The sequence below is a fragment of the Thermobia domestica genome, unplaced genomic scaffold (assembly GCF_964235325.1).
Source record: "Thermobia domestica unplaced genomic scaffold, izTheDome1.hap1.1 HAP1_SCAFFOLD_750, whole genome shotgun sequence".
Lineage (NCBI taxonomy): Eukaryota > Metazoa > Arthropoda > Insecta > Zygentoma > Lepismatidae > Thermobia > Thermobia domestica.
In genome coordinates, this window is record NW_027656460.1 from 1 (window position 1) to 72,089 (window position 72,089).

Here is a 72,089-nt window from a genome sequence, read left to right on the forward strand (position 1 = left end):
GTGTTTCAATTCGCGCCAACTGCCTTGCTTTTCATTTGATGCACTCGGGTGCACGCTTGAAGTAGTAACAAAACTGACTTGATTCATGCGGCCTCCCATGAATCAAGTCAGTTTTGTTACTACTTCAAGCGTGCACCCGAGTGCATCAAATGAAAAGCAAGGCAGTTGGCGCGAATTGAAACACGTACTGTAATTTAAATGAAGTCGATAAATCGGCGGACACATCTAATTTTGCTGAACGAGTGAGTCATCATGCCACCAAAAACTAGCGGAAAGGCTGCAAAGAAGGCTGGTAAAGCCCAAAAGAATATCTCCAAGGGAGATAAGAAGAAGAAGAGGAGGAGGAAGGAGAGCTATGCCATTTACATCTACAAAGTTTTGAAGCAAGTGCATCCTGACACTGGCATATCTAGCAAAGCTATGAGTATCATGAACAGCTTTGTTAATGACATCTTCGAGCGTATTGCTGCTGAAGCTTCTCGTTTGGCCCATTACAATAAGCGGTCAACTATCACCAGCCGGGAAATCCAAACAGCTGTGCGCCTTCTTTTGCCTGGTGAACTTGCCAAGCACGCTGTAAGTGAGGGTACGAAGGCTGTTACCAAGTACACAAGCTCTAAGTAAAAATCTTCTTCAAGATTTTTCATTTCAAACGGTCCTTGTCAGGACCAACACATTATTCGAAAGAGTTAAATCACGAAATTTGCTTCATTCTGTTATGTAGAAACACGTTGAAATCCAATTTCTATATGCTGTTAGTAAAAAAGTAAAGCACATAGCGGAGATGTGTCGTGCTTGTATACGAAAGGCATTTACTCGCCGGAGATCTACACTTAGTCATAATAATTTACTTTTAAAAAGTGGTAATACATTCCGTGTTAAGTATAGTAGTAGGTGCACACGGATCGGAAATCAGGTTATTTTAATGTGCCGTGCAAATAAACAGGCTGTTAGTGTAAGAAATAGTGGGTATAACGCTTAGAATATCGATTAATCGCTATGAAATAATGTTGATAAATTATCTCTTGAAAGTACTATAAAATTAATGTTTCTAGTATTTTCGTACTTGAAGGATAATGAAATTTGAAAAAGAGATGCCAACAGCACCTGGTGTTCCCAGGCGGTCACCCATCCAAGTACTGACCAGGCCCGATGCTGCTTGACTTCGGTGATCGGACGAGAACCGGTATATTCAGCATGGTATGGCCGTTGGCGAATGCATATGGCTTCGAGTGAGTTATTGTAGCTACGTAGGTTTGTCGGTGAATACTCAAAAAGACCAGCGCGTGGAAAGCGTTGCTAATTGTTTTAAGTAATGCATGATTACGAAATTATCGTGGTGAACGATGTGAGAATATTCGTCTTTGTGAAAAACAAAATTAGAAAAAGTATACCAACAGCACCTGGTGTTCCCAGGCGGTCACCCATCCAAGTACTGACCAGGCCCGATGCTGCTTGACTTCGGTGATCGGACGAGAACCGGTATATTCAGCATGGTATGGCCGTTGGCAACTACCTTTTCTTCAATGTCCTGTTAAGGAAGTATGTTTTAAGTAAGAATTGACATTATTAACTATAAAGGCAAGCATATTAACGTCGTTAACATTACTTGGAATATACTAATATTCGAATAAATATTTGAATGTTCGAATGATGAGTGATTCGGATGTTCATAGTGCCACTGTGTCCTATCGAGTTTACTATCACGAACCACGTATGAAATTGTATATAAATAAATAAAAATAAATCCTTTATTAAGTATTGATTACAGGAAAAAGGCAAACTTACATTCTTTAATGTACACAATGAAATGTATGAAAGATATTTTTAAGATATGTTTCACTTACCCTTTATAACGCAAGGTAGTTTTCAGTGTAGCATTCTCTTCAGCTGCGAGATAACGTAAGGCAGATGATCATTCAGTCGTGAAGCACTAAAATGTAATATACATTTTAACTATTATCGATAAGAATTATTTACTGCAGGGATGCAAATAAAGTGAGGCAAATTAGTAAATAAAAACCGATACTGTAACTGATAATATAATTAGTTGTATCTGTATTAGTTGTATATACAGTAATCGCACGATTATCCGCGGAGTTGGATGTTGGCATAATCGCGCATAATCAGCAGTATGAGCAGAAAAGGGAAATGAAATGAAATATTTAGATTTACGTCGCATACTTATACCGGTTACGCTAAAGGAGACGGTGATGATGAGTACTGAATGAAGAAAGTGGGAGGAAACGGGAGAAACCCGAGAAAACCCATGAGCACGGTCTTTATGCACGACAAAGTTCACACGGCACGAGCTGGGATTGAATCAGGGACCCCAAGCACCGGAGGCCAAAAAACGGACAAAAAGTCTTTCGTGCAACTTTCGTTTTCGGTAAAAAGTTTACACATAATTTAGAAAGAGTAGTTTTCTGGTCTTTTTATTTCACAAGTTGGTTCATGTCTATATTTTTTACATGCATAAAAAATTTTTCAACTCCCTTGCTTATTTCCTGTTAAAGACCTCTACCTCTGATTGTATTTTTTGCACATATTCTTATTGTTTTCAGACAACATTTCTAAAAGCGTAATTTATCGTCAGCAAGAAAAGAAAAGGAAAGCCTCGGATAGTGGAATGTGTACTGTATATATATATATATATATATATATATATATATATATATATATACGTATTAGTATATAGTTTTATTTTATACGTCTCCTATTATTACACAATGTGCAGATATTGTCAAAGCGCAAGTAAATATGTATAACTCCCCGTTCTGCACTTAATAACTTGAAAGAAGTTCGGGGAAGGTAGTGTAACAGAAAGTGCAAACAGAAATGAGGGTTTAAAGGCATTTAATATTATTCCGTAGTAGTATGATTTTTTGTAAAAAAAAAAATATATATATATATATATATATATATATATATATATATATCTAAACATACATATTCAATGATATAGTAAGAGGTTAGCAGCACTGATAGAACTGCAGAAAGTACAAAACCGTTAATAAGAAAGAGAGAGAGATGGTGGCCGCTTTTGTGCTTTTCATTGGCTAATTCCGAATTGCGCGCGAATACGTACGAGATTTCTTTCTTTTTCCTCTTCGCAGCCCAGATGTTGCCAATTAGAAGTTTTTAGTACTACATTTGTATGAAAATGTTGCCTTTAAGAAATGTGGTTTGCATACAGAGAAAAGAGCAAAATGAATATTTACCTTAGTGGGCATGAAAAAAGACGAAACATTTTGCAAGATGGACACACGAACTTCCTTAATGCAGGCGTTCAGTACATTATTGTAAAGAAAAAAACACTAAAAAGAATTACTTCAATATCCCTAGCAACATTCAACAATTCATAGAGAAAAATCTTTATTTTGAGAACAATGGAAAACTATGTAATTGTAGATAACTACTAAATTTAATGATTAAGGAAAACGTTTAGGCCCGGCCCTTCAGAAAGAAAGTGCACAGAATATTCTCTCATGGAAGCAATTGCAAAATCAACATTTTGTTTGCAGTTATAATTAGAGGATCTATATACAGGGTGTTCGAAAAAGAATGTATCCTCTTGAAAGAAAATATTCTCTGGGCCCCTAATCCTTTATATACCGAAAGGAAGTTTGTATAGCATTTTTTCTTACCTTCGTTAGAAGAATTGAAAGTGACTACTATCGTGACACGGGAGATATTTAATCGATAGTCGAATTACTCACATACTCGAATGAACACGTCTCTTGTAAGGAGAGGAAAGGCTTCTGTGATCCGCTATCGCAGCTGTGTCATATCTGCAGAGAATGTTAGGACACAAACGTGATCTTTGAGAGCCTCGTGAAAAGAAGTCGCATAGTATCATGTGTGGAGACATCGGGGCCATCTGAAGAACGCTTCATCATTAGGACCAAGGGCGAGTTACGAAACACTCTGGGATATATTTATTAACATAACTTCTCGTCATTCTGCAAGTGTGGTGGAGCTCCATCCTATTGGAAAAGGAAACCTCGGGAGCCCTCTTCATGTGTAGGTATCGTTCACATCTGAAGCATGTGAAGATAGATTACTGTACTATCGTGTACCTAAAATCATTTTCTACGAATACGAACATGTCTACACTGAAGGCAGTGCAGCTCTTTTTCTCTTTTTTTTGGTCATGTATTGTAACGCGGGGCAATGCACACAATAACATGTAATGTTGTGTATCATCATAAAGGGCCAGGGCGATGATTGGATCTTGATGGACGTGGAGAACTGATAGGTGATGTGAGTGGTATTGTGATCTATGGTTGTATGTTTACTGATGAATGCATAAGGAGAGGTGAAGGGGTTGCCTTTTTTTTTATGTCGATCGGGAGGGAAGCGATTGGGAAACTTTTGACTTTGTTTTTCAACCGAATATATTGATTGAATAGGTCGCCGACAATTTTACGGGGCGTCACGTCGTTGCCTTTTTCATGTCGATCGCGAGCGAAGCGAGCGTTTTTTTTTTTTTTTTTTTTTTTTTTTTTTTTTTTTTTTTTACCGACAATATGTATTGAATCGGTTGCCAACACCTTTAGGGGCGCGTCACGTCCTTCTTTCTGTGCTGATCGCGAGCGAAGCGAGCGCGAAATTTTTGACTTTTTTTTTTTTTTTTTTTTTTTTTTTACCCACAATATTTATTCAATCGGTCGCCAACACTTTTAGGGGTGCGTCACGTCCTCTTTTCTCTGCTGATCGCGAGCGAAGCGAGCGCGAAATTTTGACCTTTTTTTCTCTTTTTAATTCTTTTTTTTCTTTAAGAAAAAATATTGATTTCATAGGTCGCGAACATTTTTACGGGATGCAACATCGTTTATTTGTTTTTCCAACCGTCTTTCTGTCTTGAGCCCCCGCCAAGTTAACTTTATGGTGGACAAAAACTATGTGCGGTGGGTTACCGCGGGGTTCTCCCGTTTCCTCCCACTTTCTTCATTCCACCACCATTTCAATCATTTCTCATAATCAGCGCCTCTTTTAGCCTAAGCGGCATAACGTGGGACGTAAAACAAAGATTTCCTTTAGTTGCTTTCTGTCTTGATTACGAGCGCGAAATTTTTTACTTTTTTTTTCTTTCTTTTGATATTATTCATTTAATAGGACGGCAACACCTTTACGGGCCGCCGCGTCGTCGTTTACACTTCTTCAGCCCATATTCTTTCTGCTTGTTCGTTTTCCGGCATCTTGTTATCACCGCCCGCGGCAATGCCTATGTCTTTCATCGCTTTTTGAAGCAAATCTTTAATAAATATGCACTCTCACATTTGTACTAATATGCATACCACAGTGGATAGACTGTAACTAGGAAAGCAGAAGCCTGCATATCATATTATTTAACAGTTGAAAGTGAACTGTCATTTTAAGTTTGATTTTGATCAGATGAGTGCAGTTCAACTCGTCGACAATTGTGAAGATTCTCGAGGTTAGGGACCATCCATTTTGTGCTTTGTAATGAAAATGGCTGCAGCCAAACTTCTCTGATCTGAATGAAACTTGGCATGATGATACATCTTGACCTGCTCTACAAGTTTATTTAGTATTTTCCGTTGCGCAGGCTTTTGCTTCTCCAGGTTCTCCCATGGAACTGAGAAACGTATTCAGTCGAACTTCTGCGGTAAGTCAGTATATCATCCTGAGAAGTTTGATCGAGATAGCAGAGGTTCGACTATTCGTTTTTCAATTCCATGTGATATTACAACACGGTGAACTAAATTTATATAGAAACACTTTGATTTTGTTTTGTTTTTTGCTAGCATTAAACTGAGAAAATGTTATTCAATAGACAGAGAACACCACTCAAAGAAAAGTACATCATAAGAATATATATATGGTTGCTGTGGTTCTCGGTTTAATTTGCTAGTTAAGAAACTTGCTCTAAATAAGTACATCTTACAGGTGAAAAACTAAGCCAGGCGATAGAATTAAATATAAAGTTATACACTTTTATTTTACGTTTACTAGTGTTGGGTTACTACTGTAAAATAAGTCAGTATATATGAAAGATAACTGTATTAGGTACTATTTTCCACCGGCGGTGTATTCTTGCATAGTGTACTTAATGTTTACAAGCGGGGCGCTACTAGTATGGATGCATGACAAGTGCTATTGAAACTCGAAAACTAACTGGTTTCCACTACCCTTGCTTATACGTATACCCGCGTCGCCTTCGCTCCTGTTCACTTTGGACGCACATTCTTGCTATCGCTCAGGCCCCCAGCTTTCTCCTGTTTTGGCTCCCTTAAATAGTATTCGTGCTTTTTATTGGCCACCTGGCAAAGCACTTGTAATGATTTTACACCAGTAACTCTAAAATACATGTGTATTACTTTATTTAATTCTGTCGTCTGCAGAATTTTTTTTTTTTTCGTACAAATATGCCTTTTCATGCAGAACACTGAATTTTGCCTGTAAATTTTTGAGAATATGCTGTGACGAAACTTGAGCACCGTTCTTCTTTTCTTTCTTATCACGAGTCTTCTTTAGCCTAATGAGCACAATCATCACACGATAACGACTATTCTTTTCATTTAACTTGTAAACAAGTTGAACTAATAATAATAATTGATGTACAAAGGAGAAGTGTCCTACATATTTGAGGTAAAAAATAAAATAAATATACTTCTACTTCATCCGTGTTTACAAAGTTAAATGTTATCGATTTACAAAAAATGGTCACCTATCCACACACTGACCAGGCTCGACACTGCTTGACCATACATATTAAAACATCGGTCCCACTGAATACACAAGTAGTAAGCACATTCACATAAAAATAATTAGGATTACAGTATATAAAATGCGTTAATTAAAATAGCAAATGCCTTACCTTATCACAGGCGATCCAAAGCCACTGCACATCATCTGCTACGCACACTATATTCCTCCAATATTTCACTCACTTCCTATATCACGCAACAGAAAATATTAATAAAATTCACTTAGCAACATTTTCATTTTTAATCAACAATACGTATAACAATTAAGAATAAAATTAATTGTGAGCACATTGTTATAATTAGAATACTGTTTTTATTCGTTTACAAATATGGGATTAATATAGAGCTGGCAGCAACAATATATACAACTCATCCTGTATGTATCGTAAATCCTAACTTGAGAAGACATCTCTGACGCAAACAATGAGACAAGAAATCAAATACTATATCCGACACATTTGGGGTTTATTGAACTTCAATGTTGGAAGATACCACCTTGTCGGTAGTACAAATGTAATATCCTTACAACACGCGGAACTTTTGCCAGGCATATCTAGGAATTTGGGAAGATTAATTGATATCCTTAATGTGCAATGTATGATTATGACGCATTGTTATGTACACGCAGACGGAACCAGGACAATCTATAGATGACATTTGCACTGTGTTTGGACAATTTGTTCGCAGAAAATAACCGTTTTTGTCTATGAATACTTGAGAACATGGAAGGTATGAGATATACATTTTATGCGCAAATATTATAATACAAATCATTGTTAGTTTGGTGGATGCGTGAAAGAAAGAAAAGGAGTAGATTTTTGCAGACGTCCGGATATAAAGCGAGAACTGAGAATACGCATCTATAACATCTATTTTCTTTGTGTTAATGATATCGATGAACTAAACGGGGAAACTAAAATACAACTGTTTGCAGTATAATTCGAAGTATAGTCAAGTGCAGAGGCGTACTCACGGGGTGTCCACCGGGTGCGGACTCCTCGCAAAAGTTCCTAAGTGAACATACATTTGCAGACTTTCTCATTAAATGTAGTTATTAACAGGGAAAATATTGATGTATCATCAATATAAATCTGATCTTACACTTCATCTGTACTCTGTCTGTATCATGTTTTTGTGAAAAAGTAAGTGGAATATTTATCGTGTTTTCGAATGCAGAATAATAGTATATAGACATAGTGGCTTGTAGTATTGGAACCTTGCCCCCCGAAGCTTGGATCCCTTAGAAGAAAAAAAAATGCATGCGCGCCTGGTGAAATGGTTAACGAATTCAGTTCACTCGATGAATCGACAGATAGTAATACACATTTCGACAGATCGACAGCATTCGACAGATACAGACATATGAAAGTAGCACAAGAATTAGGCGAAAGTCCGTGCGTTTCCTCAATTCACGTAGGAAACAACAGAAAATATCAACTACCATAAAATAATCCGTATATATATTTAATTTATTTGGAATAAAATAAATATAGAAACAACCTGTTCATACATAACTACGGTAAGTGCGTTAATTGCTAACGTAAGAACAAATATGAAACAAGGCACAAAATAAAAAAGAAAAATAAAGTTAAAGGGAATAAATATTTAGGCTTGATTGTCATTCGTATTAAGAAGCTGGGTAATAAAATGTTAAAATCTACAGAAAATTATGAAATTAAATCAGGATTTGAAATAAAAGTCTATACATTGGAAGTAGGCCAGGGAGTTTGCAAGGCAGATGTGTGCGACACGCGTTACTTTATAGATTCCCTTCATTGAACTATAGTAAGCAGTACGAAGATGGTACTTTGCGTATAATCACAGGAAGGATTGAAGTTAATTACCATGGTAATATAATTATTTATTGATAAGTATTTCCATGTTAAATTATGAAAATTATAAGCACAAGGAGGGTGAAAAAGTAGTGTGACCGACTTAGCAATGACTGAAACATAAAATAGAAAAGCGAATAAAAACAAATGCCTTTTGAGTTATGTGGAATAAAGTTTCTTCTAGCCAGTAAGGAAGAATAGGATCTGGTGCATTCATTGAATACCTGAAAAAAATCGTTTATCAAAATAGAAGGAAACACACTTATCGTTGTGGCAACTACGAACTTCTGTTTACCTCAGCCCGCCTCAGCAAGTGCTTTCTATCCGGTCCGCGCTCCGTAACCAAACTCAACGCTGCCTGCTAGCGAAAATTTCATTCTTCAGTATCGTTGAGTTTATTGCAGAAAGCAATGGCAGATACGGCATCAGCACCTGCAGCCCCGGCACAGGCTTCTCCTAAGAAGTCTGCAAAGCCTAAGAAACCAAAAACAACACCTTCTCATCCAAGAACATCAGAAATGGTGAACAACGCCATCAAGAATTTGAAGGAAAGGGGAGGAAGTTCACTGCAAGCTATTAAGAAATACATCTCTCAGAACTACAAAGTGGATGCCGAGAAGCTTGCTCCATTTATCAAGAAATACTTGAGAAGTGCAGTTGCTTCTGGGTCTTTGGTTCAGACCAAGGGAAAAGGTGCATCTGGATCGTTTAAGCTTAGTGCTTCATCGCTGAAGGAGAAGCCTGAAGGTGGATCTTCAACCAAGGCGAAACGATCAGCATCAAAGGAGAAGAAGCCTGCGAAAAAGCCAGCAGCTAAACGTCCCAAGAAGACTGGTGAAAAGAAAAAGGCTGCTGCTCCCAAACCTAAGAAATCACCATCTAAAGTGAAGAAGGCAAAAACTCCCAAGAAGCCAAAGGCCCCGAAGCCAAAGAAGGCTACAGCAAAACCGAAAAGTGCTAAGAAGGCTGCACCAAAGAAGAAGTAAATGTGTCAGTAAATCATCTGACATTTTAAAACGGCTCTTTTTAGAGCCATCAAATACTTTGAGAAGAGTAAAATTGTGCTTTTCCTATCATTATCACATGTTCATTCATAGCAATGTATAGTATACACGCAAGGGACTTTGAGTTTTCTTTTTAACCGAAGCACTTCTTGATGTAAGTGCTTTATAACAGAGGGGAATTGAGGGTGGGGAAAGAAAGCTTTCACGGGTGTCAAGAATGGTGTACTCGAAAAAAAATGGGGAACACATTACGTAATGTCAATTTGTGATCACTTACTTTTTCCTTGTTCCTATCTTCAAGTAGCGAAACAGTACAGAAAACGCACTTAATGCATTTGTTAGAAAAACTTTTGCAGGCTGACTGGGTTCGATTCTCGGTGGGAGCTCAAATGTTTCGCATTGCACGTTAATAAGTAGGTCCACGTTTGAAACAGCCTTGCTGCTGAAAGGGACACTAAACTAAAATCAACTCTTTTCAAGGCTGGGGTGAAAGAAATGTTCGAACTTATTACAACTCGTGAAAGTGAAGTAGACTATGTTTCAATTTAACGTCGTACTATTATGATTTTTATGATAAAGGAGACGGGTGATTACGCCTAATGAATGATGGAAATACTGGTGTAATGAGAAAGTGTTAGGAAAAGGGAACACGCTAATAACCACGGATACCGTCTTATAATTCGTAATATTGCTATAAAGAAAAATAGTAACACCAGCAGAAATGTAGGTGTACAATTGAACTGATGTTAAGTACAAACAGACACTTAAAGAAAGTTTAGTTTAACGTTTGCATTCAACAGCAGCGACCTCTGACAAAATAATATTACTTTTGCTACCTTGGAAGAAGTACATATTTCGCCTGCGAGTTCTATCAGATTAATAACGTTGAGAAGGGCAAACAGTGGTTGAATCGAAGTTAAGTTATGCAACATATGGCAAAATCGAACCCTTGACCACATAAAACGAAGATAATCAATCGGTAAACATAGGGGAAAACTAAAGAATATACTTGAAAGATAGGATGATATACGAAACGACAGGAAAACGAAGGTAGATGTATTAACTATGCAACATACGGCGTGAGAATTTAAAAAAAAAAGATAACAAGTATGGACAAGATCCTTGTTAGGATAACAGCATCTCTAAGTAGTGTATTGGTCCTAAAAAGGACCGTTTTTGAACTCAGTGCCAGAACTTCAAACTTAAGCACGTTCCCCACGGATGCGGCGAGCAAGCTGAATGTCCTTAGGCATGATTGTGACTCTCTTTGCGTGAATAGCACACAAGTTGGTGTCTTCGAAAAGCCCTACAAGGTAAGCTTCACTTGCCTCCTGTAAAGCCATGACAGCTGAGCTTTGGAAGCGAAGATCTGTCTTGAAATCTTGTGCAATTTCTCGGACGAGTCGTTGGAAGGGCAGCTTGCGGATGAGCAATTCAGTGCTCTTCTGGTAACGACGAATTTCTCGGAGAGCCACAGTACCAGGCCTGTAACGATGGGGCTTTTTCACTCCACCGGTAGCTGGAGCACTCTTTCTTGCAGCTTTGGTGGCAAGCTGCTTTCGAGGAGCTTTGCCTCCAGTAGATTTCCTAGCTGTCTGCTTGGTACGTGCCATTGCAACTGTCACGACTTGTTTCAAATAATTGCGCGCTGAATGAAGTCAAGTTATATAAAGAGCAAAACCGTTAAATCAAGCTATTTCTCATTGGATAAAGTCAGTCGAAAAGGACAGTTCTCATTGGCTTAGACACGTTTTGTGTTTTTCCTCCGTGCTTTCCCTGCATGATCGAAGGAACAAAACCACGAGTCTTGGGCTGCTTGGGCTTGTATTTCTCGTGTGTGGTGAGCGAAGCAGTAACATATCGAAATGACAGGACGTGGAAAAGGAGGCAAGGGTCTTGGCAAAGGAGGTGCCAAGCGCCACCGTAAAGTTCTTCGTGACAACATCCAGGGTATCACCAAACCCGCTATTAGGCGTCTTGCTCGCCGTGGTGGTGTGAAGCGTATCTCTGGTCTCATTTATGAAGAGACCCGAGGAGTATTGAAAGTATTCCTGGAGAACGTAATCAGAGATGCTGTTACATACACAGAACACGCCAAGAGGAAGACAGTGACAGCTATGGATGTTGTGTATGCCTTGAAGAGGCAAGGAAGAACCCTGTACGGTTTCGGAGGTTAAGTTGGGGTTCCTCCTATTTTGGATATAAAATTGGCATAAACGGCTCTTTTCAGAGCCAACAAATTTATATAAAGGGAAAGATTTACTTTGTGCGATTTTCTGTTAGATTATAAGAATTCGTGTAACTACATTAAAGCCTTTTGATGCACACTAAATTACAGACGTAGAGAGATTAATTTGAGAAAATCATACGTTTTTTTTTACATTATGTACGTTCATGTATACGTATTCATATCATGTAGCAGTATTAATGCTGGAGAAGGGGTTCTGGTTGGAAATTGGCGATTTGTTGGAAGTAGCGAGCATGAGAGATGCGAAACGCAAGTCGGAATTTCTGTTCTGACAGTAGGATGTACGTATAGAGGCTTATACAACTTCTATACTGTGCTGTGAGGGGCGAATAATGCGTTAGAAACCTGAATCTTGTCCTTTATCTTGTTTACGTGGTCTTGGGTTCGATTTCTTTCTTTTGCGGTAGTGTCTATTGTGATTTACATGTAAATTAATGACACTTCGTAGCGGGTTACTAAAATAAAGAGTAATACAAATATGAGATGTAGGTTAATGCATTGTATACTTCACATTATTTACTAAAGAAAGGCAGTAGTTACAAGAAACCTAGGCTCGCTCGTTGGGCACAGTAGCAAATGAGTTCTGAGATCAGAGAATAAGAGTAGTTGCGTATTACAAACCATATACATATAACACATATCACACAAATATGAATATCGACCTTGCAAAGAATAAATCGTACTTAAGTGTGCATTTAATGTCATTACTATGTTGCAAAAGAAATTTAGGAAAGTTTTCTGATCCGCTCTGTTCATGATGTCATTGGGGCATAGTAATGAACAATAATAAATGTCGAGAACATATTGAACAGAGTAATTTCAGCCAAGCCAACGCAAGAGAGAAACATGAGTGCTTTAAGAATGTTGGAAATTCCTTTGTCTAGCATGAAGTACATGAGAATATGTGGTATGAGGTTTTCTTCCATTGCTGAGAATCTGGGCTCGACTGTCCTGTCCTCTGGGTAATATGAGCCCGATGTACGCAAATATCAAAAAAATGTAGCTAGCGACAATACAAAAGGTAATGATCTTATAATTAATAATGTAGTGGGAACTAAGCACATCGCTGTTTGGAGTATTCTAAAGTTAGTGTGACTTCCTATGGGCTTCAATTACGATCGACGACTACACATATACTAATTAATCGAATAGCAGCGAGAATTTCGAATGAAACTAAGCAACTATCTCAGACACTTTTGATGAGTCTGTATATCGAAAACAATTCATTTCAATCGTAAATCTCCTCTATAAAGGGGTTTGTGGCCCTCATAAGGGCCGATTTGTATGAGATATAGGTCTTACATTTATGCCTTCTTCTCAGTTTTCTTGGGCAGAAGTACAGCTTGAATGTTGGGCAAAACACCACCCTGAGCGATTGTAACTCCAGACAACAACTTGTTTAATTCCTCGTCGTTACGGATAGCTAACTGCAGATGACGTGGAATAATCCTAGTCTTCTTGTTGTCACGAGCAGCGTTGCCTGCCAACTCAAGAACTTCAGCTGCCAGGTATTCCATGACTGCAGCCAAATACACGGGAGCGCCAGCACCAACTCGTTCGGCATAGTTACCCTTTCGCAAAAGACGATGGATTCTGCCTACTGGGAATTGAAGGCCAGCCCTGCTGGAGCGGGACTTGCTCTTTCCCTTGACTTTTCCACCTTTGCCGCGACCAGACATTGTTCAATATTCTTTCGTAATAAGATGAGAGGAAAAATTGCGGCCTCCCATGAATCAAGTCAGTTTTGTTACTACTTCAAGCGTGCACCCGAGTGCATCAAATGAAAAGCAAGGCAGTTGGCGCGAATTGAAACACGTACTGTAATTTAAATGAAGTCGATAAATCGGCGGACACATCTAATTTTGCTGAACGAGTGAGTCATCATGCCACCAAAAACTAGCGGAAAGGCTGCAAAGAAGGCTGGTAAAGCCCAAAAGAATATCTCCAAGGGAGATAAGAAGAAGAAGAGGAGGAGGAAGGAGAGCTATGCCATTTACATCTACAAAGTTTTGAAGCAAGTGCATCCTGACACTGGCATATCTAGCAAAGCTATGAGTATCATGAACAGCTTTGTTAATGACATCTTCGAGCGTATTGCTGCTGAAGCTTCTCGTTTGGCCCATTACAATAAGCGGTCAACTATCACCAGCCGGGAAATCCAAACAGCTGTGCGCCTTCTTTTGCCTGGTGAACTTGCCAAGCACGCTGTAAGTGAGGGTACGAAGGCTGTTACCAAGTACACAAGCTCTAAGTAAAAATCTTCTTCAAGATTTTTCATTTCAAACGGTCCTTGTCAGGACCAACACATTATTCGAAAGAGTTAAATCACGAAATTTGCTTCATTCTGTTATGTAGAAACACGTTGAAATCCAATTTCTATATGCTGTTAGTAAAAAAGTAAAGCACATAGCGGAGATGTGTCGTGCTTGTATACGAAAGGCATTTACTCGCCGGAGATCTACACTTAGTCATAATAATTTACTTTTAAAAAGTGGTAATACATTCCGTGTTAAGTATAGTAGTAGGTGCACACGGATCGGAAATCAGGTTATTTTAATGTGCCGTGCAAATAAACAGGCTGTTAGTGTAAGAAATAGTGGGTATAACGCTTAGAATATCGATTAATCGCTATGAAATAATGTTGATAAATTATCTCTTGAAAGTACTATAAAATTAATGTTTCTAGTATTTTCGTACTTGAAGGATAATGAAATTTGAAAAAGAGATGCCAACAGCACCTGGTGTTCCCAGGCGGTCACCCATCCAAGTACTGACCAGGCCCGATGCTGCTTGACTTCGGTGATCGGACGAGAACCGGTATATTCAGCATGGTATGGCCGTTGGCGAATGCATATGGCTTCGAGTGAGTTATTGTAGCTACGTAGGTTTGTCGGTGAATACTCAAAAAGACCAGCGCGTGGAAAGCGTTGCTAATTGTTTTAAGTAATGCATGATTACGAAATTATCGTGGTGAACGATGTGAGAATATTCGTCTTTGTGAAAAACAAAATTAGAAAAAGTATACCAACAGCACCTGGTGTTCCCAGGCGGTCACCCATCCAAGTACTGACCAGGCCCGATGCTGCTTGACTTCGGTGATCGGACGAGAACCGGTATATTCAGCATGGTATGGCCGTTGGCAACTACCTTTTCTTCAATGTCCTGTTAAGGAAGTATGTTTTAAGTAAGAATTGACATTATTAACTATAAAGGCAAGCATATTAACGTCGTTAACATTACTTGGAATATACTAATATTCGAATAAATATTTGAATGTTCGAATGATGAGTGATTCGGATGTTCATAGTGCCACTGTGTCCTATCGAGTTTACTATCACGAACCACGTATGAAATTGTATATAAATAAATAAAAATAAATCCTTTATTAAGTATTGATTACAGGAAAAAGGCAAACTTACATTCTTTAATGTACACAATGAAATGTATGAAAGATATTTTTAAGATATGTTTCACTTACCCTTTATAACGCAAGGTAGTTTTCAGTGTAGCATTCTCTTCAGCTGCGAGATAACGTAAGGCAGATGATCATTCAGTCGTGAAGCACTAAAATGTAATATACATTTTAACTATTATCGATAAGAATTATTTACTGCAGGGATGCAAATAAAGTGAGGCAAATTAGTAAATAAAAACCGATACTGTAACTGATAATATAATTAGTTGTATCTGTATTAGTTGTATATACAGTAATCGCACGATTATCCGCGGAGTTGGATGTTGGCATAATCGCGCATAATCAGCAGTATGAGCAGAAAAGGGAAATGAAATGAAATATTTAGATTTACGTCGCATACTTATACCGGTTACGCTAAAGGAGACGGTGATGATGAGTACTGAATGAAGAAAGTGGGAGGAAACGGGAGAAACCCGAGAAAACCCATGAGCACGGTCTTTATGCACGACAAAGTTCACACGGCACGAGCTGGGATTGAATCAGGGACCCCAAGCACCGGAGGCCAAAAAACGGACAAAAAGTCTTTCGTGCAACTTTCGTTTTCGGTAAAAAGTTTACACATAATTTAGAAAGAGTAGTTTTCTGGTCTTTTTATTTCACAAGTTGGTTCATGTCTATATTTTTTACATGCATAAAAAATTTTTCAACTCCCTTGCTTATTTCCTGTTAAAGACCTCTACCTCTGATTGTATTTTTTGCACATATTCTTATTGTTTTCAGACAACATTTCTAAAAGCGTAATTTATCGTCAGCAAGAAAAGAAAAGGAAAGCCTCGGATAGTGGAATGTGTACTGTATATATATATATATATATATATATATATATATATACGTATTAGTATATAGTTTTATTTTATACGTCTCCTATTATTACACAATGTGCAGATATTGTCAAAGCGCAAGTAAATATGTATAACTCCCCGTTCTGCACTTAATAACTTGAAAGAAGTTCGGGGAAGGTAGTGTAACAGAAAGTGCAAACAGAAATGAGGGTTTAAAGGCATTTAATATTATTCCGTAGTAGTATGATTTTTTGTAAAAAAAAAATATATATATATATATATATATATATATATATATATATATATATCTAAACATACATATTCAATGATATAGTAAGAGGTTAGCAGCACTGATAGAACTGCAGAAAGTACAAAACCGTTAATAAGAAAGAGAGAGAGATGGTGGCCGCTTTTGTGCTTTTCATTGGCTAATTCCGAATTGCGCGCGAATACGTACGAGATTTCTTTCTTTTTCCTCTTCGCAGCCCAGATGTTGCCAATTAGAAGTTTTTAGTACTACATTTGTATGAAAATGTTGCCTTTAAGAAATGTGGTTTGCATACAGAGAAAAGAGCAAAATGAATATTTACCTTAGTGGGCATGAAAAAAGACGAAACATTTTGCAAGATGGACACACGAACTTCCTTAATGCAGGCGTTCAGTACATTATTGTAAAGAAAAAAACACTAAAAAGAATTACTTCAATATCCCTAGCAACATTCAACAATTCATAGAGAAAAATCTTTATTTTGAGAACAATGGAAAACTATGTAATTGTAGATAACTACTAAATTTAATGATTAAGGAAAACGTTTAGGCCCGGCCCTTCAGAAAGAAAGTGCACAGAATATTCTCTCATGGAAGCAATTGCAAAATCAACATTTTGTTTGCAGTTATAATTAGAGGATCTATATACAGGGTGTTCGAAAAAGAATGTATCCTCTTGAAAGAAAATATTCTCTGGGCCCCTAATCCTTTATATACCGAAAGGAAGTTTGTATAGCATTTTTTCTTACCTTCGTTAGAAGAATTGAAAGTGACTACTATCGTGACACGGGAGATATTTAATCGATAGTCGAATTACTCACATACTCGAATGAACACGTCTCTTGTAAGGAGAGGAAAGGCTTCTGTGATCCGCTATCGCAGCTGTGTCATATCTGCAGAGAATGTTAGGACACAAACGTGATCTTTGAGAGCCTCGTGAAAAGAAGTCGCATAGTATCATGTGTGGAGACATCGGGGCCATCTGAAGAACGCTTCATCATTAGGACCAAGGGCGAGTTACGAAACACTCTGGGATATATTTATTAACATAACTTCTCGTCATTCTGCAAGTGTGGTGGAGCTCCATCCTATTGGAAAAGGAAACCTCGGGAGCCCTCTTCATGTGTAGGTATCGTTCACATCTGAAGCATGTGAAGATAGATTACTGTACTATCGTGTACCTAAAATCATTTTCTACGAATACGAACATGTCTACACTGAAGGCAGTGCAGCTCTTTTTCTCTTTTTTTTGGTCATGTATTGTAACGCGGGGCAATGCACACAATAACATGTAATGTTGTGTATCATCATAAAGGGCCAGGGCGATGATTGGATCTTGATGGACGTGGAGAACTGATAGGTGATGTGAGTGGTATTGTGATCTATGGTTGTATGTTTACTGATGAATGCATAAGGAGAGGTGAAGGGGTTGCCTTTTTTTTTATGTCGATCGGGAGGGAAGCGATTGGGAAACTTTTGACTTTGTTTTTCAACCGAATATATTGATTGAATAGGTCGCCGACAATTTTACGGGGCGTCACGTCGTTGCCTTTTTCATGTCGATCGCGAGCGAAGCGAGCGTTTTTTTTTTTTTTTTTTTTTTTTTTTTTTTTTTTTTTTACCGACAATATGTATTGAATCGGTTGCCAACACCTTTAGGGGCGCGTCACGTCCTTCTTTCTGTGCTGATCGCGAGCGAAGCGAGCGCGAAATTTTTGACTTTTTTTTTTTTTTTTTTTTTTTTTACCCACAATATTTATTCAATCGGTCGCCAACACTTTTAGGGGTGCGTCACGTCCTCTTTTCTCTGCTGATCGCGAGCGAAGCGAGCGCGAAATTTTGACCTTTTTTTCTCTTTTTAATTCTTTTTTTTCTTTAAGAAAAAATATTGATTTCATAGGTCGCGAACATTTTTACGGGATGCAACATCGTTTATTTGTTTTTCCAACCGTCTTTCTGTCTTGAGCCCCCGCCAAGTTAACTTTATGGTGGACAAAAACTATGTGCGGTGGGTTACCGCGGGGTTCTCCCGTTTCCTCCCACTTTCTTCATTCCACCACCATTTCAATCATTTCTCATAATCAGCGCCTCTTTTAGCCTAAGCGGCATAACGTGGGACGTAAAACAAAGATTTCCTTTAGTTGCTTTCTGTCTTGATTACGAGCGCGAAATTTTTTACTTTTTTTTTCTTTCTTTTGATATTATTCATTTAATAGGACGGCAACACCTTTACGGGCCGCCGCGTCGTCGTTTACACTTCTTCAGCCCATATTCTTTCTGCTTGTTCGTTTTCCGGCATCTTGTTATCACCGCCCGCGGCAATGCCTATGTCTTTCATCGCTTTTTGAAGCAAATCTTTAATAAATATGCACTCTCACATTTGTACTAATATGCATACCACAGTGGATAGACTGTAACTAGGAAAGCAGAAGCCTGCATATCATATTATTTAACAGTTGAAAGTGAACTGTCATTTTAAGTTTGATTTTGATCAGATGAGTGCAGTTCAACTCGTCGACAATTGTGAAGATTCTCGAGGTTAGGGACCATCCATTTTGTGCTTTGTAATGAAAATGGCTGCAGCCAAACTTCTCTGATCTGAATGAAACTTGGCATGATGATACATCTTGACCTGCTCTACAAGTTTATTTAGTATTTTCCGTTGCGCAGGCTTTTGCTTCTCCAGGTTCTCCCATGGAACTGAGAAACGTATTCAGTCGAACTTCTGCGGTAAGTCAGTATATCATCCTGAGAAGTTTGATCGAGATAGCAGAGGTTCGACTATTCGTTTTTCAATTCCATGTGATATTACAACACGGTGAACTAAATTTATATAGAAACACTTTGATTTTGTTTTGTTTTTTGCTAGCATTAAACTGAGAAAATGTTATTCAATAGACAGAGAACACCACTCAAAGAAAAGTACATCATAAGAATATATATATGGTTGCTGTGGTTCTCGGTTTAATTTGCTAGTTAAGAAACTTGCTCTAAATAAGTACATCTTACAGGTGAAAAACTAAGCCAGGCGATAGAATTAAATATAAAGTTATACACTTTTATTTTACGTTTACTAGTGTTGGGTTACTACTGTAAAATAAGTCAGTATATATGAAAGATAACTGTATTAGGTACTATTTTCCACCGGCGGTGTATTCTTGCATAGTGTACTTAATGTTTACAAGCGGGGCGCTACTAGTATGGATGCATGACAAGTGCTATTGAAACTCGAAAACTAACTGGTTTCCACTACCCTTGCTTATACGTATACCCGCGTCGCCTTCGCTCCTGTTCACTTTGGACGCACATTCTTGCTATCGCTCAGGCCCCCAGCTTTCTCCTGTTTTGGCTCCCTTAAATAGTATTCGTGCTTTTTATTGGCCACCTGGCAAAGCACTTGTAATGATTTTACACCAGTAACTCTAAAATACATGTGTATTACTTTATTTAATTCTGTCGTCTGCAGAATTTTTTTTTTTTTCGTACAAATATGCCTTTTCATGCAGAACACTGAATTTTGCCTGTAAATTTTTGAGAATATGCTGTGACGAAACTTGAGCACCGTTCTTCTTTTCTTTCTTATCACGAGTCTTCTTTAGCCTAATGAGCACAATCATCACACGATAACGACTATTCTTTTCATTTAACTTGTAAACAAGTTGAACTAATAATAATAATTGATGTACAAAGGAGAAGTGTCCTACATATTTGAGGTAAAAAATAAAATAAATATACTTCTACTTCATCCGTGTTTACAAAGTTAAATGTTATCGATTTACAAAAAATGGTCACCTATCCACACACTGACCAGGCTCGACACTGCTTGACCATACATATTAAAACATCGGTCCCACTGAATACACAAGTAGTAAGCACATTCACATAAAAATAATTAGGATTACAGTATATAAAATGCGTTAATTAAAATAGCAAATGCCTTACCTTATCACAGGCGATCCAAAGCCACTGCACATCATCTGCTACGCACACTATATTCCTCCAATATTTCACTCACTTCCTATATCACGCAACAGAAAATATTAATAAAATTCACTTAGCAACATTTTCATTTTTAATCAACAATACGTATAACAATTAAGAATAAAATTAATTGTGAGCACATTGTTATAATTAGAATACTGTTTTTATTCGTTTACAAATATGGGATTAATATAGAGCTGGCAGCAACAATATATACAACTCATCCTGTATGTATCGTAAATCCTAACTTGAGAAGACATCTCTGACGCAAACAATGAGACAAGAAATCAAATACTATATCCGACACATTTGGGGTTTATTGAACTTCAATGTTGGAAGATACCACCTTGTCGGTAGTACAAATGTAATATCCTTACAACACGCGGAACTTTTGCCAGGCATATCTAGGAATTTGGGAAGATTAATTGATATCCTTAATGTGCAATGTATGATTATGACGCATTGTTATGTACACGCAGACGGAACCAGGACAATCTATAGATGACATTTGCACTGTGTTTGGACAATTTGTTCGCAGAAAATAACCGTTTTTGTCTATGAATACTTGAGAACATGGAAGGTATGAGATATACATTTTATGCGCAAATATTATAATACAAATCATTGTTAGTTTGGTGGATGCGTGAAAGAAAGAAAAGGAGTAGATTTTTGCAGACGTCCGGATATAAAGCGAGAACTGAGAATACGCATCTATAACATCTATTTTCTTTGTGTTAATGATATCGATGAACTAAACGGGGAAACTAAAATACAACTGTTTGCAGTATAATTCGAAGTATAGTCAAGTGCAGAGGCGTACTCACGGGGTGTCCACCGGGTGCGGACTCCTCGCAAAAGTTCCTAAGTGAACATACATTTGCAGACTTTCTCATTAAATGTAGTTATTAACAGGGAAAATATTGATGTATCATCAATATAAATCTGATCTTACACTTCATCTGTACTCTGTCTGTATCATGTTTTTGTGAAAAAGTAAGTGGAATATTTATCGTGTTTTCGAATGCAGAATAATAGTATATAGACATAGTGGCTTGTAGTATTGGAACCTTGCCCCCCGAAGCTTGGATCCCTTAGAAGAAAAAAAAATGCATGCGCGCCTGGTGAAATGGTTAACGAATTCAGTTCACTCGATGAATCGACAGATAGTAATACACATTTCGACAGATCGACAGCATTCGACAGATACAGACATATGAAAGTAGCACAAGAATTAGGCGAAAGTCCGTGCGTTTCCTCAATTCACGTAGGAAACAACAGAAAATATCAACTACCATAAAATAATCCGTATATATATTTAATTTATTTGGAATAAAATAAATATAGAAACAACCTGTTCATACATAACTACGGTAAGTGCGTTAATTGCTAACGTAAGAACAAATATGAAACAAGGCACAAAATAAAAAAGAAAAATAAAGTTAAAGGGAATAAATATTTAGGCTTGATTGTCATTCGTATTAAGAAGCTGGGTAATAAAATGTTAAAATCTACAGAAAATTATGAAATTAAATCAGGATTTGAAATAAAAGTCTATACATTGGAAGTAGGCCAGGGAGTTTGCAAGGCAGATGTGTGCGACACGCGTTACTTTATAGATTCCCTTCATTGAACTATAGTAAGCAGTACGAAGATGGTACTTTGCGTATAATCACAGGAAGGATTGAAGTTAATTACCATGGTAATATAATTATTTATTGATAAGTATTTCCATGTTAAATTATGAAAATTATAAGCACAAGGAGGGTGAAAAAGTAGTGTGACCGACTTAGCAATGACTGAAACATAAAATAGAAAAGCGAATAAAAACAAATGCCTTTTGAGTTATGTGGAATAAAGTTTCTTCTAGCCAGTAAGGAAGAATAGGATCTGGTGCATTCATTGAATACCTGAAAAAAATCGTTTATCAAAATAGAAGGAAACACACTTATCGTTGTGGCAACTACGAACTTCTGTTTACCTCAGCCCGCCTCAGCAAGTGCTTTCTATCCGGTCCGCGCTCCGTAACCAAACTCAACGCTGCCTGCTAGCGAAAATTTCATTCTTCAGTATCGTTGAGTTTATTGCAGAAAGCAATGGCAGATACGGCATCAGCACCTGCAGCCCCGGCACAGGCTTCTCCTAAGAAGTCTGCAAAGCCTAAGAAACCAAAAACAACACCTTCTCATCCAAGAACATCAGAAATGGTGAACAACGCCATCAAGAATTTGAAGGAAAGGGGAGGAAGTTCACTGCAAGCTATTAAGAAATACATCTCTCAGAACTACAAAGTGGATGCCGAGAAGCTTGCTCCATTTATCAAGAAATACTTGAGAAGTGCAGTTGCTTCTGGGTCTTTGGTTCAGACCAAGGGAAAAGGTGCATCTGGATCGTTTAAGCTTAGTGCTTCATCGCTGAAGGAGAAGCCTGAAGGTGGATCTTCAACCAAGGCGAAACGATCAGCATCAAAGGAGAAGAAGCCTGCGAAAAAGCCAGCAGCTAAACGTCCCAAGAAGACTGGTGAAAAGAAAAAGGCTGCTGCTCCCAAACCTAAGAAATCACCATCTAAAGTGAAGAAGGCAAAAACTCCCAAGAAGCCAAAGGCCCCGAAGCCAAAGAAGGCTACAGCAAAACCGAAAAGTGCTAAGAAGGCTGCACCAAAGAAGAAGTAAATGTGTCAGTAAATCATCTGACATTTTAAAACGGCTCTTTTTAGAGCCATCAAATACTTTGAGAAGAGTAAAATTGTGCTTTTCCTATCATTATCACATGTTCATTCATAGCAATGTATAGTATACACGCAAGGGACTTTGAGTTTTCTTTTTAACCGAAGCACTTCTTGATGTAAGTGCTTTATAACAGAGGGGAATTGAGGGTGGGGAAAGAAAGCTTTCACGGGTGTCAAGAATGGTGTACTCGAAAAAAAATGGGGAACACATTACGTAATGTCAATTTGTGATCACTTACTTTTTCCTTGTTCCTATCTTCAAGTAGCGAAACAGTACAGAAAACGCACTTAATGCATTTGTTAGAAAAACTTTTGCAGGCTGACTGGGTTCGATTCTCGGTGGGAGCTCAAATGTTTCGCATTGCACGTTAATAAGTAGGTCCACGTTTGAAACAGCCTTGCTGCTGAAAGGGACACTAAACTAAAATCAACTCTTTTCAAGGCTGGGGTGAAAGAAATGTTCGAACTTATTACAACTCGTGAAAGTGAAGTAGACTATGTTTCAATTTAACGTCGTACTATTATGATTTTTATGATAAAGGAGACGGGTGATTACGCCTAATGAATGATGGAAATACTGGTGTAATGAGAAAGTGTTAGGAAAAGGGAACACGCTAATAACCACGGATACCGTCTTATAATTCGTAATATTGCTATAAAGAAAAATAGTAACACCAGCAGAAATGTAGGTGTACAATTGAACTGATGTTAAGTACAAACAGACACTTAAAGAAAGTTTAGTTTAACGTTTGCATTCAACAGCAGCGACCTCTGACAAAATAATATTACTTTTGCTACCTTGGAAGAAGTACATATTTCGCCTGCGAGTTCTATCAGATTAATAACGTTGAGAAGGGCAAACAGTGGTTGAATCGAAGTTAAGTTATGCAACATATGGCAAAATCGAACCCTTGACCACATAAAACGAAGATAATCAATCGGTAAACATAGGGGAAAACTAAAGAATATACTTGAAAGATAGGATGATATACGAAACGACAGGAAAACGAAGGTAGATGTATTAACTATGCAACATACGGCGTGAGAATTTAAAAAAAAAAGATAACAAGTATGGACAAGATCCTTGTTAGGATAACAGCATCTCTAAGTAGTGTATTGGTCCTAAAAAGGACCGTTTTTGAACTCAGTGCCAGAACTTCAAACTTAAGCACGTTCCCCACGGATGCGGCGAGCAAGCTGAATGTCCTTAGGCATGATTGTGACTCTCTTTGCGTGAATAGCACACAAGTTGGTGTCTTCGAAAAGCCCTACAAGGTAAGCTTCACTTGCCTCCTGTAAAGCCATGACAGCTGAGCTTTGGAAGCGAAGATCTGTCTTGAAATCTTGTGCAATTTCTCGGACGAGTCGTTGGAAGGGCAGCTTGCGGATGAGCAATTCAGTGCTCTTCTGGTAACGACGAATTTCTCGGAGAGCCACAGTACCAGGCCTGTAACGATGGGGCTTTTTCACTCCACCGGTAGCTGGAGCACTCTTTCTTGCAGCTTTGGTGGCAAGCTGCTTTCGAGGAGCTTTGCCTCCAGTAGATTTCCTAGCTGTCTGCTTGGTACGTGCCATTGCAACTGTCACGACTTGTTTCAAATAATTGCGCGCTGAATGAAGTCAAGTTATATAAAGAGCAAAACCGTTAAATCAAGCTATTTCTCATTGGATAAAGTCAGTCGAAAAGGACAGTTCTCATTGGCTTAGACACGTTTTGTGTTTTTCCTCCGTGCTTTCCCTGCATGATCGAAGGAACAAAACCACGAGTCTTGGGCTGCTTGGGCTTGTATTTCTCGTGTGTGGTGAGCGAAGCAGTAACATATCGAAATGACAGGACGTGGAAAAGGAGGCAAGGGTCTTGGCAAAGGAGGTGCCAAGCGCCACCGTAAAGTTCTTCGTGACAACATCCAGGGTATCACCAAACCCGCTATTAGGCGTCTTGCTCGCCGTGGTGGTGTGAAGCGTATCTCTGGTCTCATTTATGAAGAGACCCGAGGAGTATTGAAAGTATTCCTGGAGAACGTAATCAGAGATGCTGTTACATACACAGAACACGCCAAGAGGAAGACAGTGACAGCTATGGATGTTGTGTATGCCTTGAAGAGGCAAGGAAGAACCCTGTACGGTTTCGGAGGTTAAGTTGGGGTTCCTCCTATTTTGGATATAAAATTGGCATAAACGGCTCTTTTCAGAGCCAACAAATTTATATAAAGGGAAAGATTTACTTTGTGCGATTTTCTGTTAGATTATAAGAATTCGTGTAACTACATTAAAGCCTTTTGATGCACACTAAATTACAGACGTAGAGAGATTAATTTGAGAAAATCATACGTTTTTTTTTACATTATGTACGTTCATGTATACGTATTCATATCATGTAGCAGTATTAATGCTGGAGAAGGGGTTCTGGTTGGAAATTGGCGATTTGTTGGAAGTAGCGAGCATGAGAGATGCGAAACGCAAGTCGGAATTTCTGTTCTGACAGTAGGATGTACGTATAGAGGCTTATACAACTTCTATACTGTGCTGTGAGGGGCGAATAATGCGTTAGAAACCTGAATCTTGTCCTTTATCTTGTTTACGTGGTCTTGGGTTCGATTTCTTTCTTTTGCGGTAGTGTCTATTGTGATTTACATGTAAATTAATGACACTTCGTAGCGGGTTACTAAAATAAAGAGTAATACAAATATGAGATGTAGGTTAATGCATTGTATACTTCACATTATTTACTAAAGAAAGGCAGTAGTTACAAGAAACCTAGGCTCGCTCGTTGGGCACAGTAGCAAATGAGTTCTGAGATCAGAGAATAAGAGTAGTTGCGTATTACAAACCATATACATATAACACATATCACACAAATATGAATATCGACCTTGCAAAGAATAAATCGTACTTAAGTGTGCATTTAATGTCATTACTATGTTGCAAAAGAAATTTAGGAAAGTTTTCTGATCCGCTCTGTTCATGATGTCATTGGGGCATAGTAATGAACAATAATAAATGTCGAGAACATATTGAACAGAGTAATTTCAGCCAAGCCAACGCAAGAGAGAAACATGAGTGCTTTAAGAATGTTGGAAATTCCTTTGTCTAGCATGAAGTACATGAGAATATGTGGTATGAGGTTTTCTTCCATTGCTGAGAATCTGGGCTCGACTGTCCTGTCCTCTGGGTAATATGAGCCCGATGTACGCAAATATCAAAAAAATGTAGCTAGCGACAATACAAAAGGTAATGATCTTATAATTAATAATGTAGTGGGAACTAAGCACATCGCTGTTTGGAGTATTCTAAAGTTAGTGTGACTTCCTATGGGCTTCAATTACGATCGACGACTACACATATACTAATTAATCGAATAGCAGCGAGAATTTCGAATGAAACTAAGCAACTATCTCAGACACTTTTGATGAGTCTGTATATCGAAAACAATTCATTTCAATCGTAAATCTCCTCTATAAAGGGGTTTGTGGCCCTCATAAGGGCCGATTTGTATGAGATATAGGTCTTACATTTATGCCTTCTTCTCAGTTTTCTTGGGCAGAAGTACAGCTTGAATGTTGGGCAAAACACCACCCTGAGCGATTGTAACTCCAGACAACAACTTGTTTAATTCCTCGTCGTTACGGATAGCTAACTGCAGATGACGTGGAATAATCCTAGTCTTCTTGTTGTCACGAGCAGCGTTGCCTGCCAACTCAAGAACTTCAGCTGCCAGGTATTCCATGACTGCAGCCAAATACACGGGAGCGCCAGCACCAACTCGTTCGGCATAGTTACCCTTTCGCAAAAGACGATGGATTCTGCCTACTGGGAATTGAAGGCCAGCCCTGCTGGAGCGGGACTTGCTCTTTCCCTTGACTTTTCCACCTTTGCCGCGACCAGACATTGTTCAATATTCTTTCGTAATAAGATGAGAGGAAAAATTGCGGCCTCCCATGAATCAAGTCAGTTTTGTTACTACTTCAAGCGTGCACCCGAGTGCATCAAATGAAAAGCAAGGCAGTTGGCGCGAATTGAAACACGTACTGTAATTTAAATGAAGTCGAGGACATCCGACCCCTCTGAGGCCAGCAAGACTACTGAGCACTCCTTCAGCCTCTTCTTCAGGCACAAATCAGCAATTCACACAAAACCTGCTGACAACGGCTGCAAGCACACCTTTTCCAAGGGACACCCCTCCCTCAGGAGCCGCCCTATTGCAAAACGACCAACAAGATACTGATTTCTCTGATGACAACATGCAGTGTGAAGACAATACCGATGGTTCAACTGAAACTTTTAACCATCCGAAAAAAGTTGCCAGAAGAAGAATAGGGGACAATATCCACTCCCTGGTGGACTTCAAAAATAAGAATAAATATGCACCACTTCAAGATGAAGCGACGCTCGACACTGAAACCAACCCCACTGTGGAATCTTCACCTCGCATTCAGAAACCAAAATGTATTTACATCTATGGAATTGAAAAGAAATTCAACTTCACAAAAACTCTTATTCCTTCATTGAAGAAAGCAAAGCTTCAACAGGTTCAAGATTCCATCAAATTTACCAGCACGGATGCCTCAGACTATGACACGGTGTTAGCATATTGCAAACAGCAAAACTTACAGTATGCCACTGAAACTAACAAAAAAGATCTACCACTCAAAGTCGTCATTAGAAAACTACCAGTGGACACTCCGGTACAAGATATTCTAGATGATTTAAAAGCTTGTAAATACCCTGCTATAGATGTGAAACAACTAAAAGGCAAGAGCAAAAATTCTGATGACCGAATTTATCTTCCATTATTCCTAGTACTACTGGACAAAACACCAACATCTCAAACCATCTACGATTTGAAATATTTACTAAGTTACCGTGTCACAGTAGAACCTTACAAACCACAGGAATTCCTACAATGTTTCCGCTGCCAACGGCTAGGTCACAGCCAAGAATCATGTAATGCCGCACCTCGATGTCTCAAATGTGCTGCTCAACATCTCACAAAAACGTGTCCCAAAAAGACACGAGAAGAACCTGCTCGATGCTGTAACTGCCAAGGAGATCACCCGGCAAACTTCAGAGGCTGCATTATATTTCAGCAAGAAAAAGCTCGCAGACAATCCAATAAAAACAATAAAACATCTAGCAACTCCAAGGAAACACCGTCCTCGTCTGACAATTCCACCGAGAATACATCCACAACGAAGCCCAAACGGACTAATACCTATGCACAAAGACTGCAAAGATCAACCACCTCAGATACAAATGAAGACCCTGCTCCCAATGATGTCTTTAGCAGCATTAAAGAACTTATTCAATTATTCAAAGGACTGAATCTCGCTGCAATGATCCAAAAAGCGAAGAAAGGGCTTCAGAAACTTAAAACTGCCAAGGATGCTTTATCAAAATTTCAAATACTTATAGAATTGGTTGCTGATATTTTTGATGATGGCAGCGACTAAACCTAAAATCAACCGTCATATACATTTACTTTATTGGAACGCCAATGGAATTATAACCCAACAAACTGATCTATCCTACTTACTTCACGAACGAGATGTTGACATCGCACTCATCCAGGAAACCAAACTAAAACCTTCCAAAAACTTCAAACTCCAGAATTACAATGTTTTACGTCAAGATCGGCCCACACCAGGAGGAGGTCTTGCTGTGATCATCAAGAAATGTCTTCCGTATACACTACTAACTCTACCACCACTCAAATCAATAGAAGCCATGGGAATTGCTCTCCACGCACCTCAAGCCACTATTCATCTTATCTCTGCCTACAATAAACCTAGAAAGATCATAGATCCAGATGATCTCATCCTACTTCGCAGAATGAACTCCAAAATCATCATAGCAGGGGACTTGAATGCCAAACATGCACTATGGAATGCAAAGAAAAATAACCGTGTCGGCGAAGCTCTGGAAGCAGACTTACACCGTATTCAATTAATTCCACTCGCTCCAGAAGAACCTACTCATTATCCACACAATGGAGGTCCTCCGGATGTGCTGGACATGATCCTCTATCAGGACGTTCATTTCACCATCCTACCTGAATCAATAAACGCCTTAAATTCTGATCATAATCCAGTGTACATCGAGTTCAGACATGATCACGCAACCGACAGCTCTATCCCTTGCATCACTTGGACCACTGACTGGGATGCCTACCGCAAAATCTTAACTACAATTCTTAATCTCCGTATAAAAATGGATACTCCACAAGCTCTTGACAAGGCAGTAGAAAATTTAACGGCGCAAATCAACAGCGCTTACCAGTTGACAACCACAAAACAAGAAGGTCTTCATCATCAGTCTCCGGCCGAAGCGTCACGTACAAGATTGTTAGTTCACCTAAAACGATGGATTCGAAAACTCTGGCAAATTACCAGACATCCTATTTTCAAGGCTCTTTTCAACAAACTCACAACGATAGTCCGCGAACGCATTCTTCGCATCAAAATTCAACAATGGGATCACAAACTGGCATCACTCACTACTCCATCCTTTGAATTCTGGAATCTTGTGCGAACTATGAAGAACTCCAATACAACTTACCGGCCACCTCTCCAAGGTCCCCAAGGACTAGTGTACACTGATGAAGATAAAGCTGATGTCTTTGCCGACATGCTTGAGGATCAATTTCAAACAAATCCTGAACCCTTTGATGATCAACATATTGAAAATGTCCACCGCTTTCTTCAACATCAACGAGATCATCCTCCAAACGAACCTCTCTCACCTGCACTGCTCACCTCACCAAGAGAAGTCGGAAAAATTCTTCAACATTTACATCCCAGAAAAGCATCCGGCCCAGATAAGATTCCTCCTCAAGCTCTCAAATACGCACCCAGAAAACTTGCTGTCTCTATCTGCAATATCTATCATGCCATGTTACGTCTCGGCCACTTCCCACAGCCATGGAAGGAAGCGTGCGTCATCTTACTCCCCAAACCTGGGAAGGACAAAAAATTTCCACAGAACTATCGGCCGATCAGCCTACTCAACCATATCAGCAAAGTCCTGGAACGAATTCTCCAACGAAAGATGATACAGCACATAACTGCAAACAATATTCTTCCAGAACATCAATTCGCTTTCCGGTCAGACTTCTGTGCAGTCTCTCAACTTACCCGCCTTGTGGAACACATCACCTACGGCTTCAATGCAAAAGCTCACACTCTAGGAGTCTTCATCGACGTAGCCAAGGCCTTTGATCGGGTCTGGCACAATGGGCTTATTTACAAGTTACATCGCTACCTGTTTCCACAAGCAATAATCTCCATCATCGCTTCATATCTTCAAAATCGCTCCTTCAGGGTTAAAGTCAACAGAGTCACTACTCCACTCCGTCAAATTGCAGCAGGTGTTCCCCAAGGCTCCTGCCTATCTCCTATTCTCTATAACATCTATACTGCTGATATGCCAACCATGCCCCGTACAAAACTCGCCACTTTCGCTGATGACACTGCTCTCTTCTCACAAGATACAAATCTTCGTTATGCTGCCACTGCACTTCAAAGACACATAAATGCCCTGGAATCCTGGTTAACCAAATGGCGTATTGCAACTAATGCACAGAAAACGGTCCTCGTCCACTTCACCAGGAAACATCGCATCACTCAACCTCAGATTTTCTTGGATGGACACCAGCTTCAACCACAAGAAGGCGTTAAATATCTCGGCGTTTATCTAGACAAGAAACTCACATTCAAGACTCACCTTCAGCGTCAAGCAGCAAAAGGGAAAAACACACTGCACCGCATTCAAAGTCTCCTCCGATCTCGCTTCTTCTCACATACCTTACGCATCAGAATTTATAATATGATCATCCGCTCGCAGCTCCTCTACGCACACCCAGCATGGGAACATGCAGCACCATCCCATCAACTTCTTCTCCAACGAGTACAAAATGAAGCCGCACGCATCATCACAGGTCATTCCCGTGATACAAAAATATGCCAACTGCACGAAGATCTGGATATTCCATACATTCAAGACATCATGAGAGAGCATTCTCGCATTTTCTGGCAGCGCCTCGGAGCATCTCAACACACTATTCTCAACGAAGTAGGACATCTTCAACCACCTCGCCATACCTACAAAATGCCACGTCAACAGTAAAAAAAAAAAAAAAAAAAAAAAAAAAAAAAAAAAAAAAAAAATTCAAAGGACAGCGACAGTTGCGTCCGGGAAAAATCACACTCCGTAAAAAATCAGTCATGCACACATCATATAAGAGGCAAGAGTCTTCAGACTCGGAACTCACAATTTAAAATTGTCACGATACACTTGGCACTTGGCACTTGGCGGACACATCTAATTTTGCTGAACGAGTGAGTCATCATGCCACCAAAAACTAGCGGAAAGGCTGCAAAGAAGGCTGGTAAAGCCCAAAAGAATATCTCCAAGGGAGATAAGAAGAAGAAGAGGAGGAGGAAGGAGAGCTATGCCATTTACATCTACAAAGTTTTGAAGCAAGTGCATCCTGACACTGGCATATCTAGCAAAGCTATGAGTATCATGAACAGCTTTGTTAATGACATCTTCGAGCGTATTGCTGCTGAAGCTTCTCGTTTGGCCCATTACAATAAGCGGTCAACTATCACCAGCCGGGAAATCCAAACAGCTGTGCGCCTTCTTTTGCCTGGTGAACTTGCCAAGCACGCTGTAAGTGAGGGTACGAAGGCTGTTACCAAGTACACAAGCTCTAAGTAAAAATCTTCTTCAAGATTTTTCATTTCAAACGGTCCTTGTCAGGACCAACACATTATTCGAAAGAGTTAAATCACGAAATTTGCTTCATTCTGTTATGTAGAAACACGTTGAAATCCAATTTCTATATGCTGTTAGTAAAAAAGTAAAGCACATAGCGGAGATGTGTCGTGCTTGTATACGAAAGGCATTTACTCGCCGGAGATCTACACTTAGTCATAATAATTTACTTTTAAAAAGTGGTAATACATTCCGTGTTAAGTATAGTAGTAGGTGCACACGGATCGGAAATCAGGTTATTTTAATGTGCCGTGCAAATAAACAGGCTGTTAGTGTAAGAAATAGTGGGTATAACGCTTAGAATATCGATTAATCGCTATGAAATAATGTTGATAAATTATCTCTTGAAAGTACTATAAAATTAATGTTTCTAGTATTTTCGTACTTGAAGGATAATGAAATTTGAAAAAGAGATGCCAACAGCACCTGGTGTTCCCAGGCGGTCACCCATCCAAGTACTGACCAGGCCCGATGCTGCTTGACTTCGGTGATCGGACGAGAACCGGTATATTCAGCATGGTATGGCCGTTGGCGAATGCATATGGCTTCGAGTGAGTTATTGTAGCTACGTAGGTTTGTCGGTGAATACTCAAAAAGACCAGCGCGTGGAAAGCGTTGCTAATTGTTTTAAGTAATGCATGATTACGAAATTATCGTGGTGAACGATGTGAGAATATTCGTCTTTGTGAAAAACAAAATTAGAAAAAGTATACCAACAGCACCTGGTGTTCCCAGGCGGTCACCCATCCAAGTACTGACCAGGCCCGATGCTGCTTGACTTCGGTGATCGGACGAGAACCGGTATATTCAGCATGGTATGGCCGTTGGCAACTACCTTTTCTTCAATGTCCTGTTAAGGAAGTATGTTTTAAGTAAGAATTGACATTATTAACTATAAAGGCAAGCATATTAACGTCGTTAACATTACTTGGAATATACTAATATTCGAATAAATATTTGAATGTTCGAATGATGAGTGATTCGGATGTTCATAGTGCCACTGTGTCCTATCGAGTTTACTATCACGAACCACGTATGAAATTGTATATAAATAAATAAAAATAAATCCTTTATTAAGTATTGATTACAGGAAAAAGGCAAACTTACATTCTTTAATGTACACAATGAAATGTATGAAAGATATTTTTAAGATATGTTTCACTTACCCTTTATAACGCAAGGTAGTTTTCAGTGTAGCATTCTCTTCAGCTGCGAGATAACGTAAGGCAGATGATCATTCAGTCGTGAAGCACTAAAATGTAATATACATTTTAACTATTATCGATAAGAATTATTTACTGCAGGGATGCAAATAAAGTGAGGCAAATTAGTAAATAAAAACCGATACTGTAACTGATAATATAATTAGTTGTATCTGTATTAGTTGTATATACAGTAATCGCACGATTATCCGCGGAGTTGGATGTTGGCATAATCGCGCATAATCAGCAGTATGAGCAGAAAAGGGAAATGAAATGAAATATTTAGATTTACGTCGCATACTTATACCGGTTACGCTAAAGGAGACGGTGATGATGAGTACTGAATGAAGAAAGTGGGAGGAAACGGGAGAAACCCGAGAAAACCCATGAGCACGGTCTTTATGCACGACAAAGTTCACACGGCACGAGCTGGGATTGAATCAGGGACCCCAAGCACCGGAGGCCAAAAAACGGACAAAAAGTCTTTCGTGCAACTTTCGTTTTCGGTAAAAAGTTTACACATAATTTAGAAAGAGTAGTTTTCTGGTCTTTTTATTTCACAAGTTGGTTCATGTCTATATTTTTTACATGCATAAAAAATTTTTCAACTCCCTTGCTTATTTCCTGTTAAAGACCTCTACCTCTGATTGTATTTTTTGCACATATTCTTATTGTTTTCAGACAACATTTCTAAAAGCGTAATTTATCGTCAGCAAGAAAAGAAAAGGAAAGCCTCGGATAGTGGAATGTGTACTGTATATATATATATATATATATATATATATATATATATACGTATTAGTATATAGTTTTATTTTATACGTCTCCTATTATTACACAATGTGCAGATATTGTCAAAGCGCAAGTAAATATGTATAACTCCCCGTTCTGCACTTAATAACTTGAAAGAAGTTCGGGGAAGGTAGTGTAACAGAAAGTGCAAACAGAAATGAGGGTTTAAAGGCATTTAATATTATTCCGTAGTAGTATGATTTTTTGTAAAAAAAAAAATATATATATATATATATATATATATATATATATATATATATCTAAACATACATATTCAATGATATAGTAAGAGGTTAGCAGCACTGATAGAACTGCAGAAAGTACAAAACCGTTAATAAGAAAGAGAGAGAGATGGTGGCCGCTTTTGTGCTTTTCATTGGCTAATTCCGAATTGCGCGCGAATACGTACGAGATTTCTTTCTTTTTCCTCTTCGCAGCCCAGATGTTGCCAATTAGAAGTTTTTAGTACTACATTTGTATGAAAATGTTGCCTTTAAGAAATGTGGTTTGCATACAGAGAAAAGAGCAAAATGAATATTTACCTTAGTGGGCATGAAAAAAGACGAAACATTTTGCAAGATGGACACACGAACTTCCTTAATGCAGGCGTTCAGTACATTATTGTAAAGAAAAAAACACTAAAAAGAATTACTTCAATATCCCTAGCAACATTCAACAATTCATAGAGAAAAATCTTTATTTTGAGAACAATGGAAAACTATGTAATTGTAGATAACTACTAAATTTAATGATTAAGGAAAACGTTTAGGCCCGGCCCTTCAGAAAGAAAGTGCACAGAATATTCTCTCATGGAAGCAATTGCAAAATCAACATTTTGTTTGCAGTTATAATTAGAGGATCTATATACAGGGTGTTCGAAAAAGAATGTATCCTCTTGAAAGAAAATATTCTCTGGGCCCCTAATCCTTTATATACCGAAAGGAAGTTTGTATAGCATTTTTTCTTACCTTCGTTAGAAGAATTGAAAGTGACTACTATCGTGACACGGGAGATATTTAATCGATAGTCGAATTACTCACATACTCGAATGAACACGTCTCTTGTAAGGAGAGGAAAGGCTTCTGTGATCCGCTATCGCAGCTGTGTCATATCTGCAGAGAATGTTAGGACACAAACGTGATCTTTGAGAGCCTCGTGAAAAGAAGTCGCATAGTATCATGTGTGGAGACATCGGGGCCATCTGAAGAACGCTTCATCATTAGGACCAAGGGCGAGTTACGAAACACTCTGGGATATATTTATTAACATAACTTCTCGTCATTCTGCAAGTGTGGTGGAGCTCCATCCTATTGGAAAAGGAAACCTCGGGAGCCCTCTTCATGTGTAGGTATCGTTCACATCTGAAGCATGTGAAGATAGATTACTGTACTATCGTGTACCTAAAATCATTTTCTACGAATACGAACATGTCTACACTGAAGGCAGTGCAGCTCTTTTTCTCTTTTTTTTGGTCATGTATTGTAACGCGGGGCAATGCACACAATAACATGTAATGTTGTGTATCATCATAAAGGGCCAGGGCGATGATTGGATCTTGATGGACGTGGAGAACTGATAGGTGATGTGAGTGGTATTGTGATCTATGGTTGTATGTTTACTGATGAATGCATAAGGAGAGGTGAAGGGGTTGCCTTTTTTTTTATGTCGATCGGGAGGGAAGCGATTGGGAAACTTTTGACTTTGTTTTTCAACCGAATATATTGATTGAATAGGTCGCCGACAATTTTACGGGGCGTCACGTCGTTGCCTTTTTCATGTCGATCGCGAGCGAAGCGAGCGTTTTTTTTTTTTTTTTTTTTTTTTTTTTTTTTTTTTTTTACCGACAATATGTATTGAATCGGTTGCCAACACCTTTAGGGGCGCGTCACGTCCTTCTTTCTGTGCTGATCGCGAGCGAAGCGAGCGCGAAATTTTTGACTTTTTTTTTTTTTTTTTTTTTTTTTTTACCCACAATATTTATTCAATCGGTCGCCAACACTTTTAGGGGTGCGTCACGTCCTCTTTTCTCTGCTGATCGCGAGCGAAGCGAGCGCGAAATTTTGACCTTTTTTTCTCTTTTTAATTCTTTTTTTTCTTTAAGAAAAAATATTGATTTCATAGGTCGCGAACATTTTTACGGGATGCAACATCGTTTATTTGTTTTTCCAACCGTCTTTCTGTCTTGAGCCCCCGCCAAGTTAACTTTATGGTGGACAAAAACTATGTGCGGTGGGTTACCGCGGGGTTCTCCCGTTTCCTCCCACTTTCTTCATTCCACCACCATTTCAATCATTTCTCATAATCAGCGCCTCTTTTAGCCTAAGCGGCATAACGTGGGACGTAAAACAAAGATTTCCTTTAGTTGCTTTCTGTCTTGATTACGAGCGCGAAATTTTTTACTTTTTTTTTCTTTCTTTTGATATTATTCATTTAATAGGACGGCAACACCTTTACGGGCCGCCGCGTCGTCGTTTACACTTCTTCAGCCCATATTCTTTCTGCTTGTTCGTTTTCCGGCATCTTGTTATCACCGCCCGCGGCAATGCCTATGTCTTTCATCGCTTTTTGAAGCAAATCTTTAATAAATATGCACTCTCACATTTGTACTAATATGCATACCACAGTGGATAGACTGTAACTAGGAAAGCAGAAGCCTGCATATCATATTATTTAACAGTTGAAAGTGAACTGTCATTTTAAGTTTGATTTTGATCAGATGAGTGCAGTTCAACTCGTCGACAATTGTGAAGATTCTCGAGGTTAGGGACCATCCATTTTGTGCTTTGTAATGAAAATGGCTGCAGCCAAACTTCTCTGATCTGAATGAAACTTGGCATGATGATACATCTTGACCTGCTCTACAAGTTTATTTAGTATTTTCCGTTGCGCAGGCTTTTGCTTCTCCAGGTTCTCCCATGGAACTGAGAAACGTATTCAGTCGAACTTCTGCGGTAAGTCAGTATATCATCCTGAGAAGTTTGATCGAGATAGCAGAGGTTCGACTATTCGTTTTTCAATTCCATGTGATATTACAACACGGTGAACTAAATTTATATAGAAACACTTTGATTTTGTTTTGTTTTTTGCTAGCATTAAACTGAGAAAATGTTATTCAATAGACAGAGAACACCACTCAAAGAAAAGTACATCATAAGAATATATATATGGTTGCTGTGGTTCTCGGTTTAATTTGCTAGTTAAGAAACTTGCTCTAAATAAGTACATCTTACAGGTGAAAAACTAAGCCAGGCGATAGAATTAAATATAAAGTTATACACTTTTATTTTACGTTTACTAGTGTTGGGTTACTACTGTAAAATAAGTCAGTATATATGAAAGATAACTGTATTAGGTACTATTTTCCACCGGCGGTGTATTCTTGCATAGTGTACTTAATGTTTACAAGCGGGGCGCTACTAGTATGGATGCATGACAAGTGCTATTGAAACTCGAAAACTAACTGGTTTCCACTACCCTTGCTTATACGTATACCCGCGTCGCCTTCGCTCCTGTTCACTTTGGACGCACATTCTTGCTATCGCTCAGGCCCCCAGCTTTCTCCTGTTTTGGCTCCCTTAAATAGTATTCGTGCTTTTTATTGGCCACCTGGCAAAGCACTTGTAATGATTTTACACCAGTAACTCTAAAATACATGTGTATTACTTTATTTAATTCTGTCGTCTGCAGAATTTTTTTTTTTTTCGTACAAATATGCCTTTTCATGCAGAACACTGAATTTTGCCTGTAAATTTTTGAGAATATGCTGTGACGAAACTTGAGCACCGTTCTTCTTTTCTTTCTTATCACGAGTCTTCTTTAGCCTAATGAGCACAATCATCACACGATAACGACTATTCTTTTCATTTAACTTGTAAACAAGTTGAACTAATAATAATAATTGATGTACAAAGGAGAAGTGTCCTACATATTTGAGGTAAAAAATAAAATAAATATACTTCTACTTCATCCGTGTTTACAAAGTTAAATGTTATCGATTTACAAAAAATGGTCACCTATCCACACACTGACCAGGCTCGACACTGCTTGACCATACATATTAAAACATCGGTCCCACTGAATACACAAGTAGTAAGCACATTCACATAAAAATAATTAGGATTACAGTATATAAAATGCGTTAATTAAAATAGCAAATGCCTTACCTTATCACAGGCGATCCAAAGCCACTGCACATCATCTGCTACGCACACTATATTCCTCCAATATTTCACTCACTTCCTATATCACGCAACAGAAAATATTAATAAAATTCACTTAGCAACATTTTCATTTTTAATCAACAATACGTATAACAATTAAGAATAAAATTAATTGTGAGCACATTGTTATAATTAGAATACTGTTTTTATTCGTTTACAAATATGGGATTAATATAGAGCTGGCAGCAACAATATATACAACTCATCCTGTATGTATCGTAAATCCTAACTTGAGAAGACATCTCTGACGCAAACAATGAGACAAGAAATCAAATACTATATCCGACACATTTGGGGTTTATTGAACTTCAATGTTGGAAGATACCACCTTGTCGGTAGTACAAATGTAATATCCTTACAACACGCGGAACTTTTGCCAGGCATATCTAGGAATTTGGGAAGATTAATTGATATCCTTAATGTGCAATGTATGATTATGACGCATTGTTATGTACACGCAGACGGAACCAGGACAATCTATAGATGACATTTGCACTGTGTTTGGACAATTTGTTCGCAGAAAATAACCGTTTTTGTCTATGAATACTTGAGAACATGGAAGGTATGAGATATACATTTTATGCGCAAATATTATAATACAAATCATTGTTAGTTTGGTGGATGCGTGAAAGAAAGAAAAGGAGTAGATTTTTGCAGACGTCCGGATATAAAGCGAGAACTGAGAATACGCATCTATAACATCTATTTTCTTTGTGTTAATGATATCGATGAACTAAACGGGGAAACTAAAATACAACTGTTTGCAGTATAATTCGAAGTATAGTCAAGTGCAGAGGCGTACTCACGGGGTGTCCACCGGGTGCGGACTCCTCGCAAAAGTTCCTAAGTGAACATACATTTGCAGACTTTCTCATTAAATGTAGTTATTAACAGGGAAAATATTGATGTATCATCAATATAAATCTGATCTTACACTTCATCTGTACTCTGTCTGTATCATGTTTTTGTGAAAAAGTAAGTGGAATATTTATCGTGTTTTCGAATGCAGAATAATAGTATATAGACATAGTGGCTTGTAGTATTGGAACCTTGCCCCCCGAAGCTTGGATCCCTTAGAAGAAAAAAAAATGCATGCGCGCCTGGTGAAATGGTTAACGAATTCAGTTCACTCGATGAATCGACAGATAGTAATACACATTTCGACAGATCGACAGCATTCGACAGATACAGACATATGAAAGTAGCACAAGAATTAGGCGAAAGTCCGTGCGTTTCCTCAATTCACGTAGGAAACAACAGAAAATATCAACTACCATAAAATAATCCGTATATATATTTAATTTATTTGGAATAAAATAAATATAGAAACAACCTGTTCATACATAACTACGGTAAGTGCGTTAATTGCTAACGTAAGAACAAATATGAAACAAGGCACAAAATAAAAAAGAAAAATAAAGTTAAAGGGAATAAATATTTAGGCTTGATTGTCATTCGTATTAAGAAGCTGGGTAATAAAATGTTAAAATCTACAGAAAATTATGAAATTAAATCAGGATTTGAAATAAAAGTCTATACATTGGAAGTAGGCCAGGGAGTTTGCAAGGCAGATGTGTGCGACACGCGTTACTTTATAGATTCCCTTCATTGAACTATAGTAAGCAGTACGAAGATGGTACTTTGCGTATAATCACAGGAAGGATTGAAGTTAATTACCATGGTAATATAATTATTTATTGATAAGTATTTCCATGTTAAATTATGAAAATTATAAGCACAAGGAGGGTGAAAAAGTAGTGTGACCGACTTAGCAATGACTGAAACATAAAATAGAAAAGCGAATAAAAACAAATGCCTTTTGAGTTATGTGGAATAAAGTTTCTTCTAGCCAGTAAGGAAGAATAGGATCTGGTGCATTCATTGAATACCTGAAAAAAATCGTTTATCAAAATAGAAGGAAACACACTTATCGTTGTGGCAACTACGAACTTCTGTTTACCTCAGCCCGCCTCAGCAAGTGCTTTCTATCCGGTCCGCGCTCCGTAACCAAACTCAACGCTGCCTGCTACGAGGAAGTGAGAAGAAAGCGAGCAATCAACTTCTGGAGAGCCATCAGAAACTCCCCACACCAACATGTGAGAGCAATAGGAACAGCACAACCTCGTAGAATGATCTACAAGATGCCAAGACCGCCAGACTGAACCACAATCAACTCCAGCCAGGGACGCGCGACAGTTGCGGTCCCTTCAGCATCAATTGAAAACAGAAACTAAAACAACAATAACAACACAAGCATGAAGGCAAGGGCCCAGGCCCGAAACTTCCACCATGGAGCAATCCAGCCAAAAGAAGAAGAAGAAGAAGTAGCGAAAATTTCATTCTTCAGTATCGTTGAGTTTATTGCAGAAAGCAATGGCAGATACGGCATCAGCACCTGCAGCCCCGGCACAGGCTTCTCCTAAGAAGTCTGCAAAGCCTAAGAAACCAAAAACAACACCTTCTCATCCAAGAACATCAGAAATGGTGAACAACGCCATCAAGAATTTGAAGGAAAGGGGAGGAAGTTCACTGCAAGCTATTAAGAAATACATCTCTCAGAACTACAAAGTGGATGCCGAGAAGCTTGCTCCATTTATCAAGAAATACTTGAGAAGTGCAGTTGCTTCTGGGTCTTTGGTTCAGACCAAGGGAAAAGGTGCATCTGGATCGTTTAAGCTTAGTGCTTCATCGCTGAAGGAGAAGCCTGAAGGTGGATCTTCAACCAAGGCGAAACGATCAGCATCAAAGGAGAAGAAGCCTGCGAAAAAGCCAGCAGCTAAACGTCCCAAGAAGACTGGTGAAAAGAAAAAGGCTGCTGCTCCCAAACCTAAGAAATCACCATCTAAAGTGAAGAAGGCAAAAACTCCCAAGAAGCCAAAGGCCCCGAAGCCAAAGAAGGCTACAGCAAAACCGAAAAGTGCTAAGAAGGCTGCACCAAAGAAGAAGTAAATGTGTCAGTAAATCATCTGACATTTTAAAACGGCTCTTTTTAGAGCCATCAAATACTTTGAGAAGAGTAAAATTGTGCTTTTCCTATCATTATCACATGTTCATTCATAGCAATGTATAGTATACACGCAAGGGACTTTGAGTTTTCTTTTTAACCGAAGCACTTCTTGATGTAAGTGCTTTATAACAGAGGGGAATTGAGGGTGGGGAAAGAAAGCTTTCACGGGTGTCAAGAATGGTGTACTCGAAAAAAAATGGGGAACACATTACGTAATGTCAATTTGTGATCACTTACTTTTTCCTTGTTCCTATCTTCAAGTAGCGAAACAGTACAGAAAACGCACTTAATGCATTTGTTAGAAAAACTTTTGCAGGCTGACTGGGTTCGATTCTCGGTGGGAGCTCAAATGTTTCGCATTGCACGTTAATAAGTAGGTCCACGTTTGAAACAGCCTTGCTGCTGAAAGGGACACTAAACTAAAATCAACTCTTTTCAAGGCTGGGGTGAAAGAAATGTTCGAACTTATTACAACTCGTGAAAGTGAAGTAGACTATGTTTCAATTTAACGTCGTACTATTATGATTTTTATGATAAAGGAGACGGGTGATTACGCCTAATGAATGATGGAAATACTGGTGTAATGAGAAAGTGTTAGGAAAAGGGAACACGCTAATAACCACGGATACCGTCTTATAATTCGTAATATTGCTATAAAGAAAAATAGTAACACCAGCAGAAATGTAGGTGTACAATTGAACTGATGTTAAGTACAAACAGACACTTAAAGAAAGTTTAGTTTAACGTTTGCATTCAACAGCAGCGACCTCTGACAAAATAATATTACTTTTGCTACCTTGGAAGAAGTACATATTTCGCCTGCGAGTTCTATCAGATTAATAACGTTGAGAAGGGCAAACAGTGGTTGAATCGAAGTTAAGTTATGCAACATATGGCAAAATCGAACCCTTGACCACATAAAACGAAGATAATCAATCGGTAAACATAGGGGAAAACTAAAGAATATACTTGAAAGATAGGATGATATACGAAACGACAGGAAAACGAAGGTAGATGTATTAACTATGCAACATACGGCGTGAGAATTTAAAAAAAAAAGATAACAAGTATGGACAAGATCCTTGTTAGGATAACAGCATCTCTAAGTAGTGTATTGGTCCTAAAAAGGACCGTTTTTGAACTCAGTGCCAGAACTTCAAACTTAAGCACGTTCCCCACGGATGCGGCGAGCAAGCTGAATGTCCTTAGGCATGATTGTGACTCTCTTTGCGTGAATAGCACACAAGTTGGTGTCTTCGAAAAGCCCTACAAGGTAAGCTTCACTTGCCTCCTGTAAAGCCATGACAGCTGAGCTTTGGAAGCGAAGATCTGTCTTGAAATCTTGTGCAATTTCTCGGACGAGTCGTTGGAAGGGCAGCTTGCGGATGAGCAATTCAGTGCTCTTCTGGTAACGACGAATTTCTCGGAGAGCCACAGTACCAGGCCTGTAACGATGGGGCTTTTTCACTCCACCGGTAGCTGGAGCACTCTTTCTTGCAGCTTTGGTGGCAAGCTGCTTTCGAGGAGCTTTGCCTCCAGTAGATTTCCTAGCTGTCTGCTTGGTACGTGCCATTGCAACTGTCACGACTTGTTTCAAATAATTGCGCGCTGAATGAAGTCAAGTTATATAAAGAGCAAAACCGTTAAATCAAGCTATTTCTCATTGGATAAAGTCAGTCGAAAAGGACAGTTCTCATTGGCTTAGACACGTTTTGTGTTTTTCCTCCGTGCTTTCCCTGCATGATCGAAGGAACAAAACCACGAGTCTTGGGCTGCTTGGGCTTGTATTTCTCGTGTGTGGTGAGCGAAGCAGTAACATATCGAAATGACAGGACGTGGAAAAGGAGGCAAGGGTCTTGGCAAAGGAGGTGCCAAGCGCCACCGTAAAGTTCTTCGTGACAACATCCAGGGTATCACCAAACCCGCTATTAGGCGTCTTGCTCGCCGTGGTGGTGTGAAGCGTATCTCTGGTCTCATTTATGAAGAGACCCGAGGAGTATTGAAAGTATTCCTGGAGAACGTAATCAGAGATGCTGTTACATACACAGAACACGCCAAGAGGAAGACAGTGACAGCTATGGATGTTGTGTATGCCTTGAAGAGGCAAGGAAGAACCCTGTACGGTTTCGGAGGTTAAGTTGGGGTTCCTCCTATTTTGGATATAAAATTGGCATAAACGGCTCTTTTCAGAGCCAACAAATTTATATAAAGGGAAAGATTTACTTTGTGCGATTTTCTGTTAGATTATAAGAATTCGTGTAACTACATTAAAGCCTTTTGATGCACACTAAATTACAGACGTAGAGAGATTAATTTGAGAAAATCATACGTTTTTTTTTACATTATGTACGTTCATGTATACGTATTCATATCATGTAGCAGTATTAATGCTGGAGAAGGGGTTCTGGTTGGAAATTGGCGATTTGTTGGAAGTAGCGAGCATGAGAGATGCGAAACGCAAGTCGGAATTTCTGTTCTGACAGTAGGATGTACGTATAGAGGCTTATACAACTTCTATACTGTGCTGTGAGGGGCGAATAATGCGTTAGAAACCTGAATCTTGTCCTTTATCTTGTTTACGTGGTCTTGGGTTCGATTTCTTTCTTTTGCGGTAGTGTCTATTGTGATTTACATGTAAATTAATGACACTTCGTAGCGGGTTACTAAAATAAAGAGTAATACAAATATGAGATGTAGGTTAATGCATTGTATACTTCACATTATTTACTAAAGAAAGGCAGTAGTTACAAGAAACCTAGGCTCGCTCGTTGGGCACAGTAGCAAATGAGTTCTGAGATCAGAGAATAAGAGTAGTTGCGTATTACAAACCATATACATATAACACATATCACACAAATATGAATATCGACCTTGCAAAGAATAAATCGTACTTAAGTGTGCATTTAATGTCATTACTATGTTGCAAAAGAAATTTAGGAAAGTTTTCTGATCCGCTCTGTTCATGATGTCATTGGGGCATAGTAATGAACAATAATAAATGTCGAGAACATATTGAACAGAGTAATTTCAGCCAAGCCAACGCAAGAGAGAAACATGAGTGCTTTAAGAATGTTGGAAATTCCTTTGTCTAGCATGAAGTACATGAGAATATGTGGTATGAGGTTTTCTTCCATTGCTGAGAATCTGGGCTCGACTGTCCTGTCCTCTGGGTAATATGAGCCCGATGTACGCAAATATCAAAAAAATGTAGCTAGCGACAATACAAAAGGTAATGATCTTATAATTAATAATGTAGTGGGAACTAAGCACATCGCTGTTTGGAGTATTCTAAAGTTAGTGTGACTTCCTATGGGCTTCAATTACGATCGACGACTACACATATACTAATTAATCGAATAGCAGCGAGAATTTCGAATGAAACTAAGCAACTATCTCAGACACTTTTGATGAGTCTGTATATCGAAAACAATTCATTTCAATCGTAAATCTCCTCTATAAAGGGGTTTGTGGCCCTCATAAGGGCCGATTTGTATGAGATATAGGTCTTACATTTATGCCTTCTTCTCAGTTTTCTTGGGCAGAAGTACAGCTTGAATGTTGGGCAAAACACCACCCTGAGCGATTGTAACTCCAGACAACAACTTGTTTAATTCCTCGTCGTTACGGATAGCTAACTGCAGATGACGTGGAATAATCCTAGTCTTCTTGTTGTCACGAGCAGCGTTGCCTGCCAACTCAAGAACTTCAGCTGCCAGGTATTCCATGACTGCAGCCAAATACACGGGAGCGCCAGCACCAACTCGTTCGGCATAGTTACCCTTTCGCAAAAGACGATGGATTCTGCCTACTGGGAATTGAAGGCCAGCCCTGCTGGAGCGGGACTTGCTCTTTCCCTTGACTTTTCCACCTTTGCCGCGACCAGACATTGTTCAATATTCTTTCGTAATAAGATGAGAGGAAAAATTGCGGCCTCCCATGAATCAAGTCAGTTTTGTTACTACTTCAAGCGTGCACCCGAGTGCATCAAATGAAAAGCAAGGCAGTTGGCGCGAATTGAAACACGTACTGTAATTTAAATGAAGTCGATAAATCGGCGGACACATCTAATTTTGCTGAACGAGTGAGTCATCATGCCACCAAAAACTAGCGGAAAGGCTGCAAAGAAGGCTGGTAAAGCCCAAAAGAATATCTCCAAGGGAGATAAGAAGAAGAAGAGGAGGAGGAAGGAGAGCTATGCCATTTACATCTACAAAGTTTTGAAGCAAGTGCATCCTGACACTGGCATATCTAGCAAAGCTATGAGTATCATGAACAGCTTTGTTAATGACATCTTCGAGCGTATTGCTGCTGAAGCTTCTCGTTTGGCCCATTACAATAAGCGGTCAACTATCACCAGCCGGGAAATCCAAACAGCTGTGCGCCTTCTTTTGCCTGGTGAACTTGCCAAGCACGCTGTAAGTGAGGGTACGAAGGCTGTTACCAAGTACACAAGCTCTAAGTAAAAATCTTCTTCAAGATTTTTCATTTCAAACGGTCCTTGTCAGGACCAACACATTATTCGAAAGAGTTAAATCACGAAATTTGCTTCATTCTGTTATGTAGAAACACGTTGAAATCCAATTTCTATATGCTGTTAGTAAAAAAGTAAAGCACATAGCGGAGATGTGTCGTGCTTGTATACGAAAGGCATTTACTCGCCGGAGATCTACACTTAGTCATAATAATTTACTTTTAAAAAGTGGTAATACATTCCGTGTTAAGTATAGTAGTAGGTGCACACGGATCGGAAATCAGGTTATTTTAATGTGCCGTGCAAATAAACAGGCTGTTAGTGTAAGAAATAGTGGGTATAACGCTTAGAATATCGATTAATCGCTATGAAATAATGTTGATAAATTATCTCTTGAAAGTACTATAAAATTAATGTTTCTAGTATTTTCGTACTTGAAGGATAATGAAATTTGAAAAAGAGATGCCAACAGCACCTGGTGTTCCCAGGCGGTCACCCATCCAAGTACTGACCAGGCCCGATGCTGCTTGACTTCGGTGATCGGACGAGAACCGGTATATTCAGCATGGTATGGCCGTTGGCGAATGCATATGGCTTCGAGTGAGTTATTGTAGCTACGTAGGTTTGTCGGTGAATACTCAAAAAGACCAGCGCGTGGAAAGCGTTGCTAATTGTTTTAAGTAATGCATGATTACGAAATTATCGTGGTGAACGATGTGAGAATATTCGTCTTTGTGAAAAACAAAATTAGAAAAAGTATACCAACAGCACCTGGTGTTCCCAGGCGGTCACCCATCCAAGTACTGACCAGGCCCGATGCTGCTTGACTTCGGTGATCGGACGAGAACCGGTATATTCAGCATGGTATGGCCGTTGGCAACTACCTTTTCTTCAATGTCCTGTTAAGGAAGTATGTTTTAAGTAAGAATTGACATTATTAACTATAAAGGCAAGCATATTAACGTCGTTAACATTACTTGGAATATACTAATATTCGAATAAATATTTGAATGTTCGAATGATGAGTGATTCGGATGTTCATAGTGCCACTGTGTCCTATCGAGTTTACTATCACGAACCACGTATGAAATTGTATATAAATAAATAAAAATAAATCCTTTATTAAGTATTGATTACAGGAAAAAGGCAAACTTACATTCTTTAATGTACACAATGAAATGTATGAAAGATATTTTTAAGATATGTTTCACTTACCCTTTATAACGCAAGGTAGTTTTCAGTGTAGCATTCTCTTCAGCTGCGAGATAACGTAAGGCAGATGATCATTCAGTCGTGAAGCACTAAAATGTAATATACATTTTAACTATTATCGATAAGAATTATTTACTGCAGGGATGCAAATAAAGTGAGGCAAATTAGTAAATAAAAACCGATACTGTAACTGATAATATAATTAGTTGTATCTGTATTAGTTGTATATACAGTAATCGCACGATTATCCGCGGAGTTGGATGTTGGCATAATCGCGCATAATCAGCAGTATGAGCAGAAAAGGGAAATGAAATGAAATATTTAGATTTACGTCGCATACTTATACCGGTTACGCTAAAGGAGACGGTGATGATGAGTACTGAATGAAGAAAGTGGGAGGAAACGGGAGAAACCCGAGAAAACCCATGAGCACGGTCTTTATGCACGACAAAGTTCACACGGCACGAGCTGGGATTGAATCAGGGACCCCAAGCACCGGAGGCCAAAAAACGGACAAAAAGTCTTTCGTGCAACTTTCGTTTTCGGTAAAAAGTTTACACATAATTTAGAAAGAGTAGTTTTCTGGTCTTTTTATTTCACAAGTTGGTTCATGTCTATATTTTTTACATGCATAAAAAATTTTTCAACTCCCTTGCTTATTTCCTGTTAAAGACCTCTACCTCTGATTGTATTTTTTGCACATATTCTTATTGTTTTCAGACAACATTTCTAAAAGCGTAATTTATCGTCAGCAAGAAAAGAAAAGGAAAGCCTCGGATAGTGGAATGTGTACTGTATATATATATATATATATATATATATATATATATATATATACGTATTAGTATATAGTTTTATTTTATACGTCTCCTATTATTACACAATGTGCAGATATTGTCAAAGCGCAAGTAAATATGTATAACTCCCCGTTCTGCACTTAATAACTTGAAAGAAGTTCGGGGAAGGTAGTGTAACAGAAAGTGCAAACAGAAATGAGGGTTTAAAGGCATTTAATATTATTCCGTAGTAGTATGATTTTTTGTAAAAAAAAAAATATATATATATATATATATATATATATATATATATATATATCTAAACATACATATTCAATGATATAGTAAGAGGTTAGCAGCACTGATAGAACTGCAGAAAGTACAAAACCGTTAATAAGAAAGAGAGAGAGATGGTGGCCGCTTTTGTGCTTTTCATTGGCTAATTCCGAATTGCGCGCGAATACGTACGAGATTTCTTTCTTTTTCCTCTTCGCAGCCCAGATGTTGCCAATTAGAAGTTTTTAGTACTACATTTGTATGAAAATGTTGCCTTTAAGAAATGTGGTTTGCATACAGAGAAAAGAGCAAAATGAATATTTACCTTAGTGGGCATGAAAAAAGACGAAACATTTTGCAAGATGGACACACGAACTTCCTTAATGCAGGCGTTCAGTACATTATTGTAAAGAAAAAAACACTAAAAAGAATTACTTCAATATCCCTAGCAACATTCAACAATTCATAGAGAAAAATCTTTATTTTGAGAACAATGGAAAACTATGTAATTGTAGATAACTACTAAATTTAATGATTAAGGAAAACGTTTAGGCCCGGCCCTTCAGAAAGAAAGTGCACAGAATATTCTCTCATGGAAGCAATTGCAAAATCAACATTTTGTTTGCAGTTATAATTAGAGGATCTATATACAGGGTGTTCGAAAAAGAATGTATCCTCTTGAAAGAAAATATTCTCTGGGCCCCTAATCCTTTATATACCGAAAGGAAGTTTGTATAGCATTTTTTCTTACCTTCGTTAGAAGAATTGAAAGTGACTACTATCGTGACACGGGAGATATTTAATCGATAGTCGAATTACTCACATACTCGAATGAACACGTCTCTTGTAAGGAGAGGAAAGGCTTCTGTGATCCGCTATCGCAGCTGTGTCATATCTGCAGAGAATGTTAGGACACAAACGTGATCTTTGAGAGCCTCGTGAAAAGAAGTCGCATAGTATCATGTGTGGAGACATCGGGGCCATCTGAAGAACGCTTCATCATTAGGACCAAGGGCGAGTTACGAAACACTCTGGGATATATTTATTAACATAACTTCTCGTCATTCTGCAAGTGTGGTGGAGCTCCATCCTATTGGAAAAGGAAACCTCGGGAGCCCTCTTCATGTGTAGGTATCGTTCACATCTGAAGCATGTGAAGATAGATTACTGTACTATCGTGTACCTAAAATCATTTTCTACGAATACGAACATGTCTACACTGAAGGCAGTGCAGCTCTTTTTCTCTTTTTTTTGGTCATGTATTGTAACGCGGGGCAATGCACACAATAACATGTAATGTTGTGTATCATCATAAAGGGCCAGGGCGATGATTGGATCTTGATGGACGTGGAGAACTGATAGGTGATGTGAGTGGTATTGTGATCTATGGTTGTATGTTTACTGATGAATGCATAAGGAGAGGTGAAGGGGTTGCCTTTTTTTTTATGTCGATCGGGAGGGAAGCGATTGGGAAACTTTTGACTTTGTTTTTCAACCGAATATATTGATTGAATAGGTCGCCGACAATTTTACGGGGCGTCACGTCGTTGCCTTTTTCATGTCGATCGCGAGCGAAGCGAGCGTTTTTTTTTTTTTTTTTTTTTTTTTTTTTTTTTTTTTTTTACCGACAATATGTATTGAATCGGTTGCCAACACCTTTAGGGGCGCGTCACGTCCTTCTTTCTGTGCTGATCGCGAGCGAAGCGAGCGCGAAATTTTTGACTTTTTTTTTTTTTTTTTTTTTTTTTTTACCCACAATATTTATTCAATCGGTCGCCAACACTTTTAGGGGTGCGTCACGTCCTCTTTTCTCTGCTGATCGCGAGCGAAGCGAGCGCGAAATTTTGACCTTTTTTTCTCTTTTTAATTCTTTTTTTTCTTTAAGAAAAAATATTGATTTCATAGGTCGCGAACATTTTTACGGGATGCAACATCGTTTATTTGTTTTTCCAACCGTCTTTCTGTCTTGAGCCCCCGCCAAGTTAACTTTATGGTGGACAAAAACTATGTGCGGTGGGTTACCGCGGGGTTCTCCCGTTTCCTCCCACTTTCTTCATTCCACCACCATTTCAATCATTTCTCATAATCAGCGCCTCTTTTAGCCTAAGCGGCATAACGTGGGACGTAAAACAAAGATTTCCTTTAGTTGCTTTCTGTCTTGATTACGAGCGCGAAATTTTTTACTTTTTTTTTCTTTCTTTTGATATTATTCATTTAATAGGACGGCAACACCTTTACGGGCCGCCGCGTCGTCGTTTACACTTCTTCAGCCCATATTCTTTCTGCTTGTTCGTTTTCCGGCATCTTGTTATCACCGCCCGCGGCAATGCCTATGTCTTTCATCGCTTTTTGAAGCAAATCTTTAATAAATATGCACTCTCACATTTGTACTAATATGCATACCACAGTGGATAGACTGTAACTAGGAAAGCAGAAGCCTGCATATCATATTATTTAACAGTTGAAAGTGAACTGTCATTTTAAGTTTGATTTTGATCAGATGAGTGCAGTTCAACTCGTCGACAATTGTGAAGATTCTCGAGGTTAGGGACCATCCATTTTGTGCTTTGTAATGAAAATGGCTGCAGCCAAACTTCTCTGATCTGAATGAAACTTGGCATGATGATACATCTTGACCTGCTCTACAAGTTTATTTAGTATTTTCCGTTGCGCAGGCTTTTGCTTCTCCAGGTTCTCCCATGGAACTGAGAAACGTATTCAGTCGAACTTCTGCGGTAAGTCAGTATATCATCCTGAGAAGTTTGATCGAGATAGCAGAGGTTCGACTATTCGTTTTTCAATTCCATGTGATATTACAACACGGTGAACTAAATTTATATAGAAACACTTTGATTTTGTTTTGTTTTTTGCTAGCATTAAACTGAGAAAATGTTATTCAATAGACAGAGAACACCACTCAAAGAAAAGTACATCATAAGAATATATATATGGTTGCTGTGGTTCTCGGTTTAATTTGCTAGTTAAGAAACTTGCTCTAAATAAGTACATCTTACAGGTGAAAAACTAAGCCAGGCGATAGAATTAAATATAAAGTTATACACTTTTATTTTACGTTTACTAGTGTTGGGTTACTACTGTAAAATAAGTCAGTATATATGAAAGATAACTGTATTAGGTACTATTTTCCACCGGCGGTGTATTCTTGCATAGTGTACTTAATGTTTACAAGCGGGGCGCTACTAGTATGGATGCATGACAAGTGCTATTGAAACTCGAAAACTAACTGGTTTCCACTACCCTTGCTTATACGTATACCCGCGTCGCCTTCGCTCCTGTTCACTTTGGACGCACATTCTTGCTATCGCTCAGGCCCCCAGCTTTCTCCTGTTTTGGCTCCCTTAAATAGTATTCGTGCTTTTTATTGGCCACCTGGCAAAGCACTTGTAATGATTTTACACCAGTAACTCTAAAATACATGTGTATTACTTTATTTAATTCTGTCGTCTGCAGAATTTTTTTTTTTTTCGTACAAATATGCCTTTTCATGCAGAACACTGAATTTTGCCTGTAAATTTTTGAGAATATGCTGTGACGAAACTTGAGCACCGTTCTTCTTTTCTTTCTTATCACGAGTCTTCTTTAGCCTAATGAGCACAATCATCACACGATAACGACTATTCTTTTCATTTAACTTGTAAACAAGTTGAACTAATAATAATAATTGATGTACAAAGGAGAAGTGTCCTACATATTTGAGGTAAAAAATAAAATAAATATACTTCTACTTCATCCGTGTTTACAAAGTTAAATGTTATCGATTTACAAAAAATGGTCACCTATCCACACACTGACCAGGCTCGACACTGCTTGACCATACATATTAAAACATCGGTCCCACTGAATACACAAGTAGTAAGCACATTCACATAAAAATAATTAGGATTACAGTATATAAAATGCGTTAATTAAAATAGCAAATGCCTTACCTTATCACAGGCGATCCAAAGCCACTGCACATCATCTGCTACGCACACTATATTCCTCCAATATTTCACTCACTTCCTATATCACGCAACAGAAAATATTAATAAAATTCACTTAGCAACATTTTCATTTTTAATCAACAATACGTATAACAATTAAGAATAAAATTAATTGTGAGCACATTGTTATAATTAGAATACTGTTTTTATTCGTTTACAAATATGGGATTAATATAGAGCTGGCAGCAACAATATATACAACTCATCCTGTATGTATCGTAAATCCTAACTTGAGAAGACATCTCTGACGCAAACAATGAGACAAGAAATCAAATACTATATCCGACACATTTGGGGTTTATTGAACTTCAATGTTGGAAGATACCACCTTGTCGGTAGTACAAATGTAATATCCTTACAACACGCGGAACTTTTGCCAGGCATATCTAGGAATTTGGGAAGATTAATTGATATCCTTAATGTGCAATGTATGATTATGACGCATTGTTATGTACACGCAGACGGAACCAGGACAATCTATAGATGACATTTGCACTGTGTTTGGACAATTTGTTCGCAGAAAATAACCGTTTTTGTCTATGAATACTTGAGAACATGGAAGGTATGAGATATACATTTTATGCGCAAATATTATAATACAAATCATTGTTAGTTTGGTGGATGCGTGAAAGAAAGAAAAGGAGTAGATTTTTGCAGACGTCCGGATATAAAGCGAGAACTGAGAATACGCATCTATAACATCTATTTTCTTTGTGTTAATGATATCGATGAACTAAACGGGGAAACTAAAATACAACTGTTTGCAGTATAATTCGAAGTATAGTCAAGTGCAGAGGCGTACTCACGGGGTGTCCACCGGGTGCGGACTCCTCGCAAAAGTTCCTAAGTGAACATACATTTGCAGACTTTCTCATTAAATGTAGTTATTAACAGGGAAAATATTGATGTATCATCAATATAAATCTGATCTTACACTTCATCTGTACTCTGTCTGTATCATGTTTTTGTGAAAAAGTAAGTGGAATATTTATCGTGTTTTCGAATGCAGAATAATAGTATATAGACATAGTGGCTTGTAGTATTGGAACCTTGCCCCCCGAAGCTTGGATCCCTTAGAAGAAAAAAAAATGCATGCGCGCCTGGTGAAATGGTTAACGAATTCAGTTCACTCGATGAATCGACAGATAGTAATACACATTTCGACAGATCGACAGCATTCGACAGATACAGACATATGAAAGTAGCACAAGAATTAGGCGAAAGTCCGTGCGTTTCCTCAATTCACGTAGGAAACAACAGAAAATATCAACTACCATAAAATAATCCGTATATATATTTAATTTATTTGGAATAAAATAAATATAGAAACAACCTGTTCATACATAACTACGGTAAGTGCGTTAATTGCTAACGTAAGAACAAATATGAAACAAGGCACAAAATAAAAAAGAAAAATAAAGTTAAAGGGAATAAATATTTAGGCTTGATTGTCATTCGTATTAAGAAGCTGGGTAATAAAATGTTAAAATCTACAGAAAATTATGAAATTAAATCAGGATTTGAAATAAAAGTCTATACATTGGAAGTAGGCCAGGGAGTTTGCAAGGCAGATGTGTGCGACACGCGTTACTTTATAGATTCCCTTCATTGAACTATAGTAAGCAGTACGAAGATGGTACTTTGCGTATAATCACAGGAAGGATTGAAGTTAATTACCATGGTAATATAATTATTTATTGATAAGTATTTCCATGTTAAATTATGAAAATTATAAGCACAAGGAGGGTGAAAAAGTAGTGTGACCGACTTAGCAATGACTGAAACATAAAATAGAAAAGCGAATAAAAACAAATGCCTTTTGAGTTATGTGGAATAAAGTTTCTTCTAGCCAGTAAGGAAGAATAGGATCTGGTGCATTCATTGAATACCTGAAAAAAATCGTTTATCAAAATAGAAGGAAACACACTTATCGTTGTGGCAACTACGAACTTCTGTTTACCTCAGCCCGCCTCAGCAAGTGCTTTCTATCCGGTCCGCGCTCCGTAACCAAACTCAACGCTGCCTGCTAGCGAAAATTTCATACTGAGATACGGTAGTGAAATAAGTGAGATGTGCGTTTTTTCGCTCTCGTGTTCCGAGTGATAATTTGAGGAAATAAAGACAATTTTTCCCCAAATTTATTATAAACAGCATCATAAACACTCAACGATTTGTTGTGATTTGATTTCAGTGCGGTGCAAGTGATAAATTTAGTGTAAAGTGCTGTGCTGTAGCTAGCATTTGTAGAGTAGTGTGTGCACGTGCATGTTTTGGTCAAACAAAGCACTGCACGCACACTTCCCGCACAAGTGACTGCCAAAAAGTAGTCGTTCAGGAGCGCGGACCCGAAAGAAAGCACCCTATCGGGATTGGCCAGTTTGACTTCGAGATCTCGCTTCTGATTGGCTGTTTTAAACAGGCTCCCAGCCAGCCCTTAAAAAGGAGAACTCAGGCGCTTCACGTTCAGTCCGCCACGCTGTGTGGAGGAAGCAACACGTTGCGGCCACTCCCCATAGCAAATACATTATATCAATAAACTCTAGTGCAAGTGATTAGAACGATACACTCCCATATATGAATAAACTGATATCCCAACAGGAACAATTTCACGAGAAATAAGCAAAAAACACAGTGAAAGGCAAAAAGAAAAATAGGCCGGCCGGAGCACGCCCAAAAAGCTCACGGCACCCACGGGCACTCCCCCCCCCCATAATAAGAGACAGTGCTATCAAGACCCTGCGGTCCTTTCAAGGGCCACCGGAACTATAGTGCTTGAGTAGGATTTCCATTCAGTGATTCCAGCCATGAACGAAGGGAACACCCAAGCCCCCGTGCCACGTAAGGGCAGACCAACGACCAGCAAGGGGCCCCGCCCCAGGAAAGCCCCCCCCAGCAATCTTAACACCGTCACTAAGCAGCTCCAGGGGCTCAAATTCACCGCCCTGGGCACAGTCCGTAAGCGAAGAGTAACCATCACCAAGGCCAAGAAACCAACGAAAACCCCACAGGAGCCCCCCCCGATGATCCCACCACAGGAGACAGCGCCCGATACCCAATCCCCACAACAATTTCCCCCTTTACAACAAAGAGAGGAGGAAACTCCATACCAGTCAGAACCAGGAGTCTCAACAGATGTTCCGCCGCCCCCCCCAAGGCCCACAGAAGAAACCACCACCTCAGACGATGGATTCCTGCAGCCCCCCCGAAAATCTCTGAAAAGAGCACCGACTGGACCAGTGAGCTCCCTAGTGGAATTCAGGACCGAATGTAGGAACAGATTTTCCCCCCTAACACCAGACCAGCAAAGCACAACCCCCCCCCAGGATCAACCATCAACCTCAAATGAAGTGGACATGGAAGAAGGAAGTGAAGGACACAGTGCCACCATACCCCTCAGAGCCCGACAAGTTCCCCCCATATTCATATATGGAGTGGAAAAACAGAACACTTTAATGAAGACACTGGCGGCCGCACTCGCAGCCCCCCCCAAAGTGTGGTTTAACAAAGACTTTATTAAACTTCACTGCAATTCAATGAGCGACCACGCAAAAGTAGAGGCGTTCTGCAAACAGCAGAGCTACCCCTACTCAACAGAGCTCCCCAAAACTTCCCGCCCACTGAAAGTGGTAGTGAGGAAACTACCCATTGACACAGATCCGGAGGATGTGAAAACTGCACTGGAAGCACTGGGACACTCCGTCCTCGCAGTTCACCAGATGAGAGGCAGACCGGATGCGCAGGGCACCAGACCCCTATTCCCCCTGTTTCTCGTCTCGCTAGAAAAGAAGCAAGGGAAACCTAGCATCTACGAGCTCACCCGCCTACTTTGGTACAGAGTAGTGGTAGAGCCGTACAAAGGGAACGACCTGCTGCAATGCCACCGCTGCCAACGCGTTGGCCACTCACAACAAACGTGCCATGCAATACCACGATGCGTGAAGTGTGGGGAAAAGCATTCTACACAGGAGTGTCCCAAGAAGACCAGAGACGCCCCAGCAAAGTGTGTAAACTGCAGTGGCGCCCACCCTGCAAATTATCAGGGATGCCCGTACCTCCAGGCGGAGAAGAAGAAGAGGACAGGCAAGAACCAGCAAATCACCCCTCCACCACGCAAACAAGACAACTCTGCCCCACGACAAGAAGAACCACGTCAAGACAAGACAACCCAGAAGACACCTCCAGAAAACCCAGAATCACCACCATCGCCAACGCCCACAGCGACACCCTCAACATCTTCCACAGCGACATCACAAGCCACCACGTCACAGCCTGACCCGCCCGAGAAACCAGGGCCCAGCAGACAGACAGAACAGCAGCCAACGGAAACACAGTCATCCGAAGACGCCACAGCAGAGGACCCCAGCCTGGCGTCGTCACTCAAGGAGATCCTCAGCCTACTGACGGGGCTGAACGTCAAGAACTTCCTGAAGAACCTGAAGGAAGGACTGAAGAAGATCGCCGCAGCCAAAGATCCCATAACAAAATTGACGACACTCCTGGACGTAGCTGCAACACTCCTTGATGATGGCGCACAGTAACTCCCATATACACCGAGCCTTACGGGTGGCCTGCTGGAATGCTGAAGGCATTCAGAAACAAAAAGAAGAGTTCAAGGACTTCCTGGAGCGAGAGAACATCGACGTGGTACTGCTCTCGGAGACACACCTGAAGCCCCACCTCTCCCTACGAGTCAGGAACTACACCACATACAGGGATGACCGTCAGGGAAGGAAAGGCGGCACAGCAATTCTACTCAAACGGCAGATCGCACACGACCGTCTCCAACTCCCTGTACTACAGTCCCTGGAAACAACTGGCGTCACGCTGCATTCTCCAGATGGGCCACTACATATAGTCTCTGTTTACCGGGCACCTGGGAACAAACTCCACCCTCCGGATCTCATTGCTCTAAGAAGACTGGGACACAGGGTTCTGCTGGCAGGCGATTTCAACTGCAAACACCCGGCGTGGCATTCCAGGGTATCGAATGCAAACGGCAGAGCACTCCATCACGCTCTACGGCAGATAGATCTGATCCCGGCAGCACCAAGGGAACCCACCCATTTCCCAAGGAACGGGGGACTACCAGATGTGCTGGACATCACCCTGTCAGCCAACACAGCGATACTGGATGGCCCAGGTGTACTACATGACCTCCAGTCGGACCACATACCAGTGCTGTTCACTATAGCACTTAGACACCATGTTCCGGTGAACAGCTTACCCAAGCAAGCCACCACCGACTGGAATGAGTACACTCGCCTGCTAGCAGAGATGATCAACACCCGGCTTCCAGTGAGCACTTCAGAGGAGATCGACGATGCAGTCCAACACCTCACCACGGCCATCAGATCAGCCTATCGGCTGGCAACCACAGTTCAACAACAGGAGCAACAACAACAACCTGAAGACCTCCGAACGGCGGCCCTGATCTCCCTCAAAAGGTGGACCAGGCGCCAATGGCAGAAGACAAGGCACCCTCAGCTCAAGGTACTCTGGAATTCACTGGTGAAACGGGTGAAAAACCGGCTCCGGAGACAAATGTACTCAGCGTGGAACGAAAGACTGCAAGCCATAGACGCCCCATCCAGGGAGTTCTGGAAACTCCTCCGCGCTATAGCAAGACCCCCAGGCCCACCTCGTACACAACCCGTACGAGGGCTGCAGGGATTAGTGTATTCACCAAGAGAAATTGCATCAGTGTTTGCAGACCATCTCCAGGGGACCTTCCAGGAGAACAACACCCCTCCAGACGCCACCACGGAAGAAGCAGTGCAGGCCAGCCTGCGGGACATCCAGCAGGACTACCATCTCCCGGCGACAGACCTGGCTACTCCGAGGGAAATCACCAGAATAATCAAACGACTACACAACCGCAAGGCAGCAGGACCAGACGCAATTCCAACCCTGGCGATAAAGCAAGCACCGAGGAAAGCTGTGGTACTCCTCACGAGAATTACGAATGGCATCTTGAGAACGGGACACTTCCCATCAGTGTGGAAGGAAGCTCGAATCATAATGCTACCCAAGACTACAGGACACAGGACAGAGGCGAAAAACTATCGGCCGATCAGTCTGCTCTCCCACCTAGGAAAGATCGTGGAAAGAGTGATCCAAAGGAGAATCATGGACCAGGTGCAAGAAAGAGACAGCTTACCGGACCATCAACACGGATTCAGGCCTGGGCACAGCACCACCCTTCAGCTAGTCCGGGTAGTCGACAGAATAACTCATCAGTACAACGAAGGAGGCCACACCCTAGGCCTCTTTCTAGACATCGAAAAGGCATTCGACAGGGTGTGGCACAATGGACTGGTCCACAAACTACATCAAGCCGGCCTCCCCACATATCAAATCCGGATCATCTGGAGCTACCTGACCGATCGCCGATTCCGGGTGTTCCACTCAGGGCACCTAACAGACACCAGGCCAATCCACGCAGGAGTACCACAGGGGTCCTGCCTCTCTCCACTTCTGTATGCACTCTTCACTGCAGATATTCCTACGGACCATGGCACACTACTAGCCACCTACGCAGATGACACGGCAGTCTTTGCCCAGAATCGCAACCCACGGTACGCAGAAAGGGCAATGCAGAGACATATCATCAAACTCGAAGAGTGGACACAGAAGTGGAAGATCAGAATCAACCCAGCGAAGACCACCTTGGTAGACTTCACTAGAAGATACGCAAACCGGAACTTTACCATCACGATGTATGGAACCCTGCTACCTCTCGCAAAAGAAGCCAAGTACCTCGGAGTTATCCTGGACGACCGCCTAACATTCCGAAGACACCTAACGGAAACCTCCACCAAAGCAACTAGAACACTACGAGCACTGCTGCCAATTCTTCTCAGCGGGAGCTTCAGCCACAGTACCCGAAGACACATCTACGAAATCTGCATACGGCCCATCTTGTTGTACGCTCACCCTGCTTGGGAGCACGCAGCACGTCATCACCAACGTCAGCTACAGGTGATCCAGAACAGGGCAGCAAGAGCCATAACCCGGCACGCACTCGGAACCAGCATTGCACAACTACATGAAGATTTGGACCTCCCTCTCCTCCAGGAAGTTCGAGAGAACCTTTCAGCCAGATTCTGGGCACAGGTCACCAATCACCCCAACCCCAGCATCGCAGCCATTGGAACCAATGCACCTAGAAGACAAGTCTACAGGATGCCTCGACCACCCTAAGGAAAACAAACCGAAGGATCTGCGACAGTAGCGATCCGAAAAAGATAAGATGATGTAACACAAACGCCAAGAAAAGAACACTCAAATGCAAGTCAAGAGCACACGCTCGTTACTTGTAAAACTAAAATCCGCCAAGAACAACGAACGAACGAACGAACGAATTTCATTCTTCAGTATCGTTGAGTTTATTGCAGAAAGCAATGGCAGATACGGCATCAGCACCTGCAGCCCCGGCACAGGCTTCTCCTAAGAAGTCTGCAAAGCCTAAGAAACCAAAAACAACACCTTCTCATCCAAGAACATCAGAAATGGTGAACAACGCCATCAAGAATTTGAAGGAAAGGGGAGGAAGTTCACTGCAAGCTATTAAGAAATACATCTCTCAGAACTACAAAGTGGATGCCGAGAAGCTTGCTCCATTTATCAAGAAATACTTGAGAAGTGCAGTTGCTTCTGGGTCTTTGGTTCAGACCAAGGGAAAAGGTGCATCTGGATCGTTTAAGCTTAGTGCTTCATCGCTGAAGGAGAAGCCTGAAGGTGGATCTTCAACCAAGGCGAAACGATCAGCATCAAAGGAGAAGAAGCCTGCGAAAAAGCCAGCAGCTAAACGTCCCAAGAAGACTGGTGAAAAGAAAAAGGCTGCTGCTCCCAAACCTAAGAAATCACCATCTAAAGTGAAGAAGGCAAAAACTCCCAAGAAGCCAAAGGCCCCGAAGCCAAAGAAGGCTACAGCAAAACCGAAAAGTGCTAAGAAGGCTGCACCAAAGAAGAAGTAAATGTGTCAGTAAATCATCTGACATTTTAAAACGGCTCTTTTTAGAGCCATCAAATACTTTGAGAAGAGTAAAATTGTGCTTTTCCTATCATTATCACATGTTCATTCATAGCAATGTATAGTATACACGCAAGGGACTTTGAGTTTTCTTTTTAACCGAAGCACTTCTTGATGTAAGTGCTTTATAACAGAGGGGAATTGAGGGTGGGGAAAGAAAGCTTTCACGGGTGTCAAGAATGGTGTACTCGAAAAAAAATGGGGAACACATTACGTAATGTCAATTTGTGATCACTTACTTTTTCCTTGTTCCTATCTTCAAGTAGCGAAACAGTACAGAAAACGCACTTAATGCATTTGTTAGAAAAACTTTTGCAGGCTGACTGGGTTCGATTCTCGGTGGGAGCTCAAATGTTTCGCATTGCACGTTAATAAGTAGGTCCACGTTTGAAACAGCCTTGCTGCTGAAAGGGACACTAAACTAAAATCAACTCTTTTCAAGGCTGGGGTGAAAGAAATGTTCGAACTTATTACAACTCGTGAAAGTGAAGTAGACTATGTTTCAATTTAACGTCGTACTATTATGATTTTTATGATAAAGGAGACGGGTGATTACGCCTAATGAATGATGGAAATACTGGTGTAATGAGAAAGTGTTAGGAAAAGGGAACACGCTAATAACCACGGATACCGTCTTATAATTCGTAATATTGCTATAAAGAAAAATAGTAACACCAGCAGAAATGTAGGTGTACAATTGAACTGATGTTAAGTACAAACAGACACTTAAAGAAAGTTTAGTTTAACGTTTGCATTCAACAGCAGCGACCTCTGACAAAATAATATTACTTTTGCTACCTTGGAAGAAGTACATATTTCGCCTGCGAGTTCTATCAGATTAATAACGTTGAGAAGGGCAAACAGTGGTTGAATCGAAGTTAAGTTATGCAACATATGGCAAAATCGAACCCTTGACCACATAAAACGAAGATAATCAATCGGTAAACATAGGGGAAAACTAAAGAATATACTTGAAAGATAGGATGATATACGAAACGACAGGAAAACGAAGGTAGATGTATTAACTATGCAACATACGGCGTGAGAATTTAAAAAAAAAAGATAACAAGTATGGACAAGATCCTTGTTAGGATAACAGCATCTCTAAGTAGTGTATTGGTCCTAAAAAGGACCGTTTTTGAACTCAGTGCCAGAACTTCAAACTTAAGCACGTTCCCCACGGATGCGGCGAGCAAGCTGAATGTCCTTAGGCATGATTGTGACTCTCTTTGCGTGAATAGCACACAAGTTGGTGTCTTCGAAAAGCCCTACAAGGTAAGCTTCACTTGCCTCCTGTAAAGCCATGACAGCTGAGCTTTGGAAGCGAAGATCTGTCTTGAAATCTTGTGCAATTTCTCGGACGAGTCGTTGGAAGGGCAGCTTGCGGATGAGCAATTCAGTGCTCTTCTGGTAACGACGAATTTCTCGGAGAGCCACAGTACCAGGCCTGTAACGATGGGGCTTTTTCACTCCACCGGTAGCTGGAGCACTCTTTCTTGCAGCTTTGGTGGCAAGCTGCTTTCGAGGAGCTTTGCCTCCAGTAGATTTCCTAGCTGTCTGCTTGGTACGTGCCATTGCAACTGTCACGACTTGTTTCAAATAATTGCGCGCTGAATGAAGTCAAGTTATATAAAGAGCAAAACCGTTAAATCAAGCTATTTCTCATTGGATAAAGTCAGTCGAAAAGGACAGTTCTCATTGGCTTAGACACGTTTTGTGTTTTTCCTCCGTGCTTTCCCTGCATGATCGAAGGAACAAAACCACGAGTCTTGGGCTGCTTGGGCTTGTATTTCTCGTGTGTGGTGAGCGAAGCAGTAACATATCGAAATGACAGGACGTGGAAAAGGAGGCAAGGGTCTTGGCAAAGGAGGTGCCAAGCGCCACCGTAAAGTTCTTCGTGACAACATCCAGGGTATCACCAAACCCGCTATTAGGCGTCTTGCTCGCCGTGGTGGTGTGAAGCGTATCTCTGGTCTCATTTATGAAGAGACCCGAGGAGTATTGAAAGTATTCCTGGAGAACGTAATCAGAGATGCTGTTACATACACAGAACACGCCAAGAGGAAGACAGTGACAGCTATGGATGTTGTGTATGCCTTGAAGAGGCAAGGAAGAACCCTGTACGGTTTCGGAGGTTAAGTTGGGGTTCCTCCTATTTTGGATATAAAATTGGCATAAACGGCTCTTTTCAGAGCCAACAAATTTATATAAAGGGAAAGATTTACTTTGTGCGATTTTCTGTTAGATTATAAGAATTCGTGTAACTACATTAAAGCCTTTTGATGCACACTAAATTACAGACGTAGAGAGATTAATTTGAGAAAATCATACGTTTTTTTTTACATTATGTACGTTCATGTATACGTATTCATATCATGTAGCAGTATTAATGCTGGAGAAGGGGTTCTGGTTGGAAATTGGCGATTTGTTGGAAGTAGCGAGCATGAGAGATGCGAAACGCAAGTCGGAATTTCTGTTCTGACAGTAGGATGTACGTATAGAGGCTTATACAACTTCTATACTGTGCTGTGAGGGGCGAATAATGCGTTAGAAACCTGAATCTTGTCCTTTATCTTGTTTACGTGGTCTTGGGTTCGATTTCTTTCTTTTGCGGTAGTGTCTATTGTGATTTACATGTAAATTAATGACACTTCGTAGCGGGTTACTAAAATAAAGAGTAATACAAATATGAGATGTAGGTTAATGCATTGTATACTTCACATTATTTACTAAAGAAAGGCAGTAGTTACAAGAAACCTAGGCTCGCTCGTTGGGCACAGTAGCAAATGAGTTCTGAGATCAGAGAATAAGAGTAGTTGCGTATTACAAACCATATACATATAACACATATCACACAAATATGAATATCGACCTTGCAAAGAATAAATCGTACTTAAGTGTGCATTTAATGTCATTACTATGTTGCAAAAGAAATTTAGGAAAGTTTTCTGATCCGCTCTGTTCATGATGTCATTGGGGCATAGTAATGAACAATAATAAATGTCGAGAACATATTGAACAGAGTAATTTCAGCCAAGCCAACGCAAGAGAGAAACATGAGTGCTTTAAGAATGTTGGAAATTCCTTTGTCTAGCATGAAGTACATGAGAATATGTGGTATGAGGTTTTCTTCCATTGCTGAGAATCTGGGCTCGACTGTCCTGTCCTCTGGGTAATATGAGCCCGATGTACGCAAATATCAAAAAAATGTAGCTAGCGACAATACAAAAGGTAATGATCTTATAATTAATAATGTAGTGGGAACTAAGCACATCGCTGTTTGGAGTATTCTAAAGTTAGTGTGACTTCCTATGGGCTTCAATTACGATCGACGACTACACATATACTAATTAATCGAATAGCAGCGAGAATTTCGAATGAAACTAAGCAACTATCTCAGACACTTTTGATGAGTCTGTATATCGAAAACAATTCATTTCAATCGTAAATCTCCTCTATAAAGGGGTTTGTGGCCCTCATAAGGGCCGATTTGTATGAGATATAGGTCTTACATTTATGCCTTCTTCTCAGTTTTCTTGGGCAGAAGTACAGCTTGAATGTTGGGCAAAACACCACCCTGAGCGATTGTAACTCCAGACAACAACTTGTTTAATTCCTCGTCGTTACGGATAGCTAACTGCAGATGACGTGGAATAATCCTAGTCTTCTTGTTGTCACGAGCAGCGTTGCCTGCCAACTCAAGAACTTCAGCTGCCAGGTATTCCATGACTGCAGCCAAATACACGGGAGCGCCAGCACCAACTCGTTCGGCATAGTTACCCTTTCGCAAAAGACGATGGATTCTGCCTACTGGGAATTGAAGGCCAGCCCTGCTGGAGCGGGACTTGCTCTTTCCCTTGACTTTTCCACCTTTGCCGCGACCAGACATTGTTCAATATTCTTTCGTAATAAGATGAGAGGAAAAATTGCGGCCTCCCATGAATCAAGTCAGTTTTGTTACTACTTCAAGCGTGCACCCGAGTGCATCAAATGAAAAGCAAGGCAGTTGGCGCGAATTGAAACACGTACTGTAATTTAAATGAAGTCGATAAATCGGCGGACACATCTAATTTTGCTGAACGAGTGAGTCATCATGCCACCAAAAACTAGCGGAAAGGCTGCAAAGAAGGCTGGTAAAGCCCAAAAGAATATCTCCAAGGGAGATAAGAAGAAGAAGAGGAGGAGGAAGGAGAGCTATGCCATTTACATCTACAAAGTTTTGAAGCAAGTGCATCCTGACACTGGCATATCTAGCAAAGCTATGAGTATCATGAACAGCTTTGTTAATGACATCTTCGAGCGTATTGCTGCTGAAGCTTCTCGTTTGGCCCATTACAATAAGCGGTCAACTATCACCAGCCGGGAAATCCAAACAGCTGTGCGCCTTCTTTTGCCTGGTGAACTTGCCAAGCACGCTGTAAGTGAGGGTACGAAGGCTGTTACCAAGTACACAAGCTCTAAGTAAAAATCTTCTTCAAGATTTTTCATTTCAAACGGTCCTTGTCAGGACCAACACATTATTCGAAAGAGTTAAATCACGAAATTTGCTTCATTCTGTTATGTAGAAACACGTTGAAATCCAATTTCTATATGCTGTTAGTAAAAAAGTAAAGCACATAGCGGAGATGTGTCGTGCTTGTATACGAAAGGCATTTACTCGCCGGAGATCTACACTTAGTCATAATAATTTACTTTTAAAAAGTGGTAATACATTCCGTGTTAAGTATAGTAGTAGGTGCACACGGATCGGAAATCAGGTTATTTTAATGTGCCGTGCAAATAAACAGGCTGTTAGTGTAAGAAATAGTGGGTATAACGCTTAGAATATCGATTAATCGCTATGAAATAATGTTGATAAATTATCTCTTGAAAGTACTATAAAATTAATGTTTCTAGTATTTTCGTACTTGAAGGATAATGAAATTTGAAAAAGAGATGCCAACAGCACCTGGTGTTCCCAGGCGGTCACCCATCCAAGTACTGACCAGGCCCGATGCTGCTTGACTTCGGTGATCGGACGAGAACCGGTATATTCAGCATGGTATGGCCGTTGGCGAATGCATATGGCTTCGAGTGAGTTATTGTAGCTACGTAGGTTTGTCGGTGAATACTCAAAAAGACCAGCGCGTGGAAAGCGTTGCTAATTGTTTTAAGTAATGCATGATTACGAAATTATCGTGGTGAACGATGTGAGAATATTCGTCTTTGTGAAAAACAAAATTAGAAAAAGTATACCAACAGCACCTGGTGTTCCCAGGCGGTCACCCATCCAAGTACTGACCAGGCCCGATGCTGCTTGACTTCGGTGATCGGACGAGAACCGGTATATTCAGCATGGTATGGCCGTTGGCAACTACCTTTTCTTCAATGTCCTGTTAAGGAAGTATGTTTTAAGTAAGAATTGACATTATTAACTATAAAGGCAAGCATATTAACGTCGTTAACATTACTTGGAATATACTAATATTCGAATAAATATTTGAATGTTCGAATGATGAGTGATTCGGATGTTCATAGTGCCACTGTGTCCTATCGAGTTTACTATCACGAACCACGTATGAAATTGTATATAAATAAATAAAAATAAATCCTTTATTAAGTATTGATTACAGGAAAAAGGCAAACTTACATTCTTTAATGTACACAATGAAATGTATGAAAGATATTTTTAAGATATGTTTCACTTACCCTTTATAACGCAAGGTAGTTTTCAGTGTAGCATTCTCTTCAGCTGCGAGATAACGTAAGGCAGATGATCATTCAGTCGTGAAGCACTAAAATGTAATATACATTTTAACTATTATCGATAAGAATTATTTACTGCAGGGATGCAAATAAAGTGAGGCAAATTAGTAAATAAAAACCGATACTGTAACTGATAATATAATTAGTTGTATCTGTATTAGTTGTATATACAGTAATCGCACGATTATCCGCGGAGTTGGATGTTGGCATAATCGCGCATAATCAGCAGTATGAGCAGAAAAGGGAAATGAAATGAAATATTTAGATTTACGTCGCATACTTATACCGGTTACGCTAAAGGAGACGGTGATGATGAGTACTGAATGAAGAAAGTGGGAGGAAACGGGAGAAACCCGAGAAAACCCATGAGCACGGTCTTTATGCACGACAAAGTTCACACGGCACGAGCTGGGATTGAATCAGGGACCCCAAGCACCGGAGGCCAAAAAACGGACAAAAAGTCTTTCGTGCAACTTTCGTTTTCGGTAAAAAGTTTACACATAATTTAGAAAGAGTAGTTTTCTGGTCTTTTTATTTCACAAGTTGGTTCATGTCTATATTTTTTACATGCATAAAAAATTTTTCAACTCCCTTGCTTATTTCCTGTTAAAGACCTCTACCTCTGATTGTATTTTTTGCACATATTCTTATTGTTTTCAGACAACATTTCTAAAAGCGTAATTTATCGTCAGCAAGAAAAGAAAAGGAAAGCCTCGGATAGTGGAATGTGTACTGTATATATATATATATATATATATATATATATATATATATATATACGTATTAGTATATAGTTTTATTTTATACGTCTCCTATTATTACACAATGTGCAGATATTGTCAAAGCGCAAGTAAATATGTATAACTCCCCGTTCTGCACTTAATAACTTGAAAGAAGTTCGGGGAAGGTAGTGTAACAGAAAGTGCAAACAGAAATGAGGGTTTAAAGGCATTTAATATTATTCCGTAGTAGTATGATTTTTTGTAAAAAAAAAAATATATATATATATATATATATATATATATATATATATATATCTAAACATACATATTCAATGATATAGTAAGAGGTTAGCAGCACTGATAGAACTGCAGAAAGTACAAAACCGTTAATAAGAAAGAGAGAGAGATGGTGGCCGCTTTTGTGCTTTTCATTGGCTAATTCCGAATTGCGCGCGAATACGTACGAGATTTCTTTCTTTTTCCTCTTCGCAGCCCAGATGTTGCCAATTAGAAGTTTTTAGTACTACATTTGTATGAAAATGTTGCCTTTAAGAAATGTGGTTTGCATACAGAGAAAAGAGCAAAATGAATATTTACCTTAGTGGGCATGAAAAAAGACGAAACATTTTGCAAGATGGACACACGAACTTCCTTAATGCAGGCGTTCAGTACATTATTGTAAAGAAAAAAACACTAAAAAGAATTACTTCAATATCCCTAGCAACATTCAACAATTCATAGAGAAAAATCTTTATTTTGAGAACAATGGAAAACTATGTAATTGTAGATAACTACTAAATTTAATGATTAAGGAAAACGTTTAGGCCCGGCCCTTCAGAAAGAAAGTGCACAGAATATTCTCTCATGGAAGCAATTGCAAAATCAACATTTTGTTTGCAGTTATAATTAGAGGATCTATATACAGGGTGTTCGAAAAAGAATGTATCCTCTTGAAAGAAAATATTCTCTGGGCCCCTAATCCTTTATATACCGAAAGGAAGTTTGTATAGCATTTTTTCTTACCTTCGTTAGAAGAATTGAAAGTGACTACTATCGTGACACGGGAGATATTTAATCGATAGTCGAATTACTCACATACTCGAATGAACACGTCTCTTGTAAGGAGAGGAAAGGCTTCTGTGATCCGCTATCGCAGCTGTGTCATATCTGCAGAGAATGTTAGGACACAAACGTGATCTTTGAGAGCCTCGTGAAAAGAAGTCGCATAGTATCATGTGTGGAGACATCGGGGCCATCTGAAGAACGCTTCATCATTAGGACCAAGGGCGAGTTACGAAACACTCTGGGATATATTTATTAACATAACTTCTCGTCATTCTGCAAGTGTGGTGGAGCTCCATCCTATTGGAAAAGGAAACCTCGGGAGCCCTCTTCATGTGTAGGTATCGTTCACATCTGAAGCATGTGAAGATAGATTACTGTACTATCGTGTACCTAAAATCATTTTCTACGAATACGAACATGTCTACACTGAAGGCAGTGCAGCTCTTTTTCTCTTTTTTTTGGTCATGTATTGTAACGCGGGGCAATGCACACAATAACATGTAATGTTGTGTATCATCATAAAGGGCCAGGGCGATGATTGGATCTTGATGGACGTGGAGAACTGATAGGTGATGTGAGTGGTATTGTGATCTATGGTTGTATGTTTACTGATGAATGCATAAGGAGAGGTGAAGGGGTTGCCTTTTTTTTTATGTCGATCGGGAGGGAAGCGATTGGGAAACTTTTGACTTTGTTTTTCAACCGAATATATTGATTGAATAGGTCGCCGACAATTTTACGGGGCGTCACGTCGTTGCCTTTTTCATGTCGATCGCGAGCGAAGCGAGCGTTTTTTTTTTTTTTTTTTTTTTTTTTTTTTTTTTTTTTTTACCGACAATATGTATTGAATCGGTTGCCAACACCTTTAGGGGCGCGTCACGTCCTTCTTTCTGTGCTGATCGCGAGCGAAGCGAGCGCGAAATTTTTGACTTTTTTTTTTTTTTTTTTTTTTTTTTTACCCACAATATTTATTCAATCGGTCGCCAACACTTTTAGGGGTGCGTCACGTCCTCTTTTCTCTGCTGATCGCGAGCGAAGCGAGCGCGAAATTTTGACCTTTTTTTCTCTTTTTAATTCTTTTTTTTCTTTAAGAAAAAATATTGATTTCATAGGTCGCGAACATTTTTACGGGATGCAACATCGTTTATTTGTTTTTCCAACCGTCTTTCTGTCTTGAGCCCCCGCCAAGTTAACTTTATGGTGGACAAAAACTATGTGCGGTGGGTTACCGCGGGGTTCTCCCGTTTCCTCCCACTTTCTTCATTCCACCACCATTTCAATCATTTCTCATAATCAGCGCCTCTTTTAGCCTAAGCGGCATAACGTGGGACGTAAAACAAAGATTTCCTTTAGTTGCTTTCTGTCTTGATTACGAGCGCGAAATTTTTTACTTTTTTTTTCTTTCTTTTGATATTATTCATTTAATAGGACGGCAACACCTTTACGGGCCGCCGCGTCGTCGTTTACACTTCTTCAGCCCATATTCTTTCTGCTTGTTCGTTTTCCGGCATCTTGTTATCACCGCCCGCGGCAATGCCTATGTCTTTCATCGCTTTTTGAAGCAAATCTTTAATAAATATGCACTCTCACATTTGTACTAATATGCATACCACAGTGGATAGACTGTAACTAGGAAAGCAGAAGCCTGCATATCATATTATTTAACAGTTGAAAGTGAACTGTCATTTTAAGTTTGATTTTGATCAGATGAGTGCAGTTCAACTCGTCGACAATTGTGAAGATTCTCGAGGTTAGGGACCATCCATTTTGTGCTTTGTAATGAAAATGGCTGCAGCCAAACTTCTCTGATCTGAATGAAACTTGGCATGATGATACATCTTGACCTGCTCTACAAGTTTATTTAGTATTTTCCGTTGCGCAGGCTTTTGCTTCTCCAGGTTCTCCCATGGAACTGAGAAACGTATTCAGTCGAACTTCTGCGGTAAGTCAGTATATCATCCTGAGAAGTTTGATCGAGATAGCAGAGGTTCGACTATTCGTTTTTCAATTCCATGTGATATTACAACACGGTGAACTAAATTTATATAGAAACACTTTGATTTTGTTTTGTTTTTTGCTAGCATTAAACTGAGAAAATGTTATTCAATAGACAGAGAACACCACTCAAAGAAAAGTACATCATAAGAATATATATATGGTTGCTGTGGTTCTCGGTTTAATTTGCTAGTTAAGAAACTTGCTCTAAATAAGTACATCTTACAGGTGAAAAACTAAGCCAGGCGATAGAATTAAATATAAAGTTATACACTTTTATTTTACGTTTACTAGTGTTGGGTTACTACTGTAAAATAAGTCAGTATATATGAAAGATAACTGTATTAGGTACTATTTTCCACCGGCGGTGTATTCTTGCATAGTGTACTTAATGTTTACAAGCGGGGCGCTACTAGTATGGATGCATGACAAGTGCTATTGAAACTCGAAAACTAACTGGTTTCCACTACCCTTGCTTATACGTATACCCGCGTCGCCTTCGCTCCTGTTCACTTTGGACGCACATTCTTGCTATCGCTCAGGCCCCCAGCTTTCTCCTGTTTTGGCTCCCTTAAATAGTATTCGTGCTTTTTATTGGCCACCTGGCAAAGCACTTGTAATGATTTTACACCAGTAACTCTAAAATACATGTGTATTACTTTATTTAATTCTGTCGTCTGCAGAATTTTTTTTTTTTTCGTACAAATATGCCTTTTCATGCAGAACACTGAATTTTGCCTGTAAATTTTTGAGAATATGCTGTGACGAAACTTGAGCACCGTTCTTCTTTTCTTTCTTATCACGAGTCTTCTTTAGCCTAATGAGCACAATCATCACACGATAACGACTATTCTTTTCATTTAACTTGTAAACAAGTTGAACTAATAATAATAATTGATGTACAAAGGAGAAGTGTCCTACATATTTGAGGTAAAAAATAAAATAAATATACTTCTACTTCATCCGTGTTTACAAAGTTAAATGTTATCGATTTACAAAAAATGGTCACCTATCCACACACTGACCAGGCTCGACACTGCTTGACCATACATATTAAAACATCGGTCCCACTGAATACACAAGTAGTAAGCACATTCACATAAAAATAATTAGGATTACAGTATATAAAATGCGTTAATTAAAATAGCAAATGCCTTACCTTATCACAGGCGATCCAAAGCCACTGCACATCATCTGCTACGCACACTATATTCCTCCAATATTTCACTCACTTCCTATATCACGCAACAGAAAATATTAATAAAATTCACTTAGCAACATTTTCATTTTTAATCAACAATACGTATAACAATTAAGAATAAAATTAATTGTGAGCACATTGTTATAATTAGAATACTGTTTTTATTCGTTTACAAATATGGGATTAATATAGAGCTGGCAGCAACAATATATACAACTCATCCTGTATGTATCGTAAATCCTAACTTGAGAAGACATCTCTGACGCAAACAATGAGACAAGAAATCAAATACTATATCCGACACATTTGGGGTTTATTGAACTTCAATGTTGGAAGATACCACCTTGTCGGTAGTACAAATGTAATATCCTTACAACACGCGGAACTTTTGCCAGGCATATCTAGGAATTTGGGAAGATTAATTGATATCCTTAATGTGCAATGTATGATTATGACGCATTGTTATGTACACGCAGACGGAACCAGGACAATCTATAGATGACATTTGCACTGTGTTTGGACAATTTGTTCGCAGAAAATAACCGTTTTTGTCTATGAATACTTGAGAACATGGAAGGTATGAGATATACATTTTATGCGCAAATATTATAATACAAATCATTGTTAGTTTGGTGGATGCGTGAAAGAAAGAAAAGGAGTAGATTTTTGCAGACGTCCGGATATAAAGCGAGAACTGAGAATACGCATCTATAACATCTATTTTCTTTGTGTTAATGATATCGATGAACTAAACGGGGAAACTAAAATACAACTGTTTGCAGTATAATTCGAAGTATAGTCAAGTGCAGAGGCGTACTCACGGGGTGTCCACCGGGTGCGGACTCCTCGCAAAAGTTCCTAAGTGAACATACATTTGCAGACTTTCTCATTAAATGTAGTTATTAACAGGGAAAATATTGATGTATCATCAATATAAATCTGATCTTACACTTCATCTGTACTCTGTCTGTATCATGTTTTTGTGAAAAAGTAAGTGGAATATTTATCGTGTTTTCGAATGCAGAATAATAGTATATAGACATAGTGGCTTGTAGTATTGGAACCTTGCCCCCCGAAGCTTGGATCCCTTAGAAGAAAAAAAAATGCATGCGCGCCTGGTGAAATGGTTAACGAATTCAGTTCACTCGATGAATCGACAGATAGTAATACACATTTCGACAGATCGACAGCATTCGACAGATACAGACATATGAAAGTAGCACAAGAATTAGGCGAAAGTCCGTGCGTTTCCTCAATTCACGTAGGAAACAACAGAAAATATCAACTACCATAAAATAATCCGTATATATATTTAATTTATTTGGAATAAAATAAATATAGAAACAACCTGTTCATACATAACTACGGTAAGTGCGTTAATTGCTAACGTAAGAACAAATATGAAACAAGGCACAAAATAAAAAAGAAAAATAAAGTTAAAGGGAATAAATATTTAGGCTTGATTGTCATTCGTATTAAGAAGCTGGGTAATAAAATGTTAAAATCTACAGAAAATTATGAAATTAAATCAGGATTTGAAATAAAAGTC

General features: G+C 39.4%; 10 non-coding genes across 10 annotated transcripts; all 10 read right to left on the reverse strand.

The window, feature by feature from the left end:
• Positions 1 to 1,095: 1,095 nt before the first annotated feature.
• LOC145677306 (5S ribosomal RNA) lies at positions 1,096 to 1,214 on the reverse strand. The gene has a single exon (XR_014129753.1). It is a non-coding gene; the product is annotated as a 5S ribosomal RNA (ribosomal RNA).
• A 177-nt stretch (positions 1,215 to 1,391) lies between these two features.
• LOC145677308 (5S ribosomal RNA) lies at positions 1,392 to 1,510 on the reverse strand. The gene has a single exon (XR_014129755.1). It is a non-coding gene; the product is annotated as a 5S ribosomal RNA (ribosomal RNA).
• Positions 1,511 to 14,544: 13,034 nt separating this feature from the next.
• On the reverse strand, positions 14,545 to 14,663 carry LOC145677314 (5S ribosomal RNA). The gene has a single exon (XR_014129761.1). It is a non-coding gene; the product is annotated as a 5S ribosomal RNA (ribosomal RNA).
• A 177-nt stretch (positions 14,664 to 14,840) lies between these two features.
• On the reverse strand, positions 14,841 to 14,959 carry LOC145677309 (5S ribosomal RNA). The gene has a single exon (XR_014129756.1). It is a non-coding gene; the product is annotated as a 5S ribosomal RNA (ribosomal RNA).
• Positions 14,960 to 32,234: 17,275 nt separating this feature from the next.
• On the reverse strand, positions 32,235 to 32,353 carry LOC145677315 (5S ribosomal RNA). Its single transcript, XR_014129762.1, has one exon. It is a non-coding gene; the product is annotated as a 5S ribosomal RNA (ribosomal RNA).
• A 177-nt stretch (positions 32,354 to 32,530) lies between these two features.
• Positions 32,531 to 32,649, reverse strand: LOC145677310 (5S ribosomal RNA). Its single transcript, XR_014129757.1, has one exon. It is a non-coding gene; the product is annotated as a 5S ribosomal RNA (ribosomal RNA).
• Positions 32,650 to 45,975: 13,326 nt separating this feature from the next.
• On the reverse strand, positions 45,976 to 46,094 carry LOC145677316 (5S ribosomal RNA). Its single transcript, XR_014129763.1, has one exon. It is a non-coding gene; the product is annotated as a 5S ribosomal RNA (ribosomal RNA).
• Positions 46,095 to 46,271: 177 nt separating this feature from the next.
• Positions 46,272 to 46,390, reverse strand: LOC145677311 (5S ribosomal RNA). Its single transcript, XR_014129758.1, has one exon. It is a non-coding gene; the product is annotated as a 5S ribosomal RNA (ribosomal RNA).
• An 18,358-nt stretch (positions 46,391 to 64,748) lies between these two features.
• Positions 64,749 to 64,867, reverse strand: LOC145677318 (5S ribosomal RNA). Its single transcript, XR_014129764.1, has one exon. It is a non-coding gene; the product is annotated as a 5S ribosomal RNA (ribosomal RNA).
• A 177-nt stretch (positions 64,868 to 65,044) lies between these two features.
• Positions 65,045 to 65,163, reverse strand: LOC145677312 (5S ribosomal RNA). The gene has a single exon (XR_014129759.1). It is a non-coding gene; the product is annotated as a 5S ribosomal RNA (ribosomal RNA).
• Positions 65,164 to 72,089: the final 6,926 nt, after the last annotated feature.